This window comes from Pinus tabuliformis, chromosome 6 (assembly GCF_031772625.1).
Source record: "Pinus tabuliformis cultivar Carrire ecotype Pingquan chromosome 6, CPIR1, whole genome shotgun sequence".
Classification (NCBI taxonomy): domain Eukaryota; kingdom Viridiplantae; phylum Streptophyta; class Pinopsida; order Pinales; family Pinaceae; genus Pinus; species Pinus tabuliformis.
In genome coordinates, this window is record NC_142292.1 from 628,789,119 (window position 1) to 628,861,207 (window position 72,089).

A 72,089-nucleotide genomic window follows, 5' to 3' on the forward strand; every position below is an offset into this window, starting at 1 on the left:
AAAAAGAGAATTTGGGGTTTTTCTTGCTTTATCATATTTTTTATCAGTCTGCATTTCTCGAGGCTATTGAGCCCTCTAATGTTCCATGAGATGAGCTTCATGATGGAAGGTTATAGAGAGAGTTGTAATACTTTGTGAGCTTTGAGTACCTTCCTGACTCCACTAGCATTTCCCCAATGCATATGGTGCGTTGGAGATCCGTTTTTCTTCCTCTTTTTTGAAATCTTTGTTGATGTTTTTCCAGTCCCAGAGGCTTCCAGTTTGAATACCTAGTGATTTTTGTCTTTGAGCTTTGGATAGAATTACTTCCAGATTCTCCAGCTGCCTCTCTGGAATTTTGTCATAATTCTTTGTTTTGCATGCTTGCTCCAAGCCAGGAATATCCAAATCCCCAATATCTATGCTTTCTGGTTCTTCTTCCATGTGTTGTATGTCACCTATTCCTTCTGTTGTTTCTGATGCCTTTGTAGGGTCAGACTGCAAGTTTTCTACCTCCATTACTTGAGAGAACCAAGTGGGAATTGTACTTTTAGCCATAGGGGAAAGATCTGTGGTTAATGATTCTTTTTGGCTTTCCTTGGGATCAGACTGTGCAGATTGTATGTTCGTCAAAGGATCCTCCTTAGAGGAGGTGTGGATCTCAGGGTTGTGGATATCTTGTTGGGCTAACGCTTCAAAACTATTGCTCGTGGAGGGCTTTGATGTATTAGCTTGAGGCTTCTTAGGGTTTGAAGTGGGTCTATTGTGGTTTTTCCTGCGATTGGAAACTTTGTGAAGCCACTCAGATTCGACTCATCCGAGGCAGAGATATTCGAGGGTTTTTGAGTTAAAGGACAATCCCGAAACAGGTGACCTAGTGCATGGCACCTCCTGCACCAGAACAACACATGTTCATAATCAATTAGCTGGACCCATTCAACATCATCGTGAAGGATACTTACCGCAACCAAAAGTGCCTTATTGAGGTGCATATAAACGCAGATTCAGGCATAGGATGTGTATCTTCGGAGTTTTGTCTCCTCTGTTGTTTTGACAAATTCACCAAGACCATTTCCTATGGTTTGTAAGGTCTCCTCGTCCCAGTATTCCATGGGAAGAGAATAAAGATGGATCCAGACTGGCGCCCAGCTGAGATCTTCTTTGTCTAGATTGAAGCGCTCCACCCATCCTCTCAGAAAAAGACCAACTGCGTTAAAGAAATAGGGCCCTCCATCTAGGACCCTGTTTCTGTCCTCTAAGCAGTTAAATATGGCCGTGAAGAACCCTTTAGGTCCTAGCTGTAGTGTTATGTGTCCTTTCGGCTTCCATTTAGCCGCTATCCAGCCGTGCAACGCTTTTTCTGTTGGCCACATTCCTATGAATTTTCCTATCAATGCATGGTCTCTCATGTACTGGATCTGGGCATTGATCTGATGACTTGGGAGTTCTATCTTCGGGTGCTCAGCAGCTACCGGTCTACAGGTGCTTGAAGTAATCTGGGGATTCTCTCTGTCACTCGTTTTGGTATCTTGTGGTGCTGTTTCTTCTTTGTCTTCATTTGGTTCAGCTTGCTTGGTACCTTCCTCGCGCCGCCGTGGAGAGTTGTCAGCTCTTGGGGGAGGCGCAGCGTCCTCCCCCTGGGGGGTATTCATGCTTCTGTCGCTGTTCCTAGTCGGGTGCGGACTTTCGATATAGTGCTGGTATGACAGTAGTGCAACGTTCTGCTCAGATCTGTCGTTGCAGGTTTTGCAGAAACCCTACTTCGCTATCTCATGACCAGTGATAAGTTAGAACACGCCAAAAAAATAAATATAAATAAATAAATATTTTATTATTATTTCTTGATATGTCGTAAATAACAAATTATGATTTAATGCCACCCATAATCATAATGTACTTAGATTATATGTTTAGTTTAATTATATATGTAAAAGATAACATGTTTTTAAAGTATTACATCCTTCGTCAACTTTCTAAGTATTCCACCTGCAAATTTTAAAAACTGAATGATTAGCAATGGTGTGGGATCATTAACCATCATTATGCCCATCTTTTTATTCAAATCTAATTAAAAACATTAAAAATGGTCATTTCACTATAATTAGAACTTTATTCATGGTGAAACTTAATTATTCATGGTGGAACTCCATGATTGGGTTTTCGCATCTTTTATGATGGCAATAAAATTTAGTTTTAAAAGATGCCAATTCAATTATAACGTTTCCTCTCGTGATCCACTAAAATCCTATATAGGACACCTCATAAAAAAAATTCGATGATCCCTTGTAAAACTAGGTGAATCTTTTAAGATATTTCATTCTTTAAGGTATACGAGGATAATTGTTCCATTGTCATTAATAAAGTGTATAAGCCATTTCAAAAAATTCGATGATCCCTTGTAAAACTAGGTGAATCTTTTAAGATATTTAATTCTTTAAGGCATACGAGGATAATTGTTCCATTGTCATTAATAAAGTGTATAAGCCATTTCAAACTATTTATATTCAATATTTCGCCCTTAAAATATTCAACTTTTAAATTGATTCAAATATAATAAAATGAATATTAAGTATACAAGTTTTCTTTTCCAAGGAAAAATGTGCAATTTTTATTAATAAATTAAGAAAATTACATATTGTATCATCAATATGTATATGTATGAGATGCATTTACAGTAGTTTTATTTTACCAAAATACAAAATATATTTACATATTACAACTAAAATTTGCAGAGAGAAATTGTCTGCTAAGAAAACTATAAATTATGGTAGTGTCTTAAGAAAAAAATTGATATGACAAAAACAAAACAAAACATAGAAACAAAATAAAACATAGAATGATTAGAGTAATCATTTTGAATGGTTTCCATTCCTCTCAATGAATGGACGACGGAAAAACTAATAGAACTCTCCATCTCTGTACTCCTGAACAATCCATTGACCCCTGTTCAGCTGCGCGACCTCTTTGGAAAGACGATCAATGACCTCATTCCTTTCCTTGTATATATGAGAGCATACAATAAAATAAAATTGTGATTTTAGTGTAAAAACATCCTCCAGTGTGCTTCTAAGTGTGTGCAAGTGATAATGATATACATCATTTATCCAATTTATTACAACTTGTGAGTCCCCAAAGATCTGAATCCTTTGAAAATTTTGTTCCCACGCGAATAATAGGAGATGTTTTAATTTTTTAAGCATACAAGTTCTATCAAAGAAACCTGGAAACAATTTGACAAGAGTCATAGGAAATTTTTTAAATTGATTCAAATATAATAAGGAAAGTTACAAAGCAATGATTCCCTGCTACTGAGTCTACTAGGTTAACTATTGTAGGTTTTAACCCTGTACAGAAATTACCTGCATACGAATTCTTAAACAAAGAAAATAAACAATGCGAGAGCATAAGCCATAAAAACACATATGCACAGAGATTTTTTCCTTGGATCCCAAAACCGGGACTACCAACTTGATTTTTCATTATGTTCCTTTCAATGTTACAATACATATTTATACATGCCGAAGCATCCAATACCATGGACCGAAAACCATCGCGTCCAATACCATGGACCGAAAACCAACGCGTCCAAGTGGGGTTACGGGTGCCCTTCAAACCCCCTATTAACTACGTGGAAAGAATATAACACAACCCAACAATCTCCCACTTGTTGTTTTCTTTCCACAGGGGGCCACAGGAGAGCTTAGTCATTTTTCAGCCCTGAGATTCCCAGTGCTTCTCTACACCAAGAGAACTTCTCAGAGCTCACAGATTTTGTCAATGCATCTGCAATATTCTTCAAAGTGTTCACCTTTACCAACAACACCTTTCTGTCTTCTATCATATCCCTCACAAAGTGATACTGAACATCAATGTGCTTTGTCTTTGAATGATAAGCAGGGTTCTTTTCCAAGAAAATTTCACTTTGGCTGTCACAGTCTATTCTTATAGCTCCCTGTACTAACCCCATACTTGAACAAAATCTATGCAACCAAATTGCTTCCTTGCTTGCATGAGTGGCTGCCATGTATTCTGCCTCTGTAGTTGATAGTGCCACTAAAGATTGTTTCTTACTCATCCAACTGACTGCACCTCCAAATAGGTTAAACACATACCCACTTGTAGATCTTCCCTGATCCAGATCTCCAGCCCAGTCTGCATCAACAAAGCCATGAATATCCAACACTCTGTCCAATCCTGGTCTTCCTTGGTAGCACAAACCATAATCACTAGTGCCACGCAAATACCTGAAAACCCGCTTCACTGTTGTCCAATGCTCCTTCCCAGGTTTTGACATAAACCTGCTCAATACTCTCATTGCATGTGCAATGTCTGGTCTAGTACAGACCATTGCATACATCAGGCTACCCACTGCACTTGCATATGGAACACGGGACATGTACTCTTCCTCTTCTTGTGTCTTGGGACACTGTTCAGCAGATAACCTCACACCTACAGGAATAGGAACCTTCACCGGTTTACTATCCTGCATATTAAACCTCTGGAGTATTGTCTCGACATACTTCCTCTGGTTTAACTAGAGCTTCCTCTTTGACCGATCTCTTTTAATTTCCATTCCCAAAATATAGTTTGCAACACCAAGATCTTTCATGTCGAATTTGGAGGAAAATTGGGTCTTCAAATCCTGGATAATTTCTTTGTCATTTCCAACCAGCAACATATCATCCACATATAAGACCAGATAAATAATACGGTCACCAATTAATTTAAAATACACACAATGATTTTCTTTGCTTCTGGTGAAGCCAAGTCCCCGTATAAATGTATCAAATTTCTGATACCACATCCTTGGTGACTGTTTTAACCCATACAGAGACTTCTTTAACTTGCATACTAGTTCTTTCTTACCCTTCACAGCAAAGCCTTCAGGTTGCTTCATGTAGATTTCCTCTTCCAAATCCCTGTGAAGAAATGTTGTCTTCACATCCATCTGTTCTACCTCAAAATCAAAAGCAGCAGCAACAGATAAAAGTAATCTAATAGAAGTTACCTTGGCAACAGGAGGAAAAATATCACCAAAATCAATTCCCGACACCTGGGAATAACCTTTTGCTACCAACTGAGCTTTGTATTTCTCCACCTTTCCTTCTGCATTTGTCTTCTTCTTGAACACCCATTTGCTGCCAATGGGTTTCCTTCCAGCGGGCAACTCCACCAGATCCCAAGCCTCATTTTTGTGCAAAGATGCCATTTCATCAACCATGGCCTCTTTCCAGAGTTTTCCATCCTCTAAATCCACTGCTTCCTTCACAGTTCTGGGATAATTATCAGTAATAGACAAAGAAAAATTTGAACTGAAAGCAGATGGACTATACCTTTCTGGCTTCCTCCTTTCTCGAACTGATCTTCTCACAGCCGGATTTTGTGGCTCTTCATCTTCTGATTCCTCCTCTGCTGCAGAGTCTGATTCTTCCTCCTTTGGCTCAAACTCTATCTTCTCAGGTTCCTTTGGTTGGACTTCATGTTGAATAACATCTTTTACCTCTCTGAACAACACATCTCGGCTGCACACAACCTTCCGTGTGACTGGGTTCCAAAGCTTATAACCCTTTAAACCATCCTTATACCCAATAAAGATGCACTTTTCAGATTTACTATCCAACTTGGTTCGTTTCTCCTTTGGAACATGTACATATGCATCACATCCAAATACCCTTAGATGTGAAAGAGAGGGTTTCTTACCAGTCCATACTTCTTGTGGAGTCTTATCCTCCAACGCTGATGAAGGTGATCTATTGATCAGGTAACATGCAGTATCCACCACCTCTGCCCAGAATTCCTGTCCTAACCCGACACCACTGAGCATGCTTCTTGCCCTTTCCATCAACGTCTTGTTCATTCTTTCTGCGACTCCATTTTGCTGAGGTGTATATGGAGTAGTCTTCTGCCGTGCTATACCACACATCTTACAAAATTCTTCAAATTCCTTGCTGCAAAATTCTCCACCATTATCTGTTCTCAGCACCTTTATCTTCTTCTCTGTCTGATTTTCCACCAAAGCCTTAAATTCTTTAAACCTGTCAAAGACTTCAGATTTCTTCTTAAGAAAATATATCCATGTATTCCTTGAGAAGTCATCTATGAATGATACATAGTACACAGACTTACCCAGTGATGGAACCTTCACAGGTCCAAACACATCATTGTGCACAAGCTCTAATATCTGTTTCGTCCTCTTACCACCAGAGGGGAAACTCACCCGATTCTGCTTCCCATATACACAATTTTCACAGAAATCAAAATCCAAAGAGTTATTATTCATACCTTTACCATGAAGTATTCGAAGGCCCTTCTCTCCAATATGTCCAAGCCTTTGATGCCACAACATGGTCTTCTCTCCAGAGACCACTAGATTCTCTACTCCATTTTCAGGAACCATAGAACTATTGCACCCATCAACAACAGTGCTACCTTGCAGCTTGTACAGAGTTCCAATCCGAACTCCTCGCATTAATATCAGTGCTCCTTGAACCATCTCGTAGGTATCTTTCTCGAACACCATCTTTACACCTGCATCATCCAACTTGCTTACAGAAATCAGATTTCTGGCCAATGCAGGAATATGTAGAACACCCGGAAGTGTTCTAACCCTTCCACCTTGCAACTTCAACTTTACTTTTCCCCAACCAATGATTCTAGCCTTCCTATCATCTCCTAAGAAGACATCACCACCATCGTATTTCTCATACTCGCAGAACCACTCTCTATGGGGAGTGAAGTGAAAGGATGCACCTGAGTCAATCAACCATGCCTTATGATCTACATGTGTACTTGAAGAAGCCAGGTACACATCCCCACCTTCATCTGAGGTGGTTTTCGCCTCTGCAGAAGGAGCATCATCAAATCCCTTACCTTTATCAGGAGCTTTAGATTTACAATCCCTTCTGAAGTGCCCTTCCTCTCTGCATTTCCAGCACACCACCTTTGTAGGTTTTCCTGGAGATTTAGATCTCCCTCTAGATTTAGATCTCCCACTCGATGACTTATTCTTGTTTCTGTTCTGGGACTGTCCTCGTACAGACAAGGCATCACCATTCTAGTTGTCCATATTTTTCTGTCTCATCTCCTTCGTCAGTAAGGCTGAGACTATTTCATCAAACTACAAAGCAGTTGCATTGCTACCTATTGCAATAACCAGACTATCCCACGAATCTGGTAGAGAACACAACATACTGATGCACTTATCTTCATCTGAAATTTTAATATCAACAGATAATAACTGACTAACCACAGTATTAAACGCATCCAGATGCTCTGTCACCGAGTCTCCATCTTTCATCCTCAGGTTATACAGTTTTTTCCGCAGGAACAGTTTATTCACCAGAGACTTAGATTGGTACAAAGTCCCTAACTTGACCCACAAAGCCTTTGCCGTAGCTTCCCCTGATACATTCAGCAATATTGAATCCGAGACACACAATCGTATTGTGCTCTTTGCCTTCCGATCCAACTTCTTCCATTCTTCATCGGTCACTCCCGATGGTTTAGTACCCGGATCTACCGCGATCCACTGATCTTTATCCACCAACAGATCCTCCATCTTGAGTTTCCACAACTCAAAATTCTTACCATTGAACTTCTCAATATCTATCTTTCCACTGCTCGCCATCTTCTTTCACCACCAGAATTGATCTCGCAGATCTCCCACTGAACAGGGTCTACCACAGGCCCGAGCGAAACCCCTCAGCAACAAAGGCGTCCCCTTGAAGCCAAAACAGCTCTGATACCAAATGTAGGTTTTAACCCTGTACAGAAATTACCTGCATATGAATTCTTAAACAAAGAAAATAAACAATGCGAAAGCATAAGCCATAAAAACACATATGCACAAAGATTTTTTCCCTGGATCCCAAAACCGGGACTACCAGCTTGATTTTTCATTATGTTCCTTTCAATGTTACAATACACATTTATACATGCCGAAGCATCCAATACCATGGACCGAAAACCATCGCGTCCAATACCATGGACCGAAAACCATCGCGTCCAAAAAACATGTGCGAAAATCATGCACAAAACCATAGGTGGGTCCGCCCAACCTAACATATGGTCCAAAACCAAAATTTTCCGGGGCACTACCCCGGACCCCATAAAGTGGGGTTACGGGTGCCCTTCAAACCCCCTATTAACTACGTGGAAAGAATATAACACAACCCAACAACTATATATATATATATATATATATATATATATATATATATATATATATATATATATATATACATATGTATATATATATATATATATATATATATGTACATATGTATATATATATATACACATATGTATATATATATATATATCTATATATATACATATGTATATATATACATATATATATATACATATATATATATATACATATATATATATATATATATATATATATGGTTGTTAGAGAAACATATTGCTGGTCCTCGAGCGGCTCCTCGTTATGGTTGCCAAGACTTTTGTTGTTGCTAGAATGAATGCCTTAAACATACAACATTCACTAGAATCATACTTGCTGAAAAAACCTGTTGGATAGTTGGCACTCCCTGGATGGCTAGTGGTAGTGAATGTGTTGGTATTGATGATAATAGTCAAGCTAGGAGATGTGTTGGATAATTAGCATTGATGTCTGCTGGGCTAGCATTGATATGCGTGGCATGTCAAGCTCAGGGGGAGTCCCATGGTTGTTGCAGTATCTTGTAGAGAATCATCACAGTAGCAGGCTTCTTAAAGAAGCCATAAAAATATGATTGTGATGGTTGGGAGTTCCATATTTTGGAGGCATCTCTGCATCAGAAGATCATCATAAAGGCTCCTAGCGATCGCATGGTTGGAAAGTTCTTGGAAAAATCTTTCCAATAGTATGTGGAAGTCCAGAAATGGTTCCCGAGATCAAAAGTTATAGCAAGTCAAAGTAATGTCCTTCAAAAGGCAGAGTTGTAGTGCCTGCTCAGAACCTTGGAACCCTGGAAGGTTGGAATCCTGAAATTCTGAAATCTCAGTGGTTTATTTAAAAGAGTTACGGGATTTCAGTGAGCCGGGGTCACGGGAAGAAATCCCGGAAAGTCAGAATCCAAAAATCCTAGAGGATTATTTAAAAGAGACATGAGATTGCAATGAGTCGTGGTTGTAGGAATAAATCCCAGAACGTAGGAATCTCGGAGGGTTAGAAGCTTGGTTAAATGAATTTCATAAAAGTGTCAGGATTAAAGGCTTCAGGAATTAGTTTGGCAGCAGGTTACTTTGGGCATAGAACCATTTACAAAGGAGATTGCTTGTAAAACCAAGAATCAGGGACCCTTTCTCTCTCCTCTGACAGGACAGGTGGAAACATATTATTGGTTAGATATGGCGTTAGCATGACATAACCTTGGACATGTGGATTTATTTTTTTGGCATTATCGGGTACCCAAAAGGTTCATATATGGGTGGCACATGGACCTGTCATAGGTAGACACGTTGTATAGATGACACCAGCATGACGTCAGCCTGGTAGTGGGCATAACCTAGAGGTCGGAAACCCCGTAACTATTTGTTAATTGAAAAAGGAGCGTGAGGTTTGCGGGGAGCATGCAATAATAGCATAGAAATATCAGAAGCCCGTAAGGTAGAGACAATTCTTTTTATAAAATGTTACAGGCACCTAGAGAACAAGTAAAGGCACTAAAGAATGGTTCTAAGGAATCGTAGTGGTGCACACGATTTGGCCAACCTAATGTGTTAACATGGAGTGTGTGGGCCAGGCCGAAATCCCGAAAGACCGTAAGGTGAATGTAATTCATTTAAAAATGATTATGGGAATGTGAGCATCCAAGCTCCAACTTAGGTTACGTATGTATATGAGTGGGGGCTAATGGTTGTTTTGCAATGATTTTTGAGTATTTTTGTGACCAAAGGCCTTATGCAAATAACAAAGGGAATTTAGCCCCCACATGCCGACAGAGAGGTCTAGTGCGTAGAATCCTATTTGTAGGTCATATCACATGGTCCTGTGAAGGAGAATAGGTAAAGGTACCAAGAGAAGGGTTCTAAGGTCAAATGGGTCAAGCACGGAACCCCGCGAACCCATAAGTCCTAAGGATCGCTATTTATAAAAGTTACGGGTGTGCGGGGATCTGAGATTTCAACTTAGTGGTGGCATATATCAAGTGGGTCCCAGTGAACGTGGTTATGTGGCAGTTCTGCGCCTTTTGGTGATCATAGACCTTTGGGGCTTTTTACACTACAAAAGGCACTGCACACAAGTGTTGGGAATATGTTTAATGACTAGAACGAGTCAACAACTCTCCATGTAATAACCATGAATGAGTTATCATAGCCAGCACATAGTTTACAAAGGATGAATAAGTAGACAAATAATAGTAAATGTGCACAGAAAGGTTGGTGCCATTTGATTAATGGTGGCTGTAAATCATTCCCGAATTGAAGCAAGCCTCCTTTGACATTAATCGCACGCCACCTGGAAATAAAAGAAGAACAAAGCCTCAGGTATAGTGGAGTTGACTACGAAAGAACATAGTCATGCTAGAGTACATTTTTAGCACTACGACTAAATTAACAAGCATGGAAGAGCCTTGCTGTAGGGTTCAAATTGACTGAGAATTTATTCGTAGTATGGGAGAACACTCAGGTGGCCATTATTTGCATTGATTATAATGCAATTGCAATTGTTGAGTACAACTAGATACCCATTTTGTGGTTTAATGCAACTACAATGGTGAGGAAATTCAATGTAACAACAAACATGGAGAGCCATGATGAGCATACTCTTGGGCAGTGTGTAATGTACAATAGAAACAACATCATTCCTAGCGCTGCAGAGGAACAAAACAATGGAGAGTAGTTGAGAAAAGTGGGGGAATGTAGAATTGCAATGAGATGAAGAGTGTTGCGTTGTGAGTGTGTAAACGAGAGGGTGATTGGGCCAAGTGTTTAACTAAGATACAATGCAGCAAAGAGTAGTGACCAAAGTTGGTTGAGTAGCAGAGAAAATAGTTCAAAGGAGAACTGTAGATCTGAAGGAAAGAAGTTGGTACTACAATAGCTCAAATTTATATTTATGTGTATATGTATTAGCATCTTTTTTCAGTTTGAAAATTGTATGAAAAGTAGAAGAGTGGCTAGAGTAGGTAGTGGCTTACATTCATAATAGGTTGGTGCCTCTTGGAAATTTGTGGCTTACTATTAGAACGAGGTTAGTGCCTCTTGGAAAGTTGTGGTTTCTATCTAAAGGGTGTTGGGGCCTCCTATGAGTGGGTTCTCACAAACAACTTGATGGAATTAAGTGGGTATTTAAATTACATCATAATAACCAACAAATTAGTGGTTTTCTCCCTTTGGGTTTCCATGTAAAAAATACCTTTGTCAATATGTATGCGCTGCTCATTTGATTAATTGTGTGCACATGTGAATGCCTTATCTTGTTGTAAATGTTTATTGTAGTATGAATGCTCTCTCAAGTAATTGAAGCGTGTCAGAGGAATCAAGATAGAGTAGTTGAGTTGGCATGAGTTTAAAAGAATTTTTCAAGAAGAAGTACATGTCTAAGAGATATTACGACGAAAATTCCAAGGAGTTCTGTGAGTTGAAGATAATTGCGTAAATTCTTCCGCTATAAATGAAACACTGACATGGTTTAGTTGTTGGATATCTAAGGTTTATTCTCGCCTTTTGATAACATGATAACCCTCATTTGATGAAGTTAATTTCATGCTCTTATACATATATATTTGTGCTTGGTTGTACTTGATATTGATATTTGCAGGTACATAGTTTTCAAGAGGTTGTAAAGATGTATGCCTACCTCATACTTGATGATGAATTTATCATAATGTTGTATATGAATTCCCACCTCATACTGAATGATGAATTTAGGATGATATTGAATATGTATGCCTACCTCATACTTGATGATGACTTTATGATGGTGTTGAGCAAGATCGAAATAGGAAATTATAAGAACCCCAATGACATTGAAGCTTACATTGATGTTTTAAAGATGACTATGTTGCTATATGAAGATAAAAGGATTGAAATTTTGGAAGGTCAAAGTTCTCCGATGATATGATGATGCAAAAGAAACAACCTGTGTAGCTAGAAGAATAAAATTGATGATGATGTACTTATCTCCTAAGTTGAGAGGGAGCTTGGATGAAGAAAAATGTAGATCCTCCATAGTTGAGAAGGAGGACATGGTGTATAGTAAATACTATGAATAAAGAATAAGATAGGAGAATGGCTAAATCTCTACTGATTGTTAGTCTTGTTTGATGAAGTTGTGAAAATAGACTTGCTTGTTTTGAGAAGTGATGAGGCTGAGTTTGGTGTTGCTTGAGAGGTTGGAAAAGGAAGCTTCCTTCAAAATTTGTTTGGATATTATGATGAATTAAACAACATCAGAATGGATGAGGATCCTAGATTTTATGCTAGCATATTGATAGTAAGAACCAATATATTGGAAGTTTTATACTAGTTAGGGTCGTGGAACTACAATATGTTCTGATGGATGAACAAGTAGTTGATGTGTTGATCTCTCCCTGAGAAGTTTGAATATTTGATAAGCATGCTTGGTTTGATGGATATCTTTAAGAGGGAGAGATAATTACCTTAGTATGTGTGCTCATATGATGGTACTTGGGAGGACATCTTAGCCTAGTTGGTATTGAGATCTTAGTTATAGTTTGGCCTTGATGATGTCTAGGTCCCAGTGTGGGAGGGTATCTTGGTCTTAAAGAGCTTTGTTTTAGTGTTTGACCTTGATGATACCTAGATCCCTATGAGGGTTGGTATCTTGACATGGAGGCCTAGATGGTATCTATATCCTGTTGGATTAATATCAGGGTTGTAGCCTGATGGTACCTGTATTGGCAAGTTTCCTTGATGACATTGTAGTCCCTGTTGAGTTAGTTTCATGGCAGGTAGCCTTGATGACACTTGATTGATACCTTGCCAATTTTTTGGCTTGATGATATCTAACATTGCATATGTTGTTGTACCGATTGAACAATTATTAAAACCTCCCTAGTTAAGAGGGAGTGTTGAAAATGTAACTAGTATCGGTCTTCATAATTGTTGTCTAGCTCATGACATGATGTAATTATTACGTATTTACAAAAAGAAAGAAAAAGAAAAAATATTGTAAAAGAAAAGAAAATTATTATTTTATAAGCATTGGTTTCATGCTCAATTTATTATATTTCTAGGTCAAAGCACCCATTGTGTGCTTCTAGGGTTTGTGTCATGAGTCATTGTCCTTGTTATCTTGTATTAGACTCTTCTTGGGCTTATTGTATCAAAGAAGAAATTTATTTTTGTGTCAAAAATGTAATTTCTGCCTCCTCCACCAAGTCAGCCTCAAGAATTGTCAAGTCGGCCTCATGAAGGGATCTCAACCTCACAGAACCACTATATATCAACTATGACTTCGACCTATTGTGGCATCCAAGAAAAGAAGTTCGATCTGCAATCCAAGGAAGTGTGAAGGAAAGAAAAGGAGAAGAAAAAGGCTTGAAGAAGGAAGATAAACCTCGAAGAAGGAAAGAATATCATTTTCTCTTGTTTCTATTCCACATTTGTGAAGATTATGAAGTTGTAGAAGGGACAAAAATTGCAGGTCTGCAATAGAGGTCGAAATTTTGATGTAGGAGGCCGAAACATGTGATTGATGTAGGATTGAAGAGGGTTGACTTTTGTTGACTAGAAGAAGATTTTTGTCATCTTGTAAGGAATTTCTTGGGAGGTTTACTTGGTGGATTGAAGGATGTATTTGTCTTGGTCAAAGGGCCTTGGATGTCTCTTTTGATTTGATTCTTGAAGAAGAAGATAATTTTTGGGTTTTCTGCTAGGAGAGGGGTTTTGCCCCGAATGAGAGCCTACATCTTGTGTCCTCATTGTTTTAATATTCATGAACTTATGTTTTGGTTGTTGCTTGATGATAATAAGATATAAGAAGACATAAAAGAAGATAATAATAAGACAAATAAATCACAAGTAATTATCAAGATAATTTTTTTTTTCCTTTCTGATTTTCTAACACGTACTGACATTATTTGCTCTACTTTTGAGATAATATGTGTAATTTCTTAATGATGAATGTGAATTAAAAATGATTTAACTAAAAAGTCATTAGAAATAATTATCAAATTAGAAGGTCTTGAAAAACAAACAATAATATCCCTCCTCATGGGACATCCCCTTATTAGCCCAAGCTCTTGAACATTTCAAGGAGATGTTTCTACATTAATAAATCCACTCGTCTAAAGATTTGGACAAACTTCATTAGGGATATAGACCACAGGGTTCTTTCAGTAGAAACTTACTTCCTAGTGACTATTCACACTCACACTTTGAATCAATAGGTACGGTCCAAAATATGGTGGTAGAAGTTTTGGTCCAAGATAACTTTATTTTCTATGTCTTCTCCTCACTATAAAAACATTAAATTGGGATACGATTCTTTCTATGGGTCATGTTGGTCTCTCATTTTGTTTCTTATGCCAAGCCAACGAAGAAAATTGTGAACTTTTTTTTAAACTCCTATCACTAGCCCATGATAAATGGAACCAGTTCTTCAATCTCTTTAGACAAACTTTCCAACATGAGTCTTGCCACTTGGACTTTATCAGTGATCGACCTCTTTCCCCATTCTGCAATCCCATTCTCAATAGAGCTTGGAGTGCTACACCTGGATTTATGCTCTGGTTTTTCTAGAAAGAATGCAATCAAGGTATCTTCCACAACCCTCAATACTCCTACCTCTCTCTTTGGAAAACCTTTCTTATCTCAAATAAACCATCTTTATCTCCAATTGGTTAGAATAGGCTAGAAATTCCAAGATTATGATGCACCTATTCTCACTATTCTTAATGTGCCCTCTTCCCATGCCCAACTGTCATCTCCCCCTCCCACATTGAATCTCTCCTCCCCCTCACAATGGTCTTCCCATCCTCTCAATTTTATCAAATATACTTTGATGGTGCCTCTAAGGGAAACCTTGGTGTTGGAAACTTGACTATACTGAGAGGGGGAGGTGAATCAATATAGTGCATTCATGGACATCGATTTCTGTTAAATTTGTTTTCAATATTTATTTGACTTATTTAACGAGAAACATGAAATCATAAAAATAAAAAACTTAATATGTAAACAACATTCCATGACAACATAAACATCAACACATAATACCAACACATATGGACACCAGATATAAGTCGAAACCCATAAAGGGAGAAAACCATGAACTTGTTGTCATGATGCAAAGGAAAGGTCCTACTTCCACTATTACATAAGATTTTGGAGGTTCCAATCTCTCTACTCTTTTTCAAGCTACAACTTGCTGGGAAGATCATACTCCCTCTTTTACATTAATTTTATACATGATTCTACCTACAAGAGGCTCCAACCTCAATTTTTTTTGCAAGATACAACTTGCTTGGAAGCTTCTACATCCATTGAAACAAGCTCCAACCTATTTGTTTTCAGGATACTACCTGAAATGAGACCATAATACCCTGATACATAAAAGACACAATGTGCTAGTTTACCTAATCTTTATTTCTACATACCTCCATCTCTTTGTCTATGCCTTCTCTTTCTTTGATTAACTTCACATCTGCTCTTCTTCCTCTATCCTTTTATGCGAGATAACTCTCTAAAAATGTCTCACAACAACTCTTTTAACTCATAATCTCACCAACTGTCTTTTTCTTCCAAAAGCACATCTTTTATAAAGATAGTTTGTAGGCTATTAGTATTCCATGTAGGAATATGGAGTGAAAATTTTTCCTCTTTTCATTCCAAAGTCATCTCTTCATTTCCAAAATATTTCAACTTTTGAATATTAAAACACATAAGATGAATTTCGAAATATTCAAACAACATAAATCATAAGCTAACTTTAATGATTACAAATGCCAAAGTCCTCTTGCATCACAACATTTTAAGCACCTCTAATAAGTCTTTAATCAAACCAGTGTAATCAAGCTTTAATTAGATTTACACAATCAATGTTCAAATCATTATTACACATAAAACATCTTCAAGCATATTGGTGTCCATACCTCTGACAAGAAACATAATCAACAACCCTTTGCAACATACCATCAACACAATCATAATAAGCACACCATCAACTTCAATTGTGGGGTGCATACATCAATTGACCCTTTGCCATGAATGCCAAATTTTCCAACAGTCTCTCCCTTTGGCATTGATTTCAATGCATTTGTCCTCCCCCTTCTAAACTGAGAAGCATTTCTCCGTGATTTCTCCTCACCTCTGCTTATCTCCCCCTTTGACATCAATGAAAAGGGGGTGTGGTTCATATTGAAAATCAACAAGGAGATTTTCCTCCATTTTTTTAACACAACCTCATCATCAACTTTGAAATATACCACTATCAAATTATTGGTTCATATTTATTACCCATCAATATGGCTTCATTTCACCTTGTTTATATAGGCTTTTTCATGTTGAGGAACCCTTATTTTTGTATGTACCACAAATATTTTGCTTCAATATTTTGAGCTGAAAAGAATATAGTAATAATCTTTCTCATAATCCTCAAATACCTCATGGCAATGACACTCAAACTAATACAGGATAGATGATTAGCATTATATCATTTGTTTTCATTGCAAAATCCTTACTAACTAATTCACATTCAAGTTGGGAAATGGTTTGAATACATCCTGAAGATGGTACATAATTCCATGGCTAAGTGGAGTCTTGGTTCTCTTCAAAATGATCAGTTTCGCTTTCAACTTAACAATTCTCAATAAAGCTCAGAAATTACCATCATTGTTGGTTGTCTCAAGGCTTCTTTGAAAGTGATTGAAACACATGATCTATTGACAAGAAATTTCATACCCCTGCTACTAAAATTATTTGAAACAATCTTCTCTTCAGGTTTTCCCTTCACATTTTCTCTCCATTCTAATGGATATTTAATCATTAAAGTTGTCAACTCAAGGTGAGGGGAAAAAGAGCTAAACATACTTTTGAGTCTAAAATACCAAGTTCTCTCCATTTGACTCGACTAGTATTTTTGTTGTCTGCCTCTCTCTTTGGGAAACCTTTCTTCATAATCTCTAAAAAACCATCCTTATCTCCAATTTCTTACCCTTAGAATATGAATTCCAAGCTTGTGATGCACTTATTCCCACTACTCATTCCCTCTTCCCATACCCAACTCTTATCCCTCTCTCCCATATCAACTCTCTCCTCTCCTTCGTAATGGTCTTCCTCTCTTCCCAATCTTATCAAACTAAATTTCGATGGTGCCTCCATTGGAAACCCTAGTCCTGCAGGCTATAGAGGAATATTTTGCTCATACACATCATACATTATTCATCTGTATTTTGGTTACATTGGCCACAATAGGAATAATGTAGTAGAATTCAAAGCTCTCGATACAAAAAATTTCCTCCACTCTTAATATCTTTTGCTCATACACATCATACATTATTCATCTGTATTTTGGTTACATTGGCCACAATAGGAATAATGTAGTAGAATTCAAAGCTCTCGATACAAAAAATTTCCTCCACTCTTAATATCTTTTGCTCATACACATCATACATTATTCATCTGTATTTTGGTTACATTGGCCACAATAGGAATAATGTAGTAGAATTCAAAGCTCTCGATACAAAAAATTTCCTCCACTCTTAATTTCTCTCACCTAATCCTTAAAGGGGACTCTCATATTCTTTTTCCCTTGATTATTGATCTCATCTATAGATACTCCTCTCTAAAAATCGCTAAAAGATGGAGACTGGAAAGCACCCTGAATCTCATTAAAAAATTCCTTCATTGAATTTCTATTGCCATTCCGTCACATATCCACAGATCGGCTAATTTATTTGAAGATCAATTAGTTGATGAAGGTTGTGCTACACTCTCTATGTTCAACCACTCTTCTTGATCTTCCTTCCCCCCTTCCTCATTAAAATAGGAATTCCAGGATATAATTCCTCATGATATCAGTACCCCGATGGGGGTGGAAAGCATTGAAATAAATGGGGGTGGGGCTTATTCCCTCCCACATCCACCTCTTGCACATGTATCTCCTTTGAGGAGACTTTAAGAAGTCTTACATCCTAGGATGGGAGGTCAGTTCCCCTTGGAAAACTTATACCAATGCCTATTTACTCCACAACATACACTTTGTTTTAGGCTGGTAGTTTTACCCCAACACTCTCCTTCATCGCTTCCTCCAACTCTTGTCTTTACTCACCATGTGCTTGGATTCTCACTTGGTTTCCTAGGTGCGTTGTCTCCTATCCCTGTTGACTATTTTCCCCTTTATGTTGTTGAATTTTTTAGAAGGGGAAGGCATGGTCCCTCGTTCCACGATAGTGCAACTTAACTAACAATTTGTAATGGTTTTCCTCCTTCATGGCCACTTCATGTAGCTCTCGTCTCACATCATTTCGAGTTTGTTTGTTGTTTTGATGCCTCTAATGGCCATGAAGGAACAAAGAGCTCACTGTAGTCGTGACAATGGAGGTCATGGAGCTTTAGGATATTTTAGAGCATGCCTTCGGGCAAAATCCTTAGCCCGTAGCTTTGATGCCAGCATGTCACCAAACATACAAGAGGAAATTCATTTGGTGGAGGAAGAAATACACCATGAACGACAAGTCACTCTTGATTTTGATGTCATTTCAACCATTACTCCTTAGGTTTCAAATATAGGTAACTCCTATGGCCATCATAACCATTACTTGCATACTATTGATTTATATTAGCATTTCAAGTTGCTACTTGGAAAGATTTTGGTGAATATAAAACAATCCCAAACTAATCTTTTGCACATGTTAGATGAAATTTGAGACCTTATGGTTGTGGAAGGCCAACTGCCTCTATTAGAGATGGGTTCAACTAATCAACTGGTATACTACTCTATCCTCATAATACTCTATTCCATGCACTCTCTCTCAGCTTTGGTTTCTCTAGCCAACCCTTAGGGCTATAGTTATACTTTCATTTATTTCTATGCTTAGTTTAATTTTCTTATTAGCCGAGACTCTGCAGTTCAAGAAGGTTGCTATTTTGGTCTCTTATAGCTGGTATTCCCCTGAGAGGGGCAACAACTGGATTTGGTCATTGTTTTTCATGGACTCTCCTCTAAATTTGCAAGTGCATGAGTGTCTACTTTACTACCTCTGATCCAGTTTCCAAGGTGGCAAGCCAAATACAATAATTATTCCAAATTGATGTAAATATTTTATATTGCAATACAAAGACAACTTACAAAAAAAACTATATATTATCATGGTTTTAATAAAATAAAAAATAAGAATATTTGTATATATAGAGATGTGAAATTTATATAAATATAAATTATATTATTAAGCACTACTGTAGATGAATTTATGTTAGTAAATAAATTATAAATTGGAAGTTAAAAATAGATTTATGTTCAAAAGAATTATAGAATTAAGATGAATTAAAATGGATTTACATTAAAAAATATTATGGAATTAAGATAAATTTACATTGAAATGTATAGTAAAACTAAAACAAATATATGCCATTTCTCTTTTCAATTCAATAAAAAATAATTATACATCATACAAATTAACACACCATTACAAATATATATAACTTCTCTTGTCAATTCAATAAAAAATAATTATACACCATACCAATTAACACACTATTATGAAATATTATATATATATAGATATAATTTTATAATTATATATATAAATATTTATATTAAAATTTAGAATATTTTATTTATAATATAAATTAAAATAATTAATAAATATTACATATTAACTATATATTTAAAATTTTCCCTTAGATTTTCATAAAAACTTGATTCTATCAAAATATATATTCAAATATATATATGTATAACTAATATTCAACAAGAAAATATATGTATAACTAATAAGCAAGAAAATACAAAATTTCCGAATGGTCCAGAAAAAGGTGTCTGCAATCATATTCAATCCATTCAACCATAAATTGTCATATGGGAAAGAAATTAAAATCACGATTCGTGGTAATAAGAAGTTGGTTGTGGTTCATGGGGCTTATTTAAATAATTATATTCTTTGTTTTGAAAGCAGTTTTATAGCTATATATAAATATAATTCGGAAAAAATTAATTATGAATTAACCGGCTTAAATTCATTTTAAATTATGATGTACCAATTTTGGGAACCAATGTCCATACCAAATCCGAATCTCTATATCGCTTCTCATGGCTTAAGCAATAACTGAGATTGATAATATAAAGCAATGCACAGTTTCCTCGAAATTCGTAGTTCGGAGTTTGCCATAGTGGTAAAAAACCAACGTCTCCTTTGTAGTCTAGTTGGTTAGGATACTCCGCTCTCACCTGAGAGACCCGTGTTCAAGTCCCGGCAACGGAAGGTAATTGATTTTGGCGTATTGAAATTGAAATTCTGAAATCTATCAGAATTTTCATTAGATTTTTGCGTTTTGAAATCTATCTCACCTGAGAGATCTGGTTTCAAGTTCCGGCAACTGAAGGTAATTGATTTTGGCGTAGTGAGATTGAAATTTCAATCTCACATGAGAGACCTGGGTCCAAATCCCGGCAACGGAAAGTAATCGATTTTGGCGTAGTGAAATTGAAATTCTGAAATCTGTTAGAATTTTCATTAGATTTTTGCGTATGAAATCTATCAGAATATGAGACCCGGGTTCAAGTCCCGCCAACGGAAGTTAATTGGTTTTGGCGTATTGAAATCTATCAGAATTTCATTAGTATGCTCTCGGTTCCTACAGACAGCCCCGGCTTCAAGTTCCCGCGAAGGCAATGAACAAGATTCTCATTAATATGCTCTCGGTTCTTACACGACAGCTCCGGGTTGAAACCCGGCAATGAAAATCAATTCGTTTTATGTATTGGAAATTTTCCAATGCAGTTTGGATATTGAAATTTATCAGAATTAACAGATTTATAAGGATGAAATCCGAAACAAAGGATATAGATGACCTTCAACTGGTCCACGAACGCACCCCGACTCTTTCGTTTCTTCTACTCAAAGACAAAATGCTCTCAGCATTTTGGAATCTAACGAAATCAGATAAAACAAATTTCATTTTTTCCAACGACCTATGCTCCCAGTGTTTTTGAGCCTAACAAAATCACACAACAAATCGACCACGGGGGGCTCGAACCCACGACCTACGCTCCCAGCATTTTTGAACCCAAGAAAATCACACGACAAATCGACCACACACAGCGTGGGAGTCGAACCCGCGACCTACGCTCTAAGCATTTTTTAACCTAACAAAATCACACGACAAATCGACCCCACACAGCGTGGGAGTCGAACCCACGACCTACGCTCCGAGCATTTTGGAACCTAACAAACAGCGTGGGAGTCGAACCCACGACCTACGCTCCGAGCATTTTGGAACCTAACAAATTCAGACAACAAATCGACCAGCATTTTTGAACCTAAAAGAATCAGACAACAAATCGACCAGCATTTTTGAAGCCTAACAAATTCACACAACAAATCGACCAGCATTTTTGAAACCTAACAAATTCACACAACAAATCGACCAGCATTTTTGAAACCTAAAAGAATCACAACAAATCGACCAGCATTTTTCAACCTAAAAGAATCACACAACTAATCGACCATAGGTGGGGGTCGAACCCAGGACCTGCATCCCAGCATATCGACCAGCATTTTTGAAACCTAAAAGAATCACACAACAAATCGACCAGCATTTTTGAACCTAAAAGAATCACACAACTAATCGACCATAGGTGGGGGTTGAACCCAGGACCTGCGTCCCAGCATTTTTCTACTCGAAGACAAAATTGCTCGTCATCATTTTTGAATCTAACAAAATTTTCCTAACACACGACCTTTATGCCAGCATAGATGAGGTCACACAACCAAACGACCACAGTGGGAGTCGAACCCACGACCTTTTGATCCGAAGTCAAACGCGCTAATCCACTGCGCTATGCGGTCCAGGTTGTAATCAGACATTTTTCAATATTAATATTGGATTCCTGTGGAGACTCTGTGCTATACTGATGTGATGACAGACTACATCATAGCTCCCTTTCTTTAACTCTCAGGATTTTCCTCGTAAAAGGGCAATTAAGAAATTGCGTCTGCAGCCTGCAATTGTATTTTATTTCCTTTTGCCGTTCCAAGTGCATGTAATCAAACTCGAGAAAGCAGTATAGTTATTGCGACCCGGTTTCTCATGCCATACACACAGGCATACTAGATAATTGGACTGAATTTACCATTTCATTAAATATCAGTTTGAAAATCCGATTCTCGTAATTACAGGGGAGCGGGTTTTGCAATTTTATTATTTCATGCGTAAAAAAAATCATTGAATTGAGTAACCCTGCAAAACTGAGAGCAAATTTAAATTTTTCTCACCTTTTGTCCTTTTATTTTGGAAATTGTTCTCAGAACCTTCTCTGTGTAGATCATTTTCTAGTTTTAAATTTCAATTTGTTAAAATTTTAAATCGATCCTTCTTTGTAAATCATTTCCTATTTTGAATTTCACATTTTTAAAACCCTTTCAATCTCTACTGCAGTATGAATTACTTGAAAGTATGAACATTTCTTAAAAAATTACATAACTGACTCCTTGCTACAGTTTGCCTCTCTGAATTCTTTAAAATTTGCATCATTTTTATTTTAGATTTTACATCAACTTAAATCTTCAAATTCCGTACTACAACCTAATCTTCTACATGACCGTGAGTTGTGGACAATGACTACATTTTAAGTTTCTAAAATTCCATAAGTTTGCATAATGTAGGTATGTGTAGGCTAATTTTATTGTCCTTTTCAATCTTATATTTCATTTAAAAAATATCCCTGAAATATATTTTGTATACTATGGAACAATGCCTCTCATGGTTATCTCCAACTCACAATTCAAAATGATGATTCAATTGGTATTCAAAATTGATGGAAGCTTTGGCTTTTCCATGGCATGTAATGTCACAGTATCAATTGCTCTAATACTAGACAATTTTGTTGCATGATGTAAAAATGATTAGAAGTTTTTGTCACACTCTTTTAAATGAGGGAAAATGAGGTTTTCTTCACAATCCAGTCTTGGAAGTGATCCATGTGGATATTTGTGGCCATCCGCCTATTCCACTTAGACCCCCAACACTATTTTCTTTCAGTTTCCTAATTTTTAGTACAATTTACTATTTTTGGCAGTTTTTCAAGTCCTGAACTCCCAGAGCCGTATTTTTGTTGTCTGCCTCTCTCTTTGGGAAACCTTTCTTCATAATCTCCAATAAACCATCCTTATCTCCAATTTGTTAGCCTTAGAATATGAATTCCAAGATTGTGATGCACTTATTCCCACTACTCTTAATATTTCCTCTTCACATGCCCAACTCTCATCTCCCCCTCCCACATCAACTCTCTCCTCCCCTTCGTAATGGTCTTCCTCTCCTCCCAATTTTATCAAACTAAACTTCGATGGTGCCTCCAAGGGAAACCCTAGTCCTGCAGGTTACAGAGGAATCTTTTGCTCATACACATTAGACATTATTCATGTATATTTTGGTTACATTGGCCACAATAGCAATAATGTAGTAGAACTCAAAGCTCTTGATACAAAAAATTTCCTCCACTCTTAATTTCTCTCACCTAAGCCTTAAAGGGGACTCTCATATTCTTTTCTCCTTGATTACTGATCTCCTCTATAGATACTTCTCTCTAAAAATCGCTAAAAGATGGAGACTGGAAAGCACCCTGAATCTCATTAAAAAACTCCTTCATCGAATTTCTACTGCCATTCCCTCACATATCCACAGATCGACTAATTGATTTGCAGATCAATTAGTTGATGAAGGTTGTGCTACACTCTCTATGTTCAACCACTCTTCTTGGTCTTCCTTCCCCGCTTCCTCATTAAAATAGGAATTCCAGGATGTAATTGCTCATGATATCAGTGCCCAGATGGGGGTGGAAGACATTGAAATAAATTGGGGTGGGGCTTATGCCCTCCTACATCCACCTCTTGCACATGTATCTCCTTTGAGGAGAATTTAAGAAGTATTACATCCTAAGATGGGAGATCGGTTCCCCTTGGAAAACTTATACCAATGCCTTTTTACTCCACAACATGCAATTTGTTTTAGGCTGGTAGTTTTATCCCAACACTCTCCTTCATCACTTCCTCCAACTCTTGTCTTTACTCACCATGTGCTTGGAATCTCACTTGGTTCCCTAGGTGCGTTGTCTCCTATCCCTGCTGACTATTTTTCCCTTTATGTTGTTGAATTTTTTAGAAGGGGAAGGCATGGTCCCTTGTTCCACGCTAATGCAACCTAAATAGCAATTTGTAATGGTTTTCCTCTTTCATGGCCACTTCATGTAGCTCTCCTCTCACATCATTTCGAGTTTGTGTGATGTTTTGATGCCTCTACTGGCCATGAGGGAATAAAGATCTCACTATAGCAGTGACAATGGAGGTCATGGAGCTTTAGGATGTCTTAGAGCATGCCTTCGGGCAAAATCCTCAGCTCGTAGCTTTCATGCCAGCATGCCACCAAACATACAAGAGGAAATTCATTTGGTGGAGAAAGAAATCCACCATGAACGACAAGTCACTCTTGATTCTAATGTCATGGTAGCCATTACTCCTTAGGTTCCAGATATAGGTAATTCTTGTGGCCATCATTGTTGATAATGCAACAAGATGATTGAGCTTAGTGGAAAGAAGTCGCCTTCACTAAGTGGGCCCGCAGGCTATTTTTGGCGCAAAGTCTATTTTTTGACTATGTCTATTGTTAGACATATGGATCATGGTCTATGAGTTGCAAGATGCTATTTGTGGATGATTGGTCATGTTGGTAAAAATAGATGGACTTCTATTTTTAGACATATGGGCGGTTTCTATTTTTAGACTGCCAAGCTAAAAATAGAATAGTTGAATATTATTAGCTCATAATAATATTTGGACTATAAACATTATCTTATCCTCTTGGAGCACTTCAGTTTGAGCTACAGATGTGGCACATGCAGTTGTAAGAAGGAAATACGCTTTTCTTATGAGTCAGTTGAGCTATTGCATGGTGGACTTCAGTTAGAACTCAAGTGATTGAGTTTGGTGGAGTTGATGGAGTTGTGTTCAGTTTGACTTGGTTGAACTAGCTGTATTTAGTTTAACTGCAAATACACTAGTGATGAGTGATGTGAATTAATTGTTAATTAATTCACTAATTATTAACTCATAAAGCAACTAAAGAATACTTCAGTTAACTCAGTGCATGGACAGTTCAGTGGAGACAGGTGTTAGAGGTTGAGATTGCTATCAGTTGTGACTATAGTTGTGCATGAGATTTGCACAATCAATGGATTGAGTATTGCCAATGAGGATTGCGTGGTTCAGCAAAGGAAATACGAGTTTGGATCAACCATTCTCATCTATTCTCATGCAAGATTGCGCAGTGGAGGCAAGCAAGCAGTGGAGGAGATTTGAACCTGTGATTGATTCAGATCTGAGCTAGTTTTGTGTGTAACAGGTGGAGATAGTACTGAGTACTTGTGAGGAGTATTTTACTATGTATTGTTACATGTTCTCAATCATTATAATATACAGATAGTGTGGGGTTTTTAGCTGTATGCTTTCCTCGGGTTACATACTGTGTTAATGTGTGCATGCGATTGATGTTTCATTGTTTTTAATTCCGCAGAATTGATGATCAAAGTAGAGGAGGTTATGTATTATGCATGCATTCCGCAATAGTGTATAATTAGGATAATCTCTGTGAATAAGTGTCATATTATTCAAAATTTCTACATGGTATCAGAGCAGAGTTGATCATCAAATCTATTATTCAGAAAGTGGTTACATTTTATTTCTTCAGGAAGAGTCTGTAATCGGGCCAGGTAGCCTCTGGATTCATCCTTCCTTTGGAAGGTGAGATATCTGGTAAAAGCCCATACAGTCAATCTCTGTACGAGAAATACTTTGTTCTCACGAATTTTAGATCAGAAGCGGTTGAGTTTTGAGCTGGTGGAATTCGAATTTGCAGCAGTGTTTTCTTGGTGTCAAAGTTGAAATGTCTTTCAACAGATTGCGATTGGAGTATGCCCTTGAGGGCAACTCGAACTATATTTCATGGAAAGACAGGATGGAGGCGGTGTTAGATGACAATGGGTTGAAGGAGTTCATAGAGGCTGAGGTCCCAAAGCCTATTGATACTGCTCAAGTTGAGGCTTGGCAAAAGAAGACAACAAAGTGTTGAAGGATTCTGTTGGAGGGTGTGAAGGATCACATTGTGTCCAGCCTGCATGGAAAGGCTTCTCCATACTTGATGTGGAAAGCGTTGACAGATCTATTCCAAAGCAAGAGCGACCAGAGGAAGTTGGCGCTCAAGGATAAACTCAGAAACATTAAGTGTGAGAAGGGAGACAGTATGCCCAAGTATCTCACGAAGTTCACTCAATGCAGGGATGAGCTGGGAAGTGTGGGGGTGACTGTCGATGATGAGGACTTGGTGAGCTTGGCTCTCCTTGGTCTTCCGAAGAGTTGGCATTCCTATCAGGACTCTGTCAATGGTCGGGAGAAATTGCCAGGATGGGAGAGACTTTGGTTGGATCTTGTGTAGGAGGAGATCAGGCGAAATACCAGGGATGGATCTTCATCAAAGGCACATGATGAAGAAAATTGCGCTTTGGCTGCCAAAGCAAAGAAGGGGAAGAACAAGAAAGCTTCTCATTTCGGTGCGAAAGGCAAGAAGCAGGACATGTCCAAGGTGAAGTGCTTTCACTGTCACCAGCACGGACACTATGCCACAAATTGTCTGCAGAAGAAGAAAAATAAGCAAACTGCTGGATCTGCAGCAGGAGAGGCCTTAGCCTCACAGTTTGAGCTTGATTTTTCGTTGATCGCATGCTTGGTATCAAGTGTGATGGGATCGGTATGGTTCTTGGACAGTGGTGCATCTTTTCACATGACAGGAGATCGAGATTTGTTTTCTGATCTGGAGGAGAAAGATCTTGGAGTGCACATCGAGATGGGTGATGATGGTAGATACAGTGCGATCGGTATCGGTACCATTTCCTTTGAGAGGGAGTCTGGTAAACCCTTCGTATTGAAGGAAGTGATGCATGTTCCAGGATTGAAGAAGAATCTTATCTATGTGGCGATGTTAGAAGACAAGGGATATGATGTTGTTTTCAGCGAGGGAAAGGCTTTCCTACGCAGTAAGACAACTGGAGAAACCCGGAAGATAGGGGTTCGAGTCAAGAACCTTTATCAGTTGCATGTAGATGGCTGCGCAACAATGGCATGCAAGGCAGAAGGATTGGTGAGCCGGGATGATGGCGAGCTGTGGCATAGGAGATTGGGCCACCTTCACCATGGAGCCTTGAAGATACTATAGCAGATTACTACTGGGCTCCCTAAAGGCACTCTTGTGCAGTCAGATCAGTGAAAGGGGTGTAATTTGGAAAATTTGTGAAAGCCACCTTTCACGAGAAGGATAGTCGCGCCACGACGATCCTTGATAGAATTCACACAGATGTGTTTGGACCTTTCTCAATAGCTTCGACAGCAAAGCACAGGTACTATGTGATCTTTGTTGATGATTTCTCTCGAAAGTGCTGGATCTTCTTCATGCAGAAGAAGAGCGAGACATACTCAAAGTTCTGTGAGTTCAAAGCACTGGTCGAGAAGGAGTCGGGGAAGAAGGTGAAGGCTCTTAGGAGTGACAATGGTGGTGAATACATCTCTGGCGATTTCAAGGACTTCTGCAGCGCAGAAGGGATTTGAAGAGAGCTCATAGCTCCCCATAACCCACAGCAGAACGGGGTTGCTGAGCGAAAGAACATAATGATCATGGGTGCTGCATGGGCGATGTTGCATGATCAGGACCTACCCCTTCACTTGTGGGCGAAAGCATGCAATACTGCAGTATATGTGCAGAACCGTTGTCCTCGCAGGATACTTGGCATGAGTACACCCGAGGAGGCTTATTCTGGTAAGAGGCCTGATATTTCTCATTTGAGGATTTTTGGTACTAATGTTTACATGCATGTGACGAAGGATGCCAGGAAGAAGCTGGAGTCGACCGCAGAAGTTGGGATATTTGTGGGGTACACTGATACGCCCCACAACTATCGTGTGTATTTGCCAGACAGTCGCAAGATTGTTGTGCGACGGGATATAAAATTTCAGGAGGAGAAAGCCATGAAGTGTTCGCTTGCGAGGGAGCCACACTTGCATGCAGATGAGGAGCTATTAGTTCCTAAGGATGAGCTCCAGGACGTGGATCAGCCACAGGATGAAGTTCATGGAGTGGAAGAGACCACTCATGCAGTGCCAACCATTAGAGGGCGAAAGCGCATTACAGAAGCTGAGCGACTGGCTCAAGATGCAGAGAAGGTTGTAGGACCACCTACAACTCAATGCATACACAGAGACAGTCACCTGATCGGTACACTGGATACATGGCTCTTGTGAGCAAATGTGTTGTGACTAAGCCATCCTCTTTTGAGGAAGCTGTGGAGGATCCCGCATGGGTAGATGCCATGGTGGAAGAGTATGATTCGATTGTCAGAAACAGTGCATGGGAGATTGTCCCAAGACCGGAAGGGAAATCAGTGGTGGGTTCGAGATGGATCTACAAAGTGAAGTAGGCAGCTGACGGGAGTGTGGAGAAGTACAAGGCAAGATTTGTTGCCCGAGGCTTTTCACAGATAGAGGGGATCGATTATGAGGAGACCTTTGCACCTGTCACAAGGTATTCTTCCATACGGATGATTCTTGCTCTCTTAGCGCAGATGTGGTGGCACATTCATCAGATGGATGTGAAGACTATGTTCCTCAACGGAGTCATTGAGGAGGAGGTGTACATAGAGTAGCCCGAAGGTTTCGAGATCTTCAGCAGCGAGTCGCATGTGTGCAGGCTCAAGAGAGCGCGTATGGGTTGAAACAAGCACCACGTGCTTGGTACACACGGGTAGACAGTTATTTCACCGGACTTGGATTCTCCAAGAGTGAGGCGTATCCTAACCTATACCAGATTGTGGTGGAGGGTAAGTTGCTTATCATTGTACTTTATGTAGATGATTTGATTCTGACGGGTGATGAGCTGTTGATACTTTCATGCAAGGAGGATCTTGCTAAGGAGTTTGAGATGAAGGACTTGGGCCTCCATTATTTCCTGGGATTGGAAATTTGGTAACGCAGTGATGGACTATTTGTTTCTCAGGGTAAGTATGCTCGGGAGATATTGGAGAAGTTCAACATGCATGGTTGCAAACCTGTTGATACTCCTCTTCCTGGAGGTTGGAGGAAGGAGGATGCTACTTCATCAAAAGTAGTGGATGCCATTGTTTATCGACAGTTGGTGGGGTCGCTTATGTATCTGGTCAATACACGACCCGATATATGCTATGCTGTTAACCAGCTTTCACAAGCTATGGTTAAGCCAACCAAGCTCTTCTAGAAGGCAGGCAAGCATGTATTGCATTATCTCAGAGGCACATCAGGATATGGATTGTGGTACAGACAGGAGGATGAGGTGAAGCTATGTGGCTTCACATATGCAGATTGGGCAGGGAGCCCAACTGATAAAAAGAGCACATCTGGAGGGATCTTCAGTATCGGATCGACAACAGTTTCTTGGTACAGCAGGAAGCAGAGATCCGTGGCACTTAGTTCAGCAGAGGCCGAGTATATGGCAACAAGTTTGGCTGCATGCGAGGCTATATGGATGAGGAAGATCCTAGTCGGGTTGTTCGGTTCATGCTTGGAGCCTACAATGATTTATTGTGATAACCAGAGTTGCATTAAACTCTTGGCTAATCTAGTATTTCATGATAGATCTAAGCACATTGACATCAGGTACCATCATATTAGAGATTGTGTGCAGCGGAGAATCATGTTACTTTCATACATTTCAACGGAGGATTAGGATGATGATATCTTGACGAAGGCGCTCACCATGAGCAAATTCGAATACCACCAAGGCAGGATAGGGGTTGCTGATAATCCATATCTTGTTGAGAGGGAGTGTTGAGAATGCAACAAGATGATGGAGCTTAGTGGAAAGAAGTCGCCTTCACTAAGTGGGCCCACAGGCTATTTTTGGTGCAAAGTCTATTTTTAGACTATGTCTATTTTTAGACATATGGATCATGGTCTATGAGTTGCAGGATGCTATTTGTGGATGATTGGTCATGTTGGTAAAAATAGATGGCCTTCTATTTTTAGACATATGGGCGGTTTCTATTTTTAGACTGTCGGGCTAAAAATAGAACAATCGAATATTATTAGCTCATAATAATATTTGGACTATAAACATTATCTTATCCTCTTGGAGCACTTCAGTTTGAGCTACAGATGTGGCACATGCAGCTGTCAGAAGGAAATATGTTTTTCTTATGAGTCAGTTGAGCTATTCCATGGTGGACTTCAGTTAGAACTCAAGTGATTGAGTTTGGTGGAGTTGATTGAGGAGTTGATGGAGTTGTGTTCAGTTTGACTTGGTTGAACTAGTTGTATTTAGTTTAACTGCAAATACACTAGTGATGAGTGATGTGAATTAATTGTTAATTAATTCACTAATTATTAACTCATAAAGCAACTAAAGAATACATTAGTTAACTCAGTGCATGGACAGTTCAATGGAGACAGGTGTTAGAGGTTGAGATTGCTATCAGTTGTGACAATAGTTGTGCATGAGATTTGCACAATCAATGGATTGAGTATTGCCAATGAAGATTGCATGGTTCAGCCAATGAAATACGAGTTTGGATCAGCCATTCTTATCTATTCTCATGCAGGATTGCGCAGTGGAGGCAGGCAAGCAGTAGAGGAGATTTGAACCTGTGATTGATTCAGATCTGAGCTAGTTTTGTGTGTAACAGGTGGAGATAGTACTGAGTACTTGTGAGGAGTATTGTACTATGTATTGTCACATGTTCTCAATCATTATAATATACAAATAGTGTGGGGTTTTCAGTTGTATGCTTTCCTCGAGTTACATACTGTGTTAATGTGTGCATGCGATTGATGTTTCATTGTTTTTAATTCCGCAAAAATGATGATCAACGTAGAGGAGGTTATGTATTATGCATGTATTCTGCGATAGTGTATAATCGGAATAATCTCTGTGAATAAGTGTCATATTATTCAAAATTTCTACAATCATAATCATTACTTGCAAACTATTGATTTATATTGGCATGTCAGGTTGCTACTTGGAAAATTTTTGGTGAATAGAAAACAATCCCAGACTAATCTTTTGCACATGTTAGATGAAATTTGAGACCTTATGCTTGTGGAAGGCCAACTGCCTCTATTTGAGATGGGTTCACCATCTATCTCTTTGGTTCCTGCACAATGAAAGTTTGAGGAACAACTAATCAACCGATATACTTCTCTATCCTCATAATACTCTATTCCATGCAGTGCTCTCTCAACTTTGGTTTCTCTAGCCAACCCGGCTATAGTTATACTTTCCTTTATTTCTATGCTTAGTTTAATTTTCTTATTAGCCCAGACCCTGCAGTTCAACAAGGTTGCTATTTTGGTCTCTTATTGCTGGTATCTCCCTGAGTGGGGCAACAACTGGATTTGGTCATTGTTTTTCATGGACTCTCCTCTAAATTTGCAAGTGCATGAATGTCTACTTTACTACCTCTTATCCAGTTTCCAAGGTGGCAGGCCAAATGCAATAATTATTCCAAAGTGATGTAAATATTTTATATTGCAATACAAAGACAACTTACCAAAAAAATCTACATATTATCATGGTTTTAATAAAATAAAAAATAATAATATTTGTATATATAGAGATGTGAAATTTATATAAATATAAATTATATTATTAAGAACTAGTGTGGATCCATCTTAACATCAGATGCACCAAGTGCAGAGAGGAATCAAATCTCTCTATGTGCAAATATTTTCTCAAGTTTTGCACTCAAAAAGAAGTTTGCATCTCTAGAGATTTGATCCCTCTCAACCCTTGGTAGATCCGAAGTTAAGATAAATTTATGTTGGTAAATAAATTATAAATTAAAAATTAAAAATAGATTTATGTTCAAAAGAATTATAGAATTAAAATGAATTAAAATAAATTTACATTGTATTGTAGAACTAAAACAAATATATGTCACTTCTCTTGTCAATTCAATAAAAAATAATTATACATCATACAAGTTAACATATCATTACAAATATATGCGACTTCTCTAATATATTCAATAAAAAAATAATTATGCATCGTACAAATTAACATACCATATATATATATATATTCTTTATTTTATAATTTTATATATAAATATTTATTTTATAATTTAAAATATTTTATTTATGATCTAAATTGAAATAATTTTTAAATACCACATATTAACTATATATTTAAGATTTTCCTTTATTTTTTCATAAAAACTCACTTTTATCTAAATATATATTTATATATATATAGATATAACTATAATATATAGATATATATATGTGGAAGAAAATACAAAATTTCCGAATGGTCCAGAAAAAGGTGTCTGCAATCATATTCAATCAATTCAACCATAAATTGTCATATGGTAAAGAAATTAAAATCACGATTCATGGTAATAAGAAGTTAGTTGTAGTTCATGGGGTTTATAATTTTTTATTTTTCTTAAGTAATTCTATTGTTTGTCTTGAAAGCATTTTTATACCTATATATGCATAAATATAATTTGGAAAAAATATATTGTAGTTTCTTAATGTCTTAAGATATTTTAGAAGTGGTATGTTTTTATTTATTAAAAGGGTTATTCAATATATATATATTTTTATTTTTTTTTAAGGTAAAGATGAAAATTAGTTTGATGTACTAAATTATAGAAGTGGTATGTTTTTATTTACTAAAAGAGTTATTCAAAATATATATATATATATATATATATATATATATATATATATTTATTTTAAGTAAGAACGAAAATTAGTTTGATGTACTAAATTATAAATTTGCAAGTTTAAGAATTTTATTTTATTTTCTTTTTTTTTCTATGTAAAACTATTTTATTAATATGAAACAAAATATAATTACATCGAGGCACGGGCCTCAGCAGTGTTGAACATCATTTATAAAAAAATATAACAGTCTAATCTCGACTGCCCCATTGATGGGGAAACCAGTCTATGAAAGCAGAAAAACCCACACAGGGGTTACCAGTTTTGACCAAAAATACCAAACATTGCAAAAATAACCAAGAAAGTTTTAACAAAACAAATCATAACAAAAATTATCCAGTCAGCAAAAGAACACCCAGCTGGCAGAAGGGCACCACCTGCAGAAATTTTGAATAATAAACACTTATTCAACAGAGATTATCCCAATTATACACTATTGTGGAATACATGCACAATACATAACCTCCTCTACGTTGATCATCAATTTAGCAGCATCAAAAACAATGAAACATCAATCGCATGCACACATTAACACAGTATGTAACCCAGGGAAAGCTTACCGCTGAAACCCCACACTATCTGTATATTAATGATTGAGAACATGTAACAATACATAGTACAATACTCCTCTCAAGTATCCAACACTATCTCCACCTGTTACACACAAAACTAGCTCAGATCCGAACAAGTCACAGGTTCAAATCTTCTCCACTGCTTTCCTTGCCTCTATTGCACAATACCATGTGAAAATCACTCACACTGAAAATCACGTGAGCACAGGGTATTTCACTGGGCATATACTGCGCAATCCTCATGGGCATACTCAATCCATTGATTGTGCAAGATCTCATGCACAAGTATAGTCACAACTGATAGCAATCTCAACCTCTAACACATGTCTCCACTGAACACAACTCCATCAACTCCACATCCAACTCCATAGAACTCACATGCATGAGTTCTAATTGAAGTCCTCCATGCAATAGCTCAACTGACCATAAGAAAAGCGCATTTCCTTCTGACAGCTACATGTGCCACATCTGTAGCTCAAACTGAAGTGCTCTAAGAGGATAAGATAATGTTTATAGTCTAAATATTATTATGAGACAATAATATTTGACTTTTCTATTTTTAGCCTGACAGTCTAAAAATAGACTTTGATCACTCCGCTGTGAACCAGAAATAGAAGTCCATCTATTTTTTCCAACATGACCAATCATCCATAAACAACACACTGCAACTCATAGACCATGATCCATATGTCTAAAAATAGACATAGTCTAAAAATAGACTTTGCGCCATAATTTGCCTGCGGGCCCACTTAGTGAAGGCGAATTCTTTCCACTAAGCTCCATCATCTTGTTTCATTCTCAACACCACCTGGCTGCCAAGTGTCAATCTTAGAGGTTTTCTGGGGTAGGCTCTTCCTCAATAAGACATGCGTACTGGTACCACTCCTCCTCCTCTGCTGACGTGCCGCTCTGAATTCCACGAGCTGGTTGAGTGCCAGCGGAGCTGCCTGCTGTTGCATGCGGACCGGACATGTCTCCCGCTTTGCCTCCTGGTGCCTGCGTGTCTCCAACTCTGCCTTCAGCAACCTGCTGACTGCCAACCAACTCCTTTCCATGCGGGGTGACAACATCCTCGACCAACTGCTGCTTGCCTGGGTCACGAGCGCTCCTGTTCCTTTGAGCGGCCCTCTGCTGCTCACCATTGTTCTCTGGTGGAGCTTCCTGCGGGTCGTTTTCCTCAGAGAAGGTGATGGTGACTGTGGCAGTGATAACAGGCCTATGCAGGGTGCTGTGGAAACGAAATTGAGTCGTGTGGGGAGCGGGGTGAGGGGGAAGGGGAAAATTGGCCGTATGAACAGCTGTGTCCCTCCTGCCGGCACCATGGAGCCGAGCCCGACCTCTGCCATTGTGGGTATCAGGATACCGGCCAGAGAAGGAGCTATGAGGATTTGAAATGTCAGGAAAAGAGGAGGGGGAGGCAGATTCTGGGCTGGGCGTAGCAGGAGGACGGATGCCTTCGCCACGACTGCCCCCTCTTCTGCTACGCATTCGGTGGCAGATGCGAGCCATGGCGGGATTCGACGCAGAGCTACCAATGGGGAGATTGGCGGAATGGCTAAGCAGGGAGTAGGCAGAGGAAGTCTGAGCTGGAGTCAGATTGCAGAGCCTGGTGTGGGAGAAATGATACCCATTACCAAGGTCTACACAGCTGAGCAGCCAACAACGGCTTCCCGTGACTGTGCGAGAACAAGGCTCCGCTGCCTGAGGAGGGCAAATGCTGTGGAGTAGAGGAGGAAGAACAACATTATGGTCTGTGGAGGCCATTGCTATGAGCATGATGGAGAGATCTCGACTAGAGCACCCAATTAATGTCACCTGCAAGGCGCCATGAATTCCTTTCAGGCTGGCTTGGGAGGGGATGCAGGCGGCCATGTGGCTAGTCCTCCCGCCGCCCGTCCGTCTAATCACCATTAATGGCATGATTATCACCCGCATCTGAATAAGTTTAAGAAATTATAATTGAAAGGTATTTAAGTCTATTATATCGACCATACCAATTTTTAATATCACTAGATTTTTTTGGTGGTATATTCTCTAACTTATGTTGGTAAATTACCACATTAATGAAATAAACTCTAGGACTATTTTTTAATAATATATTCTCTCATCTAGGTTGAACGTGGACCACTTTAAAGAAATAAACTCTGTCACTATTATATTAGACAAATCCACTAGGAAAAATTACTGGTCATGGATTCATTAACCATAAAATATTTTTATTTATTATTTATTATTTAAAATTATAAATAATATTTTTAAAATATTATAAATCAAATTTCAAGAAATAGTATATGCCGTTGTATACATATTAATTTCAAAAATTTATTCATACCCTATTACATAGAGGAAAAAATCTTTTATTGTAATTTAACCAGGTTAAATTTATTTTAAATTCTGATCTACCAATTTCGAGAACCAGCGTCCATACCAAATCCGAATCTCTGTATATGCTTCTCATGGTTTGAGCAATAACTGAGATTGAGATTGATAATGTAATGCAATGCACAGTTTCCTCCGAGTTTGGAGTTCTTCTCGTTTGTCTGATTTTGGCCATATAGTTATTTAATTTAGTCTGCATAGCTTTTCCGTTGTAGTCTAGTTGGTTAGGATACTCGGCTCTCACCCGAGAGACCCGGGTTCAAGTCCCGGCAACGGAAGTTTAATGATTTTGGCGGATTGAAATTGAAATTCTGAAATCTATTAGAATTTTTATTAGATTTTTGCGTATTGAAATTGAAATTTCAGTCTCACCTGAGGGACCAGGGTTCAAGTCCCTGCAACGGAAGGTTATTGATTTTGGCGTATCGAAATTGAAATTCTGAAATCTATCAGAATTTTCATTAGGTTTTTACGTATTGAAATCTGTCAGAATGAAACCCGGGTTCAAGTCCCGCCAACGGAAGTTAATTGGTTTTGGCGTATTGAAATCTATCAGAATTTCATTAGAATGCTCTCGGTTCCTACAGACAGCCCCGGTTTAAGTTCCGGCAACGGCAATGAATCAGATTTTGATTAATATGCTCTCGGTTCTTAGACGACAGCCCCGGGTTGAAACCCGGCAATGAAAATCAACTCGTTTTACGTATTGAAAAATTTCCAATGCAGTTTGCATATTGAAATTTATCAGAATTAACAGATATATAAGGATGAAAACCGAAACAAAGGATATAGATGACCTTCAACTGGTACACGAACGCACCTCGACTCTTTCGTTTCTGAACCTAACGAAATCACATAAAACAAATTTCATTTTTTCTAACCCACGACCTATGCTCCCAGGATCTTTGAACCTAACAAAATCACACAACAAATCGACCACGTGGGAGTCGAACCCATGACCTACGCTCAAATCACATAAAACAAATTACATTTTTTCTAACCCACGACCTATGCTCCCAGGATTTTTGAACCTAACAAAATCACACAACAAATCGACCACGTGGGAGTCGAACCCACGACCTACGCTCCCAGCATTTTTGAACCTTACAAAATCACACAACAAATCGACCACACAGCGTGGGAGTCGAATCCGCGACCTACGCTCCAAGCATTTTTGAACCTGACAAAATCACACAACAAATCGACCACACAGCGTGGGAGTCGAACCCGCGACCTACGCTCCAAGCATTTTTGAACCTGACAAAATTACACAATAAATCGACCACACACAGCGTGGGAATCGAACCCACGACCTACGCTCCGAGCATTTTTGAACCTAACAAATTCACACAACAAATCGACCAGCACTTTTGAAACCTAACAAATTCACACAACAAATCGACCAGCATTTTTGAAACCTAAAAGAATCACACAACTGATCAACCATAGGTCGGGATCGAACCCAGGATTTTTCTACTCGAAGACAAAAATGCTCGTCATCATTTTTGAATCTAACAAAATTTTCCTAACACACGACGTTTATTCTCAGAAGACCTGAGAAAGTAGAACAACCAAACGACCGCAGTGGGAGTCGAACCCACGACCTTTTGATCCGAAGTCAAACGCGCTAATCCACTGCGCTATGCGGTCCAGGTTGTAATTTAACATTTTTCAATATTAATATTGGATTCCTGTGGAGACTCTGTGCTATACTGATGTGATGACAGACTACATCATAGCTCCCTTTCTTTAACTCTCAGGATTTTCCTCGTAAAAGGGCAATTAAGAAATTGCGTCTGCAGCCTGCAATTGTATTTTATTTCCTTTTGCCCTTCCAAGTGCATGTACTCAACTCGAGAAAGCAGTATAGTTATTTCGACCCGCTTTCTTAATTGGAATGAATTTATCATTTCATTAAATATCAGTTTCAAAATCCGATTCTCGTAATTACAGGGGAGCGGGTTTTGCAATTTTATTATTTTATGCGTAAAAATAATGATTGAATTGAGTAACCCTCCTCTCTCAATTTCTTTCTCGAAAACTGTAAAACTCAGAGCGAGTTTATATTTTCTCACCTTTTGTCCTTTTACTTTCGAAATTGTTCTCAGATCCTTCCCCATGTAAATCATTTTCTATTTTTAAATTGCAATTTGTTAAATTTTTAAATCCATCCTTCTCTTTGCAAATCATTTCGTATTTTGAATTTCAATTTTTTAAAACCCTTTCCATCGTTGTTGCATGTATGAATTACTTGAAAGTATGAACATTTCTTAAAAATTTACATCACTCACACCTTGCTACAATTTGCTGGTATGAATTTTTTAAAATTTGGATCATTTAGATTTTAGATTTTACATGAACTTAAATCTTCAAATTCGGAACTATAACCTAATCTTCTACATGGCCATGAGTTGTGGACAAGGACTACATTTCAAGTTTCTAAAATTGCGTAAGTTTGCATAATTTATTTCCAACCCATAATTCAAAATGATGATTCAATTGGTATTTAACATTGTTGGAAGTTTGGGTTTTTGCATGGTATGTAATGTCATGGTACTAATTGTTATAAATTTTGTTGTATGCTATAAAAATAATTAGGAATTTTTGTCATGCTCTTTTAAATGAGGGAAAATGAGGTTTTTCTCACAATTTAGTGTTGGAAGTGATTTGGGTGGATATTGGTCGCCACCCACCTATTCCACTTGGACTTCTAATACTATTTTTTTAATTAATTAATTAATTTATTATTATTATTATTATTTTATCAGTTTCTTAATTTCTAGTACGATTTACTATTTTTGACAGTTTTTCAAGTCCTCAACTCTCGGAGCCGTTTTGAGGCCCTAAACAACATTCTTTTGGAACATGGGCAAACCTAGGGCCTACGACACGAGTTTATTGTTTAAATTTTTTTGTCCTCAAATAGATCTTTCTAATGAAGTATCGTACGCATCAAACGAAGATTGTATGCCAAATTTACGACCCTGGCAAGTTGTATGTATTGACTAACCCTAACGGGCTCCATAAACTTTTGGCACCTCATCTCCTAGGGTTAGGTTTTTCGATATTACGGTTTTCCATAGTTTCTCAATAAAAAAAACCTCTGAGCCCCATTAGAACATAGTTTAGAAGGCACATAGTCGTTATATCTCTTCTCATAGATAAGCTACCATCACCCGAGCTAGATTATTTTCATTTTTCATGTAAACAATTTTTAGTATTTGTTATTGATTAATTGAAGTTCAATTTTCACTGTAGCTCTATGTTTATGTTTAAATCTGTATTTCATTTTGTTTTTGCATAAATTTGGATCAATGGTATCAGAGCGATCTATTCTTTCTTTGTTTTTCTGTGCATGTCCCCAACAAGGTCGGTGGGTAAGGAGTTAGGACTTGAACTGGTTCAACCCTTGCAAGATCAACCTTGCTAACCTCGACAGTCATGGCGGAAGAAGAGAAAGACAAGGGAGCAGGAAATCCTTTCAAAATGTTGCTTGAAGATGCCCTTGAGCGACACGAGAATGACATGATGGATAACTTTTCCTAGATCCTTTGACGGGTATCATCGGGCAAAGCATCTTCATCCAACAATTACTTTGAAGGTGTCGCCCCCTTTAAGGCATACGTTAACTTTGATATTCCTATATTTGAAGGCCATTTCTTTTATCTCTACTAAATAATGCAGTAAGATCATCTCCTAGATCAAGAAATCTATTTTCTTTCTGATTCACTCTCAAAGTAAGGGGAAGATTGTGACCACATACATGGCCCCTGGGAAGGGTACCTACATGCAACAGGAGCATGTGGATAAGGTCGTGCAAGAATACAAAGACTTCTCCTCCTCACCCAAAGGGGTACCTTTGCACTGTTAGGTCAAACATTCAATCGACTTGACTCCCAAAGCACCTCTACTCAATGGGCCAATATACCACCGCTCTCTTCTAGAAAACAAAGTAATTAAGCGACAAATCCAGGAGTTTCTACGAAAAGGGTACACCTGACCAAGTTCCTCACCTTGTGGGATCCCAATTGTACTTTTGTAGAAGAGCGATGGGACTTGGAGACTCTACATTGATTATTAGGCACTAAATAAAATTACTACCAAGAACAGGTATCCAATTCCATAGATTGATGAATCGCTTGACTACCTTCAGGGGGCCAAGTAGTTCAACAAGATTGATTTCAAGTTTGGCTATCACTAGGTTCCAATCGAACCCACAAATGTATAGAAGACTGCCTTCAAATCCAAGGAGGGCCTTTTTGAGTGGTTGGTCATGCCTTTCGGGTTGACAAACGCCCTTGCAACTTTTATGATGCTGATGGATGACATCTTGCAACTCTTCACCAACTCGTTCATGGTTGTATATCTGGACGACATCATGATCTTCAACAAGAGTCGGGAAGAGCACTTGCAACACATATGGTAGTCCTTCACACTCTGCATCAACACAAACTATGTGCCAACTTGGAGAAATGCATCTTTGGCAAGAACTAGGTCCAATATCTGGGTTACATCATTGATGAACAAGGCATACATGTGGATCCGACTAAGTTCCAAGTCATTCGATATTGGCCAACCCCAAACACTTTAACAAAGTTGCGCAACTTTTTGTGCCTTGCCAATTTCTAACAAAGGTTCGTGTTGAGATTCTCTCATATCACTTGGCTTTAGAGTCAAGTTACTAAGGGAAAAGAAAAAGAAAAGTTCTTCTGGTCTGAATCCTGACAAAAGGTGGTCATTGAGTTGAAGCACCACCTTTTCTATGCACCAATACTCACATTACTAGACCCGCAACAACCATTTGAAATTGAGACCGATGCCTCCAAGTACGCCATTGGTGCAATCCTCACTTAGTAAAGGCATCTAGTGGCCTATCACAGTGAGACACTCTACAATACAATTCAAAAATACCCCACCTATGATAAAGAGATGTATTCCATCGTGCATATTTGTCGTCAATGGAAACATTATATTTTGGGGAAGGAGACAATCATTTACAAGGATCATCGAACTCTTCAATTTATACAAACACAAGGGAAGTTGTAGAACAATCACCATAAAAAATGGTCCACATACCTGCAACAATTTCATCTAAACATTAAGTACAAGAAGGAAAACTCTAATAATGTTACATATTGCCTCAGTCTACCACCAATTGTGGCATTGAACACTATTCTCAACTCTTGTGTCCATCTCCATGGACTATATGTTTGGCCTTCCTTTTACCAAGCATGGTGATGACTATGTATTTGTGGTTGCTGATGGATTTTCTAAGATGGCTATATTGATGGCTTCCAAGAAGAGCATCACAACAAAGACACTGCCAAAATATTTTTCGAACGAGTGTGGGTGCATTTTGGGATCCCACATAACATTATATCAGATCAGGATAGCAAGTTCTTGAGTGCCTTCTCGTCGAGCATTTGGTCCTTGTTGGACATTAAAGCTCACAAAGTCCACTGCATTCCATCCTCAGATTGAGGGTTAGACATAGTTTTTCAGTAACATGATAGAGCATATACTATGCATGTACAACTCCAAGCATCCATGAACGTGGGATGAGAGCCTTCCCTATGTGCAACAAAACCATTAAAAAACTCTCTGTAGCTCGAATGGCCACAACCCCTTCCAAGTGGGCATGGGATTTCAACCATTGTGTCCCATTGATGTTGCAATGCCCCTTGTGACTACACAAACATAATCTGCACATCTTAAGTACAAAGCTGATAAAACCACCAGGTTTATTTAATTCATCAAGTACATCTTCCATCAAGTTCATAAATCCTGGATAAAGCTAATGGCAAGTACAAATAACTTCATGATCAACATTGGGTGCCACATAAGTTTCAAGAGGGCAACAAAGTTTGGTTGCATTTGCAGAAGGAACGCCTTATTGGAGCCCATCGAAATCTTCGACCACTGCGATATGGGACTTACACCATCACCAAGGATATGGGTGACAATGCTTTCAGCTCAACATTCCCTAATTCCTTGGCCTGCACCTAGTGTTCAATGTGGACCGCCTTTGACCATACTTTCCACCATTGCTGGACACATTAGACGTTGTTGAGCAGCTAAAACCAATAGAGCTCAACCCAGATTACATTGAACATGCCACTAATGATCAAATCATGGACACACAAATTAAGAACACTCACCAATAGAGGATCCAACTGTATTGGGTTTTCAAAGCCGACCAACTCTTACGCCAAGGCAAGTGGCTCACCAAGGACCAAATTCAATATAAGTCTCCCCATCTAGTGGAGGCACTCTACGCAATAGGGACCATTGCTTCCTAAGGGGGGAAGATTGATCCAGGTGGATATTGGTGGCCACCCTCCTATTCCACTTGGACCCCCAACACTATTTCTTTTTAATTTCTTAATTTCAAGCACAATTTATATTTTTGGCAAATTTTTTTTTTTCTCTAGAGCTGTTTTGAGGCTCTAAGTGACACGTTTTTGGAAAATAGACAAACTCATGCTTGGTTGCAATCGAAGGTTTTATCTTCATAGATATTTCTAACAAGGTATCATACACATCAAACAAAGATCGTATGCCAAATTTATGACCCCGTAAAGTTGATGTACCAACTAACCACAATGGGGCTCACAAACTTTTGGTGGTTCATCTCCTAGGGTTAGGTTTTGAGACGTTTAGTGTTTTTCATTGTTTCTCAATAATAAGAATGCTTTTGAGCCTCATTGTAACGCAATTCAGAAGGCATGTAGCTGTCACGTCTCTTCTCAAAGATAAGCTATCATCGCCCAAGCTACTTTATTTCTATTCTACATGTAAACAATTTTCAATATTTGTTATTAATTAATTGAAGTTCAATTTTCGATATAACTCTATGTTTCTATTTAAATATGTATTTCATTTCGTTTTTGCATAAATCCAAATCAATATGCACATAAATGCAATATTAGAGTACGCTATTTAAAAATGCTTTAATACAATTCATGCATCTTCAAACAATTCACAATACCACAAAAAAAGTTAAAACGTATTAATTGTGACATAATCACTCTGATCCAATTAATAAAAATGATTATAATGATATAAATTTTGTGTACAGTGACACAATGTCTATCTGAATTTATACCAACGCTAAATTACAACAACCACAACTATTATAATTTACACAAATTACATTCTCTCCATGATCAATCTCTCACGCAGATTTGCATATTAGATACAAGATTGTAAATCTAGTTGTTAGATGGTTAAATGAAAGAAAGATTATAAAGAATAATCGATATTTAACGTCAAAAAAATATTTACCATTAATAAGAAAATTATTAAAATAAAAATTTATCAATATATATATTTTTAAAGTTCAAATATAAAATATATAAAAAAAACCATCAATATTTGATGTAATGTCAATAAGTCGTTTGCATTTTGGGTAATATTGAACAAAGTAATATTAGAGAAGGTAGATCATTACTAAAAATTTATATTACTTTTTAAAAAAAATAATATAAAATTTTACTTTTATTTTTTTAATATATTATTAAAAAATATTTTAAATTTTTATATAATAAATTTTCAATAAAAAATATTTTAATTTTATTATTAATATTATTTTTTCTTTTGAAAAATATAAACAATAATAATAAAAATAATATAAAATTTTACTTTTATTTTTTTAATATATTACTAAAAATATTTTAAATTTCTATATAATAAATTTTCAATAACAAATATTTTAATATTATTATTAATATTATTTTTTATTTTAAAAATATAAATAATAATAATATTATTAATTTTTATTTAAATTTTTTATAAAATAATTTTTTTTTTTATATATAATATTACTTTTTCATTTAAAAAAATAAAAAATACTTATAATTTAAGACACTTTAAATATTAAAACCAACATGGGATGAAAACTCACATACAATGAAAGAAATATAGACATTTGAAAAATGTCCCTCCATGTTTTCTTTATATACTGTTGTATATTTAGGTTAGAAGGTGTCACTATTCGAAAGACCTATTTAGAGGTGTGTAATTTTACTACTTTATTTTAAATTGGATTTATTTTATATATAATATTATTATTATATATGTGTAAGATTTTGTTTAATTAATTAAAATTTTTGATTTAAAGTTTTTAATTATATTACTAGTTTATTAATAAATTAATGAAAGCATGGAGTTTGGTTATAATTTTTTTTTGTTTGTGAAAGAGGTACGATTGGGTAGAAAAAATAATAGTTCTATCTAATCATTTAAGCAAGTACTCGATCAATTTTTTTTAATGTTTGATTAATCTTTTTGGGCGTCAAAAAAGTAACTTGATCTAAAGTTAAAAACAAACCCTTGATAGAACTATAATATTTGATCTAGCTATAACACTTTAGCGAGCTATAACGCTCGATCCAACATTATGGCTTGGTCAAGCAATTTTTTTATTAAATATCGTTCTTGTGGTCTGCCTGCACAGATTGCATGTAAAGAGCTCGAGCGAGAGTAATGGAGCCTAATCAAGCAATTGAAGCATGGAGCGCAATCTTGCCAATGTCCTAGAAGCTCAAATAAAGGTAGATATTCTATCTTTTTGTCTTTCCTATTTAATATTTTTTGTAAAATTAAATAAATTAATTTAAAAAAAACAACCATGTACAAAAACCATGACAAACAATTAATTAAAAAGAAACAACCATATAAGAACCATGAAAACCACAAAAAAACCTTCAAAAGAACTTGGAAAACCACAAAACCAACCAAGAAAACCACAAAAAATTATAAAAAAAACCTTTAAAACAACTTAGAAAACCACAAAACCAACAAAAAATCTTTTCAAAACAACCTAGAAAACACTTTGAAACCACAAAAAAAAAACTATAATTTAGGTTTTAAATTTTGTTCTTACTTGCAATGTTTTGTTTATTAAATGCATATTTTCTGATTTTGAATGGTAAAAACATTAGTTTTTTTTCTAATTATCTTAGGTTTTAAAGTTTTTATTTAGGAATTTTGTGAAATAAATTTTCATTTTTCATTTTTATTTTTTGTTATTTAAAATGTATTTTAAATTTTTAGCAAATTTGACCGAAAATATACTCCAAAAAACTCCAAAACAAAAAACAACTAAATCATAACTAATAAATTAGTAAATTAGGAGTTTGAGATTGACATGATGAATATGGTTGCTCATGAATAAGTAAATTAGGAGCTTGAGATTGACATAATAAATATGATTGTTCATAGTGAACTTCTATTTATAAAATACGAAATTTTATTTTATTTTATTATTTTAAATTCAAATTAATTTATATTTTAAATGTTTTTTAATAATAAATACGCGTGATTCTAGTTTTAAAAATAAAATATTATTTTTTAAAGTTAAAAATCTATTTTTTTTTTATATATATAAAACATCACATAGCTATATATTATAGTTTTATATAGAATATAACATAACATAACATACTTTTATAACTATTTAACATAACGTAAAATTATTTAACACATATATGTATATATATTATAACATAGCTGTCACAACATAACTATAATTCATAAGATTAATATAACCATATAATTATATATATTTAACTAAATTATAATTTAGTTATAATGTTACAAGCCATATATATATATATATATTTTGTTTATAACATAACACAATTCTATAACTATTTAATTCATAATATAAAGTTATTTAACAAAACATAACATAAAACTCTATAATTATTTAATATGTATAACATAAAGTTATTTAACATAAGACATATATAACATATGAGGTAATATAACTATAACTATTTCATAACTATGTAACTATATAATTATTTAAATATATTTAACTAGATTATGAAGTTATAACATATCACAAAACTAAATATATTATACCTTTATTTATATATATTATTTATAGCATAACATTATTCTATAACTATTTAATATTGCATAACTTGTTAGTTAACATTTAACCTAACATAAAATTATTTAATATATATATAGAGAAAAAGTTATAACATCACATACCTATACATATATATATATATATATATATAGTTTTAGTTTATAACCTAACATGGTTTTATAACTATTTAACATAACCTAATTTGTTATTTAACCTATAAGTTATAACACACACACACATATATATATATATATGATAATTCTATAACTATTTATCATAATATAAAGTTATTTGACATAACATATGTATATATAACATAACATAATTCATAATATAACATAGTGTAACATGTATTGTGTATAACTATAACATGTTAAACACACATGGAATGTGGACAACCAAATAAGATAAAGCGTGAATGCTTTTTCTATTAACAATGATACACATTTATAATACACTTATATGACTATTGGATTCATATTCTAACATCTCTTGGACTCCCTTTGACTCTTTAGCTCCCACACCTTAAACCTTAGCGGATGAGGTGTCCAACATTCCCCCCTTAATCCGAAGGGGTATATACGAGTCCAAGAAGAGAGCTATAATACAAAATACAATGATGCATGATAGAAATAGGCTGAATGTGCTCTCTAGTGATGGCATAAGGTGGGAGAACTCAAGGTATCAACTGATGACGATTTAATGATTATCACCAACACTGGAACACTTAGTGCAGTTCTTGGAACTCTTCTAAATCTGGCAAGAAGCTGAGGTCTTCTGCTACATGAAGTGTCCCTAATTATTTGAACAGGGAGACCTTCAACCTGGAAAAGGGAGGTTTACAACCTGTGGTGGTTTAAGGATGACCACCAAATCTGGAACGCTTAGTGCGATTTTCGGAACTCTTCTAAATATGGCAAGAACCTAAAGTCTTCTACTAGAGGAAGTGCTCCTTAATGCCTTGGAGAGGGAGAAATTCAACCAAGAAAAAGGGAGGTCTACAACCTGCAATAGTTAAGTAAGGCCACCAACCATAGGCATGTTCAGGGGCTTCTGTGTCTCTGTCTACAACTCTGAATCTAGGTATGGCTATCTTTGGCTATAAGCTTGACAACAGGTTTAGGTTGTGGCTCAGGCTCGCTTGATGCATCTTTGAAACTTGTATATGACCATCACTTCCCCCATGTCGAATACAAGGTGAGAAGTTAAAGAGAACTCAACTACAATAATTTTCGATACTTTGAAAGAAGTTTTGACATATGACTGAAATATCTTCTTGGATGTTGAAGCTCATCGCCAAGAAGAAATCCATCCAAGATGAATCTATGTTCTTGCAAGCGGCTTGTTTTTGAAGCATATGTTTGAAGAATGATTGTGCTGACGACAATGCTTTCACGTGTGAAAATAAAAACAATGATCTTTCACATGGCTAACTTGGTCACAATGTTGGCATTTGACAAATTTTGGCTGCGAATGTGGAGGAGCAGAATCTGGAACAGGTGAAGGTGAACTGCCATGAAGAAACCCAACACTTTGAAATTGAATGGGATTGGAATAGTCGGGAATATGAAAGGAAACCTCCTTGTCATGTCGAATACATGTTCTGTGCTTGTTGCTGACAAGATGACCCAAATTTATGCAGGAATGAAACAAAACACAAATATACACATAAACACATATATGTAACAGAAATAAAACTTCATTTCATTAATGTCAAAGAGATGAAATATGCTTTACATACAGAAATGGAAATAAACTAGCTCGAACTATGGTAGCTTATCTCTGAGAAGAGATGTGGTGGCTACATGCCTCTGAACTGTGTTATAATGAGGCTCAAAGACATATTTATTATTGCGTAACAATGGAAAACCCTAAACATCCAAAAACCTAACCCTAGGAGATGAAGCACCAAAACTGTGGGCCCCATTTGGTAAATTGGTATATCAACTTCGCGAGGTCGTAACTGGCATACGATCTCTGTTTGACTATCATAATACCCAGTTTCGAAGATCTCGAAGAGGAAGTCGAAAAAAACTAGTAAACTAATTTGGGACTTTTTTGGTCTCTTCATTTTCCCTAAAAACGTCTTTTAGTCACTCAAAATGGCTCCAGAAGTTTAGGACCCAAAAAACTGCCAAAAATAGTAAGTTATGCTACAATTAAGGAAACTGAAAAGAAACAATGGTGGGGGTCCAAGTGGAATAAACGGGTGGCCACCAATATCCACCTAGATCAATCCTCCCCCCTTAGGAAGCAATGATCCCCATTACGTTGAGTGCCTCCATGTGATGGGGAAGCTTCTGCTAAACTTGGTCCTTGGTGAGCCACTTGCTTTGGTGCATGAGTTGGGAAAGTTTGGTAACCTAATACAATTGTATCTTCTGCTGATGAGTGTTCTTAATCTGCGTGTCCATGATCTGATTAGTTGTGGTCTGTTCCATGTAGTCCGGGTTTAATTTTGTTGGTAAGAGTTGTTTTGTAATGTCTGATGTGTCCGATAATGGTGGAAAGTATGGTCGAAGGCAATCCACATTGAACATTGGGTGTAGGGAAAAGAATGGTGGAATGCTGAGCTCGAAAGAATTATCCCCTACAACCTTAGTGATTATGTAAGGCCCATATCAAAACGAGAGAAGGCCCATATCCTTGTTACTATTATGTTTAAGGATACTTGTATGCCACGTCATGTGAGAATTTATTATCTTGTCATGTTAAAGGAGGACCCATATGAGTGGGAGTTCCTATAGGAGGACGTCTCGTGGAGAGACATGCCACTTTAGCTGAGGGGGTTTATCCTTGTAATGACAAAGAGTGTACCATGTACTCATCATCATCTTGCATAATTTAACGACGCGACCTCCCCAGTCTTGACACTGGGCCCAGAGACACAACCCACACTAGGTGAAATACATTATCAATGTGTTTTTGTTCTTTGATTTTATGGTTTTCATTATGTTTTCTCTTCTTTATAGTATGCACATGTGAATTTTCATACTCTTTCATATGCAATTTTGCTAACATCACATAAGTAAAATATCTTGGTTAATTCCGGTACCAGAGGGAATCCAGATCACTCAACATGTGTAAGCCTAATATTTATCTAATAAAACTCTTCAATATATTCTTTGACTAAAATTAATTTCTACTTAATCTTATGCATTTGTTTGAAAATATTTAATTGGTAGTCTTTAGGCATGAAATTACTTTTTTATTTAGCAACCATTCTATCAAAACTTTTAATATTTGTTTTTATCTTATTCTTTTACTTTGCTGGCACACCATTCCACCATAACAATGCATGGCCCTATAATCTATTCATAGTATATTTGACTTTCTTATCTTCAATCATATTTTAATAATCAAAGTACTTGTCCGTTGAAGTGATTTAGGTTGCATTCTTACATTGGCACATCCTTTTTCAGTTTAGCACTTATTCATGCAAGCATATTGAGCAACCTTTCCTTTGTTATTTCTTCTTCCTCTGTTTCTTATTCCTCATAATATTTACGCCGTAAGGCATTCCCTCTGAAATCAATTCCCCTCCCTGCCCACCTGTCATCCTTGTACGCCATAGGATCCTATGTTAGACGATTGCAAAAGTTTCAACCGCTTGATCAGGATACAAAATAGTTACAAATTAGTTTGGGAAACCGTTTGCGCATCTACTTTCATCTTTCGCCTTCCATCTGCTTTAAATTTTCATCGCCATTGTAGATACTTCAGCCTTCCATCTGCTTTGAATTCTCATCGCCATTGCAGATAGAGAAATCGTGTCTTTCAATTCCTTCATCTGCAAGAAAGTAATTTGTGGTTTTCCTTGATTTAGCTGCATGTTCTCTGAAACTGCGGGTTGATTTCAGACTCCATAGCACTATAAGGTTTCTGGGTGGCGAGTACCATAAGGTCTGCAGGCAGATTGAGGTAAGAAGCTTGCAATGCTAGCGAGTATTAATATCTTTGTTTTAAATTTTTCTTGGTGCATATAATTTTGAAATGAATCTGAAAGAGACTGTAATTATGATTAATTCAAGAGAGAATTATAAGATATAACTTGCACCATTTTGGTTATTTTTCTTAAAAATATTCATATGCCTTCTTTTCCCAAACTTGTCGAAGAATTTTTAGAGATTTCAAAGTAAATATTCGATAAAACTTCTGCGCTACAGAATTTCTTAATTGCTTTTAAGAACTACTACTTTCTTTTCTACATCTGAAGTCTTCAATTGATATTATCTAGATGGACTGCTACTTTCTTTTCTACATCTGAAGTCTTCGATTGATATTATCTAGATGGTTACATTCTCGATCAAAAACTCATTTCCTTTTCGTAAATGATCTGAAATTGTATTTCAAAAATTACTTTCTTCTTTGAATATATATGGACCGAGTTTTGCAGAGGTGAAATCTATGCAAAGAACAACACTCCAAATACTCCGACGAAGTGTTTACTGCAGATTATTTAGGGAAACGAAACAAATCTTACAACTTTTCCTCCTTTCATCTGCAAGAAAGTAATTTTGGGCTTTTACTTGGTTTAGCTGGATGTTCTTTGAAACTGCGGACGGATTTCGAACTCCACGAGCTCCAACAAAGTGTTTACTGCAATTATTTAGGGAAACGAAACAGATCTTAAAACTTTATGTAATTAAGAAAATACAACGATGAAGAATTTGTTTCTTGTTGTACGCTTGATTGGATTAGCGATAAAAACCGCTTAAGATTGGTTTTGTATAACATTTGTATGTATCAAGCTAATACAACTTGAAATAATTCATTCCTTGTGCCTATTTCAATGGATTGAATTAATGTGTATTCATCACATGAATACCGTTTGGTTTCCTTTTGAGACCATCTCTCTCCGGTCGTCAATCTTTGTGTTAGATGATTATAAAACTTTTCGTCATTGGATCATCACAAGTTATGGAACCTCCGACAAGAATTAGGCACTAACCACCTTCGATGATTACGCCGTGGTTTAGAACTACTATACCTGTCCCTTTACAAATGAATCGTCTTCCCTTTCCTGCCATTTAAATATGGCTATAACACTGCTTCCTTCATTATCTTTTCTAGTTTTGGTTGAGGCGGGGCAGTTACAACAATTAGTTATAGTAATTCCAGGTGCTGGAATCGACTCTGCGCTCGACTACATTACAGTGAACAACACAACAACTGTAACACTGAATTTCGATACTCAAGGCTTCAAGATTACCGAATTTCGGACTACATTACAGTGAACGACACAACAACTGTAACACCTAATTTCGGTACTCAAGGCTTCAAGATGACCAAATTTCGGTACTCAAGGCTTCGAGATTTCAGAGGGATTCATGGATATGCCACTGTCTGGTTCAGAAGCCATGGCTTTTGAGGATGATATTGATAAAGATCGAGATGAAGCAGAATAATTAATCATTTTCAGACGACTATATATTTTATATTCATATGTTGTTTTTTTGCTTGGTATGGTGTCATTTTGACCTTTGTATTATTTGTGAATTCAAATACTAATTGAATTGCTTCAACAGAGAGTAGTTCTTGATGGATTGCTCGAAAATAACAAGCAGTTAACATACCGTCTTATTGTGAATTCCAGTGCTGATGTTAATACAACATATGAGCAGGCAAAGACCAATTGTTGGAAAATCTACGTAAGGCCCAGGGCATCCGATCGAGCAGAGCCAAGACCAAGCAAGTAAGGTAAAACGCTTTCCGTCAGTGTCTTCCAAAACCGTTACTAAATTTTCTTTGCTGTGTCCTGAACCATAGACCTTCTCCTGAAGTGGTCACAACACCTTGGACCATGTATTCGGTTTTCTTACTTTTACAACAAAATTTATTACAATAAGAGAACGCTTGGTGTCTTTTTGGATTTTTATCTAATATATATCATTAAATTTAGATCTCCTTTGCTCTATTTTCATTATAACATTATGTGTCTGTAAGTTCACTTAAAAGTCTGGTTTTGAATTTACTACCATGAATATTTGTTGTTATATTATTTCAAAAAGGAAAGGCCGTGTTACCATCCCTAATGTTTTGTTCTAAGAAAATGGATTTTCAAAGTATAAATTGGAATATTTATTTTTTTAGACACGATTGAACAGAGAATTTATATTTCGATGCTTTTTCTTTTACACTCAAAAAATTAGTTTGGTTGTAATTTTATTTTGTGAGAAGGGTCACCATGGTAAAATACATGATACAAAGGGAAACAACAAGTGCTTCTGTTTACAATCATCGTAGAATACTTAGCTGAAATCTCTGTTGTGTTGTATCAAAAAATAAGTTATAAGAATGATCACTTTTTATAAAAAGATATTGCATTATTTACGGATAAAGAGCATATGTTATTGACAATTATGTTATCCATATGGTTCTTATGTATACTAATTCGAATCCGAATCTTACATATTTTACTTCGTCCATTTTGTTGGTAAATTTCTCTGTCCTTAACATGACTTAATAGATATTATGATTTAATAGATATTAAAGTTTAGACAAAATAGATTAAGATAGGGCATACCAAATTGAGATTTTGACAACCCATTCGGACTTTATCTGCATCCATACTTTCTCAAAATCTATCGAATGAGAAGGGATCTCTCTGTATATGAATCTCCAACTAGATCCAGAACTGCACCTGCGAGCGCTGGATCTTTATCTTCAATAACTAGATCGATTTCAACCGGTGGATATGGGACTGGAAGTGGATATGGGACTAGAATTGGGCCGGGTTCAACTGAATCTACATTTCGGTGAAGTGATAACCTGCTCAAAATTCTGGCAATAAAAGAGGTGAACAACGAAACAAAGACACGTGAACAACCGAACGAATTCTGGCCATAAAAGAGGTGAACAACGCAACAAAGACACGTGGACAGCCGAACGAATATAGAATGTGCGTGCAAACTCTTGCTTTTGTTTGGCTATACGTTTGGTTTATAAGGGGAGAAATGGAAATTTGGTTCTGAGTATAAAATTGAAAATAAAAATGATTTGGAAATATATATATATATATATTTTTTATGTTTTAAAATGGTTTTAGGTATTAATAAAAATGATTTATTTTTTTATTTTTTTTTTTTTAATTTTAAAATTGTTTTAGGTATTAATAGGTCTGAAAATTCTGGTAATAAAAGAGGTGAACAACTAAACAAAGATGTGAACAGCCCAACGAATATAGAATGTGCGCACACTCTTTTGTTTCGCTAAGTTTGGGTTTATAAGTGGAGAAATGAAAATTTGGCAAACAACCAATCAAAGACGTGAACCACTGAACGAATAAAGAATGTGCGTGCACATTCTTGTTTTCTTTTGTTTCGCTATAAGTTTGGGTTTATAAGTGGAGAAATGGAAATTGGGTTTATATGGAAATTTGGCAATAAAAGAGGTGAACAACCAATCAAAGACGTGAACAACTGAACAAATATAGAATATGCACACACTCTTGCTTTGTTCTATTATAGATTTGGGTTTTTAAGTAGAGAAATGGAAATTTGATTTTGAGTATAAAAATGGAAATAAAAATGATTTGGAAATATATTTTTTATGTTTTAAAATTGTTTTAGGTATTAGGAGAAATGAAAATTTGGTGCACACACACTCTTGCTTTGTTCTATTTCACTATAAGTTTGGGTTTATAAGTGGAGAAATGGAAATTGGGTTTATAAGTGGAGAAATGGAAATTTGGCAATAAAAGAGAAATGGAAATGGAAATTTGGCAAACAACCAATCAAAGACGTGAACAACCGAACGAATAAAGAATGTTTCTTTTGTTTCACTATAAGTTTGGGTTTATAAGTGGAGAAATGGAAATTGGGTTTATAAGTGGAGAAATGGAAATTAGGTTTATAAGTGGAGAAATGGAAATTTGGCAATAAAAGAGAAATGGAAATGGAAATTTTGGCAAACAACCAATCAAAGACGTGAACAACCGAACGAACAAAGAATGTGCGCGCACATTCTTGTTTTCTTTTGTTTCGCTACAAGTTTGGGTTTATAAGTGGAGAAATGGAAATTTGGCAATAAAAGAGGTGAACAACTAATCAAGGACTTGAACAACTGAACAAATATAGAAATGCACACACACTCTTTCTTTTGTTCTATTATAGATTTGGGTTTTTAAGTAGAGAAATGGAAATTTGTTTTTTCGCTGAAGCAAGCGCTGATCCTTCTAATTCATTAATTCAAAAGAAAAATTACATATTGTACAAAAAACCTGATCCTTTATAAGAATTTAGGAAAAAACCCTGCCTATTTTGGACCCACCTTTCGACCCACCACCTATCCTACCTATGCTGACTATATACCCATTGGGATTAGAGCCAGGACTCACCAAGAGGAAGAAGAGTGGTCCTACCAACCAATAGCCGGGAATACACAATAGACAGAGCCCTACCAGTTACCAGTATCCTTCTAATTCATTAATTCAAAAGAAAAATTACATATTGTACATAAAGCCTGATCCTTTATAAGAATTCAGGAAAAAAGGAATCCCTGCCAATGACCAAGACCCCCCAAGTTACTACAATGATCACCAAACTTTTGAGAAATAAACATGGAAAGGCTACAAGAACCCCCACCCACTAGGGAAATTTCGGATAAAACACACTTCCCAGAGCCAACATACGACCATAGACACCCCCGACTGCGCAAAATCCACACACCACGAAAGAGGGAAAAAACGTGCCAAACTGGATGAATGGATAGAGCCCACCTAGTCCCACAAAAACACCACATTTGATCCCAACTGTTGATCCTGGTTGCTAGATCCAACGGCCAGAAATCATATCGCACAACCTAACACGACTGAGAGATGTTGTGCGATCGAAGGCGGTTTCGAAGTCAACCAACCTTCCACGTGTTACAATCTCTATGGGATCGCTCCTGAAACTGCAAAACCATAAACCGCTCATGAATCACGCGATCTCCGGAAGATCGACCATGCTGTGGTTTTCAAGCCCGAAAGCAAAAAGAGGGAAAATTCCAGTTACTGGAAAAACTAACCACACATTCTATTTATTCTTGCTACACAAAATCAGAATCCGATACTGTGCTTGTTTGGGAAAAGACCCGGCAACTTGTTTGCCGATGAACTGAGAACCTCGTTCAACCGATTCCAAGATAAAATGAGATATACTTTAGCTTGCCTTTCTACCAAGTACAGACTGATAGGTTGTATAAGTTCTTGCTGGAAAAATCAATTCATGCTTGTCAACTTGGCCTGATATCTAAACACTTCTTTGTCCTCTGCGGCTTGTTCTTCGCAGAGAACCTTTAAATGGTTTTGAGGTATCTCCTGCCACTTTTTCACCATTTCGCCATCAGCATTGTTCACCCCTTGGTTGGCCAGAAGGTCCGCTAGTTTATTGGCAGATCGTCGAACATGGTTGAAGCTAACCGTTCGAAGCTCCTGGAGGTGAACATGGATTCTTTGGTAGACCTGGATTAGTTTCCAATGAGTAGAGACTTTCTCTGGTCGAGTACCGCAGTTGATTCTTTTCACAGAGTTAATGGTAATCTCTGAGTCTGCTTCTACAATGACATTTGAGCCATGGTTCTAGATCAAAAACTCTAGACATTGTTCCAAAGCCATTAATTCTGCCATATTATTTGTGGCTCTTCCCAAATGGAAGTGGAAGATAAAGATAATACTGCCCTTTTCATCTCTTAAAACTCCTCCAAAACCAGTTTTTCCCGGGTTTCCTTTTGAATCCCCATCAATGTTGTATTTCAGATAGCCTTTCGGTGGTGGTTGCTAGAAATCCTTCTCTGTATCCATAGTTATGTCCTTCCTGATCAATCCTTGGGGAATAATCCCTTTCATTCCTAGTTGTCTGAGAATTCTCAGCGCAGTCTCAGAGGGGGGATTTTTAGGGAGATTGCATACTGTGATACAAACTGTCTCCCTGAGTTGTTTTAGGATCAGATCAAATAGTCTATGAGGAATAACCTTTTCATTCTTAAAAATTCTTTTATTTCTTTCTTTCCAAACATTCCAGATAATGAAGCTTGGCGTGAAGGCCCAAGCCAAATTAAGGAACTCATTCTCCGAATAGTTTCCTCTCCACTTGTTTAGGGTATTTGTGATACTACTTCTGTCCCTATCTGTTTGTTGGAAAATGGTAGAGAAAGAATCCCACAACCAGGTGGTGTAAGAGCAGCTGTTAAGAATGTGCTCCATGGTCTCCTCCTGCTCTTCACAGAGCTGGCATCTGGAAGGCCCCATAACCCCCCTTTTCCTAATGTTGTCCCAAGTTAAAATTTTCTTATGATGAACCAACCACATGAAAAGCTTGATCTTCATCCAACCTTGGTGCTTCCAGAGGTGCTGCCAGGTATTTTCTGGAACACTGGAATCAAGCTCAAGGAGAATACCTTTAGCTTCCTTGAGATTAAAGGCGCCTTTATTGTTATTTCCCCATCCCAATTAATCTTGCCCCTCTGTTACTAAAATCATTCTTTGTTTAAGCAAGCTCCCAAGAGCCTCTGCTTTAATTTTAATGGAGCTATCATCTCTGCAGTCAAATTTTCTCCAGTTTCTCCACTTTCTGGAGTTTTGAGCAGGATGCCAGAAATCCTTAACTTTGTTTAACCCTTGGGAATATATTTCTTGCTTTAGGCTTAAAAAATCCTCTGTTAACAGTGTTGGTTCTTGTTTCCATTTTTCCTCCCAAAAGAGTGCAATATCTCCTGCTTTGATTTCCCAAAAACTGTTTTTTTGAACTAGGCTTCTTTTTCCTAGGCTCTGTTCCAGATGTGAGATCCTTTTAAATTTCCAGACATTCTTATGAGATCATTAGTGTGCTAAGAGCTGGCATATTTCTCTTTCCAAATCCTTTCCCACTGGGCTATTGGCTCCTGAACCCCTCACCACCAAAGCTTGGCTTCTAGCACTTTACTAAGAATCTCCTGATCATCCAAGCCTAGACCCCCATGACTCTTGGGTTTACAGATTTTATCCCAAGAGACCAGGGCCCACTTCTTCTTTGTTTCTTCCTTGTCCCAGAGGAAATCTCTTTGTATATTCCTGAATTGCTCTAAAACTCCTTCGGGAGCTAGGAGGGCTGATAACCGGGATAGATTGCAAAACCGCCTTTGTCAGAACCAACCTGCCTGCCAGGTTCAAGACTCTGAAGGTCCAATTTTTTACTTTGTCCTGCAACTTATTAAGCACCGGTTCCCAGATACTCTTGTGCATAGGTCTGGTAGTGAGAGGGATTCCCAAATACTTTGTGGGGAGTGAATCCCTTTGGAAGCCAAGAATTCTTGAAATATTTCTCTGAATAGAAATGTTAGTGTTTAAGAAGAAGATTTTTGACTTAGAGAGATTGACTTCCATACCTATAGCCATGGAAAATTCCTTCAGGATTTGATTGTAGGCTAAAGCTTCTTTGACTGTGGGGATTCCTTGCAGCATGGTGTCATCAACAAATTGTTGGTGAGTCAGAGCTTGACCATTCTCAGATAATTGAAGACCTTTGATTTTTCCCATTTCCTTGGCATGCTTAATGGATCTACCAAGTCCTTTCATCATGAGAATAAAAATAAAGGGAGAGAGCGGGTCTCCCTGCCTGAGGCCTCTAGAAGGAATGAAAATCTCTGAGGGAGAGCCATTCACCAAAATTGAAAAGCTGGATGAAGTCACCAGAGCCATGACCCATCTGACCCAGTTGTGATCGAAACCAAAAGCAGTGAGAACCTTCTTGATGTAAATCCAATTCACCTTGTCATATGCTTTGGCAATATCCAATTGCATGATCATCCCTGCCTGCTTTTTACTAGTAAGCGTGTGTATCACCTCATGGGCTTGAATAATGTTATTTAAATTTTGTCTACCCTCCACATAACCTGCCTGTTCCTCTGACACTAAGTAAGCAAGGAGAGGTCTTAGTCTGTTTGCAACAACCTTGGATATTATCTTGTAAACTACATTACATAAAGCTATGGGTCTATACTTATCTGCAGTTTGAGCTGAATCATGTTTGGGGATTAGGGAGATGAAGGAGGTGTTGAGGGATTTCAGGATGGTTTTGATACACCTGGAATCCTCCACCACATTCAGAATATCCTGTTTGATAATATGCCAACAAGCTTTAAAAAATCCACATTGAAACCATCCGGGCCAGGTGCTTTGCAGTTCTACATGTCTTTGAGAACCTCACTTACTTCCTCTTCAGTAACCGGTCTATTGAGGTTAAAATTGTCCTCTCTAGACACCAACTTAGGGATATGCCTTGTAATTTCCTTGATGGATTGTTCCCTGTCTGGAATGTTTTCCCGAGTGATGTTTCAGAAATGCTTAACAAGCACAACTTCAATATTCTTATGAGTGTTCTGAAGCTCCCCATTCTCATTCTTTATCGTAGAGATTCTGTTGTATGCTCTATTAGCTATGGTGGAACTGTGGAAAAATCTTGTATTCCGCTCTCCTTCCTTGAGCCATTGAACTCTAGACTTTTGCCTCCAAAATATTTCCTCTTGTTTGCATAAATTTTCCCATTCTTGATGATATTTGTAATCTTGATCACTTTTGACTTTGTCAAAGCCGTCTTGGATCAATGCCTGGTTGAGTTCCTGAATTTTGATTTCCAATGATTTTTTGTTCACAAAAATGTTTCCAAAATCCTTCTTGTTCCATTCTTTGAGCCTGAACTTGACATGCTTTAGTCTTTTATGAAGGAGGTACATTTGTGATCCTTGTAATTGCAAGTCTTCAGACCACCATTTTTCAATGTTACTGATGAAATCCGGGTGGGAGAGCCAGATATTCTCGAATCTGAAGGGCCTATTTCTGGGAGAGACCATACCCTTGATTTCCAATTGAATCGGCTAGTGATCGGACCCTCCGAAGGGAAGGACTCTTGCTATTATTTCTTTATCTATAATCATCAGCTACTCTGAAATCATGAACCTATCTAATTTAGAGGCTACCTATGCCTCACCTCCTCTTTTGTTGTTCCATGTAAAAAGGCCATTACTCAATTCTGAACCAACCAATTTCATATCATCTGTGAATGATTGGAATGCTAAAGAGTCTTTGGTTAGCGTTGTGGTTCCTCCTTTTTTTTCCGAAAGAGACTTGATCATATTGAAATCACCTCCCATGATCCAAGGAATCCCAACTTGTCTGTTCCTGAGATCTATTAGGGATTCTAGAAATTTGAGTTTGTCATCTATTTTTTGAGGACCATAAACATTTGTGACCAGGAAGGTTTCCGAAACCCCCACTGGTTGCATGACCACTAATAAGTAATTTCTGGATGCTTCAACATCTATTATGCTGATTTTCTGGGGATTCCAAAGATTTAGAATGCCCCCCGCTGTGCTTTCAGCTTTAACCTCTAGAAACTCAAATCTATTGAGCCATTTGCTATGAATTCGTTTTATTTTTTGAATGTGCGCACACATTCTTATTTTCTTTTGTTTCGCTGTAAGTTTGGGTTTATAAGTGGAGAAATGGAAATTTGGTAATAAAAGGGTGAACAACCAATCAAAGACATGAACAACTGAACGGTTATAGAATATGCACACACACTCTTGCTTTTGTTCTATTATAGATTTGGATTTTTAAGTAGAGAAATGGAAATTTGATTTTGAGTATAAAAATGGAAATAAAAATGAATTGGAAATATATTATTTATGTTTTAAAATTTCTTTAGGTATTAGGAGAAATGAAAATCTGGCAAACAACCAATCAAAGACGTGAACTGCCGAACCAAGCACATTCTTGTTTTCTTTTGTTTCGCTATAACTTTTTGTTTATAAGTGGAGAAAAGGAAATTGGGTTTATAAGTGGAGAAATGGAAATTTAGCAATAAAAGAGGTGAACAACCAATCAAAGACGTGAACAACTAAATAACTAAACGAATATAGAATATGCACACACACTCTTACTTTTGTTCTATTATAGATTTGGGTTTTTAAGTAGAGAAATGGAAATTTGATTTTGAGTATAAAAATGATTTGGAAATATATTTTTTATGTTTTAAAATTGTTTTAGGTATTAATAGGTGGCAACCCTAAAAAAAATTATCTCAAAAATTGATTGGAGATAATTTTTTTTATAATTTTGTAAATGTTACTAAGTAAAAATAAAAATGGTTACATAGGTGACTGAGTCTAATTTTATCTAGATAAATTGTGTTTTAAGGAGAAGTGACATCATAAACTCAAGCCCATCTACAATAGTCCATGTACTATTCTGAAGCGGGTTGGTGTGAATGCATGCCATTTAGATTTGCCCAACTTTGCCTCCACATTTTGGTTAATGTTAATCATCTCAAGCCTTATATGTCATTTAGATTTGCCTTGCCAACTTTGCCTCCACAATGTGGTTAATGTTAATCATTTCAAGCCTTATGAAACTCCTATTCTTGAAAGGGAAGTTCAAGTGACATCATAAACTCAAGCCCATCTACTATAGTCCATGTACTATTTTGAAGCAGGCTGGTGTGAATGCATGTCATCTAGGAAGCTCAAGTGACATCATAAACTCAAGCCCATCTACTATAGTCCATGTACTATTTTGAAGCAGGTTAGTCCATGTACTATTTTCAAGCGGGTTGGTGTGAATGCATGTCATTTAGATTTGTCTTGTTAGCTTTTCCTCGACAATGTGGTTAATGTTAATCATCTCAAGCCTTATGAACCTCCTATTTTGGAAGAGGAAGTTCACATTTCCCACTTGTTAGCTTTGCTTCCACAATGTGGTTAATGTTAATCATCTCAAGCCTTATGAACCTCCTATTCTGGAAGAGGAAGTTCACATTTCCCACTTCTGGATTTTTAGCAGTTGTTGGAGGAAGACACACGATTAGACCTATAGCAGTAGTTATGACGTATCTTGATGGGCACCAAAGCCTGATGGGCACCAAAGACAACTTCCTTAGGAAGACACAATGTTAGACTTGTAGCAACAGTTATGACGTATCTTGATGGGCACCAAAGCCAGCTTCCTTCTTAGGACAAATGGTTGTCCCAGGTTTCTTAATAGTTAGTTGTAGGATAATGAAGGCATGGTTAATCTTAAGCACTATGCATTTTTTATTTATATTATTTCTTAGTTAGCGCTCACTTTGCCAAAAAAACTAATCAACTGATCAGATCTCATCTTAAGTAAAATATTATAAAAGGAATTTGCTTAGAAACATAAGAATGTTTTGGGAATCAATATTCTTATGCTTATGTTTGCAAGTTTTCATCTTCAACATTTGAATGTTATGGCTTATCAATCATTTGAATGTTATGGCTTATCAATCAGCCAACCACTAATGTAGGGAGGCATATCCAGTGGTGTAGCAATTTACAAATGGGAAAGAGGTTGATATCACCTCTAGAGCTCCCAAAATATGCAGTGATTTGGGAGGCATATCCAGTGGTGTAGCAGTTTGCAAATGGGAAAGAGGTTGATATCATCTCTAGAGCTCCCAAAATATGTAGTGGTTTGGGTCGTTAGATCCAAGAGGACAAACTAATGACAAAGTATGCACCTGCGTAATGGATTTTGATATGTCACGATTCTTCCCCAATTTATGCCTTACGGCGTTTCCTTTGCAACACTGGTGCAATTGCTAGTTTTATTAAATTTTCACATATCATGTGTCAACACCCATCCTTTGTGATATGTAAACTTCTATGGATATTCAACTTGATAGTTAGTCACAACATATCTATGAAAATTAACCCAAATCAATACTATGAATGGTTAATTATTTTTAAATTCAAGATTTATTATTATTGTTTAGTTTTCTATGCATGCAACATATAATATGTGGAAAATAGATAACATATGAATACAATCACTCATAAACCCCAATAATCACTAAGATATTGTCGATGAAGCCTGAAAATCTCTCAAATTATGGTGGTCAATCATTATATATCAACTTCTGAGAGGCATAACTTTTGTATCTGAACTACGATTAACATCCTTCTTGGACGGTTGGAAAGGTATCCATGTGTAGAATAATGTCATGGGTGTGGCACTTTCATAGCAAATTTTTACCCCCAAAAAATGTCATTTAAGGCCTCAAGCTAGCCCCAAAAGGTTTCAAACCCCAATTTCACCAAATTGAATCCCACCTCAATTTTTTCCTATAAGCTAATTTCTTTAAATTTTCCACTTTTAAAGCATCAAGATGAATGATAAATAATATAGTGATCCAATATGGATCACACCTCTCCATTTTGGGAGGCTTTTGGTTCCAAAAATATTTTACTGGATGACGTGAGGAAATTTTTCCTCTACCTTATCCCTAGAGTACTGTTTAGCCTTGCCTGTAAGCTATCCTTTCAACCTTATTTTCCAAAGATCATGCTTCCCTTGTCTTGTGGTTATGGACCTGTTCTGCAAAATTGTATCCTTTGTCAACCCCTCATGAGCATCTAGAGTTAAGGACTCTATGAAAGGTAGGACCTATTGCGATTCTTGATCTAGCATGGATGGCTCATAAAATTTTATATTTTCCACATTAGCCATTAATTAAATGCACATGTATGCAAGTAGATTGGATCTATAAGTATTATCTACCACATTTTGTAGTACCTCAAAAATTCCATATCATAGTGCCTTGATTTTCTTACCAAGACCCTGTAGCCTCTCCTTATTCAATTGTAACCATGCTCTATCTCGCACTTTGAATAACTTCTATGTTTTGCGTTGATCATGCTTAGCCTTTCACTTTTCCTATGACTTCTCTAGTGTCTCATTAACTTGCAAAAGGGTTTGACTGATCTTCTCAAAAAAATTCTCCACCCTTAAAGCATCCCCTATGAGACCTTCCCTTACTCCTCCTTGCTATTCATATCTAATATCCAAAGGTGAAGGTGGAAAATATCCAAAACATGTTTTAAATGGGGACTTACCAGTAATAGTAAGGACTACATATATACATATACACATATATACATATACCAAATTTTCATCCGAATTCATCAAATGCTTCTAATTGTAACCCTTAAAACCTACACCAAATCCATACTGACTACTTCTCGTTTCCCATATGTATGTTAATGTAACCTTTTCAACCTTTTGTCCATTTTCTCCCACATTGTATTAAAAATTTCACTAAGAAATTTGGTGTCCTTATCTGAAACACTGCTCCTTGGTATTCGAAAATTCATCGAGACATGTTCAAAGAACAAATTGGTTACTTATTCTCCCCTGGTAATATTTTTACATTGCATGAAAACACACATATTATTGAACCTGTTAACTACCATGAACATGTATTCATGTCCCTTCCTAGTTTTGTTAGAAACCTTGAGCACTACTAAGAGTGGGGGGCGCGGGGTGAATCAATTGTGTGTCTTGTGATATATTTTTACCAATTTTAACTTCAACTGATTCATGCAAAAATTTATCTAGCATCACATTAAGAGATTACCACATAAGTATATAATCAAGTTAGCAATTAAACCAAGATAGAAACAATGCACAACACAACAAATAACCACATGAGACATAAGGATATCTGGTGGAAACCCACTGGGGAGAAAACCACCCTTATTGTTGATGTACTACTCTGCATATTCTATTATGTGTCATGCAAAAACTTGTCTTTTAAATAGATTGCTAGCTACTACCAACTAGGAGACTCGAACTCATATACAAATAGCTAGCCACCACCAGCCATGAGACTCGATCCCAAAAATGCAGTAAGTTGGCGACCACCAACTATTCCAACTACCACTAGGCATAAGCGACCACTTCTTGAACAATGCTATTAGAATCCATTAACACAAAATCACTACTCCAAGTTAGCAAGAACCCACTTGCTAGAGGCCAAACCTTCACAACTCTATACATACCTCTATTTCATTCATTTTCAAATTGGATCACCAAGGCAAAACTCTAAAATATCAAACCCTAGCAGCAAGACAATCTCATCATCATTAAAAACAACCAACATTATAAATCTCCATACCACACATCAATCCTCTCGCATGCTCAATATCACAAACATTTCATTCAACAACAAAATAAATACAATACACAACCCTTAACACTGATCTGCAAATCAAAACCAAACTATACAGTAACAAACTCATCAAACCTTACAACAACACAAAATGAAAATCTGATCTACACACTCAACCACAAAAAAATCTCATGCAACCATATAAAACACATGCATTGAAGCTACAACAAAATATCCTCCAATAAAAACTTTTGCAACACAAATGCATCAACAACATAAAATCTAATCTGAAACTGCAACAACTATAACAATATTTCTCCTCTCCATATTAGTAGAAAATCGGAGCCACAATCTGCAACACAAATATACTAGAAATGTAGATCTAATGTAGCTCCATCATCCTCTAAAATATGCTCCAAGATTAAATTCTGATCTGCTCTCAAAGACTTGCACACCTATAGCATACACTCTTTCTCAATCCAACCATTTCTTCTTCACACTCAAGGATTTTATTGTTGATTTTAGGTGCAGTTAATATCCATCAATAAGCTTCGTGTTTTTTGACTCAATCACCTTCTAGATGATGGTTAAACTTTTCTAACCCTTTTTATAAAAAATCTTGAACAAAATCACCGAAAAAACTAATAAAAACACTTAAGGTGTGCGCATAATACAAAAAATCACTGAATAGATTGTAGCACACTTTTTGGGATAAAACCTACACTGCAACACACTTTTTGAGCTGAAACCTGCATTGTAATGTAGTTAATGTTGGGAAATTTACCTTGTCTGGATGGTTAGTGGTTGTGATAGTGTCGGCATTGCGTCAACCAGATTAGCATAGTGATTGGGAGTCCATGAGGAATTCTATTGTAGCTCCAAGCTTATGGTACATAATCATCATAGTAGCAGGCTTATTGAAAATCCATAAAATGATGACTATGGTGATTGGAAGTCTAGGAGGAATCCCATGGTTGTTTGTTGTTGGGAAAAGTATCCAATACGGAATGACCCTATCCCACTCTAAGGGTGATAGTACCTCAACAACAATCAAAGCAAAGCTATTTGAGATTACTTCTTTATGAGATGTAAGAGAGGGGATAAAGAGATCCACTAACCAATGTCTTCCGCTAATGATTGATCCAATCTTCTCTCTTTGCTGCTTGCTCCCAGCTCCTTGCTCTTTCACTGGCCCAGCTACACCAAGATCCTGCAAAATAACAAGAGAGGGAAACTACAAGAAGCATACATTCATAATTGATTCAAGGATTAGAATAAATCAAATACACAAGTATAACAACACATCATTGAGACACATGCATATAGAAGAACCTCAAATGCTTTATTAATGGAAGAAGTAAAGTTTAGGAAGTGATACAACCATAAAAGGCCCAATCCAGCATCACCTCCCAGCAGAAAGAAATCTCCTCTTCACCTCCTTCAAAGAAAATCACCCAATAGTTCTATACTCAAACCAACAACACTTCCTTACATTCACAAGATTCCAGCCTCCTTAGACCTCATGAGAGAGATCTATATATAGGATTTTTGGAGAAAGGATGAGTCAGCTTGAGCTTGGCATGAAGCTGACTAGTGTCCTCTCTCACTTCAGTTATTCTTCAGTTCTTGAGTCCACTTGGAGGTTCTTGCTTCCACTTGGAGATCTAGACCCTCTTACTCATCACCAGTCGAATTCCCTGATCCAAGTGTCATTTTGGAAGCTTCCTGGGCATTGACACCTTGAGGAATGACTGTGCCACTTGTCCAAACTCGCCCAGCGCAGGTAGCCTTCTTTGCAGTTGACATTCAGCGCAGGTACACAGTGGAGCAGTTGACATTCAACGCAGATGCTCAGTGGAGCAGTTGACATGATCCAGAATTAGCTTGTTTTTGAGTGTTTTCAGGTGGAGAACTGATATTCAGTGCTGTGGTTTGCTGACCTTGTTCCTCTAGGGGTAGGAACAACATGTTTAGGGACTTTGGATCCCTTAGATTATGGATATTTCATGCTTCATGCTGTAAGGCACAAAAATGTCTATAACAGTTGCCCCCTAAAGTATGAGGTCGTTTATTGGGTGAAATGATTTATCAGGAGGATCCGAAGTTCATTCAATTGCTGAGAGGTGACCTGTAATAAAATACAATACAATACATTATTTTTCATTCTTCTTTCATGATCTAGCTGAGGCGGGCATTCCCATGCTCAGCTTTATAAATTCATTTTGGTACATAGAACAGACGATCGTCTGATGATAGACTGATAATTCTCTGCTGAAATTATCATCCTTTGAGTAGGATGATCATCTGCTGCAATGATGTACATGTCAAATGTCTTTACATTTCCTGAATATATATCACAGCCCGGATGGATGAAACTAGATCCGAGGTCTTCAAACTCGTTCGATCTTCACTCTAAGTACAAGTCGATCCATGTGAGAATTGCGCTGAAGTCGAACATGGAAAGACATCGCTTGATTACCGGTCAATGATGTAAACTGTTAACAAGCGCGAGAGGAATCACCGATAATGATAATGACCCTCAAGGTACAGCAGTACAATTCACGTGGTGTGAATAAAGGACTTAGCGTCGAACACCACGCAAAATCTTTTGGTCGAAGGTCATTGATGTATACCTGTCGCCGGAAGTGAGAAACTTGCCATTGAGGCATGCAAGCTTCAAAGTACTGAGGGGGGGTGTTCCTAGATCAACTTCTTGGATAATGAGCTGAAGTCGACAAGAAGCGATCCGTCAAAGGAGGGCCTTAATGAATCCCACATCAGTGACACGGAACGGAGCTAATGATTTTAATGGAGGTGAAAACAATCTGTGACATATGACTCAGGGTGGCGATCATGGGTGGATGAAGGATAATGTATGGCAGTGGATGGGACACGGTTGACTCTTTCTGAACAACATCTCTTGAACATATAACGACACTGATGCGATGGATCGGTAGCATTACCCCAAATGTGGATGGTTTGGCGAGACCATGGTGATGAGACCGGTGAATGAAACAACCCAACCCGATGTGATACGGAGGAAAAGTGTCATGTTCAAGAGCGACTTGCTACCATTAAAGCTTTGAGGTTCTCCCAATTTTTCCCCAGTCATTTCTGACCAGTACCTCTTTATTTTTGTCAAGCTTGAGGAGGATAACATATGCTTGTTCTATAACCTGCCCTTCGGGCAAGCCCATCGCTATGTTTTAACGAGCCTAGCGATAGGGAAACTCGTTCTCGTCTAAAGACAAGTTTGTCGCTATTTAATCATTTTAACGAGTCTAACGACAAAGAAAACTCGGTCCTTTTCATTTTTAGAGAGTCTGAAAAGGTACAGAAAGTTAACTCCAAAATTCCTTTTTCGTCATCTAATCCCTTAAGTCCGAAAAAGTATAAAACAATACAAAAGGGATGAGTTTTCGATAACCTTAACAAGCCGAATAAAACAAGCGCTCGACCTTTTTGTGCAATAATCCCTCAGGTCCAAAAAGATTAAAATCTAGAGGAGGGATAGCTCTTCCGGTCCTTTTAATGAGCTGGAAGGCCAAAACTCGGCAAACTTTTCATTTTTTACGAGTCAAGAGAAAAGAGCTCAAAGAAGACTCGTCTTTTGAGGAACGAGTGATAAACAGGGATAGCAGCAGATTCCAGGTACAGGTTGGAATTTTCCAATCACGGCAGTGTCACAAGGATGGCTAGGTGAAATCACTCTTTGCAGCTGTTCCTCAAAATAGGTAAACAATCATATGGAGGTGAACGATCGGCCAAATGACAGTGGAGGTGGCAGGTGCAAACACGACCAAGGCTTTTATCGCTGATAAATTTACGATCACAGTGGTTATTTACCGGGATAGGTTCATTTTTTATTTAAAAATGAGCTTAAACTCTGGAGGAAACATTGCTCACTGCTTATATTTATTTTTTAACGAGCATGAAGACCGCATTAAAACTGCTCGGATCTTTGCGTTTATTTTTTAACGAGCATGAACTTTATGCTAAAACTGCTCGATTATACCAGTCATAAGATAAGAAATGTCCCCTGTAAGATCCCATTTTTTATAGAGCTTGCACCTTACCAAAGCTATGCTCCCTCTCATCCTTTCTTTATGCAAGTTCGGAAACGGCTAATCCAAAAAACAGATAAATAACCGCTCTTTGCTTGCACTCCAAAAGGTTTGCATGCCCCCAGGTATAAAATACAATTTCAAGGCTGCCCCTCCTCTCCCCCACCTCTGCTTTTCTTTGGGTGTTCACAGCTACTTGTCGTCTTGCCAGTCTAATGTTAACGATACTTGTCTTCTCGTTATTTTTAACGGGTCTTATGCGGTACTTGTCTTCCCGTCAGCCCAACTTTTAACAGATCTTTTGCAAGATCGCAAGAGAACAGCTACTTGTGACAAGAGAGCAGCTACTTGCGACAAGAGAAGAACACTACTCAAAGACAAAACATATGTGTTATTGAGGGAGGCTTTCCTCTTTCTGGTTACCCAAAGATTGTCTTGTTAACTTCTTCAAACGAAAACATTTCCTTGGCACTGTCTACCGAAATAGACAAGGGTGAATGACCTTTGTCAAACACGTAACCTTGACAAAAGAATCTTATTCCAGAACAACCCCTCTTCCATCCACGGACGGGGTACGGACTAGTCATATTCTCTCGCGGAAATTCTACCTTATACCCAGGGTTTTTCTGCCCGAAGCAGACCATGATGCATGCCCCCTGGGTTCCAGTCCCATCTTTCCGAATCACTCGCACTCATCGGGAAGGAGGACAGGGGGTGGAGATATTTCTTGATTGAATAGACCATTCAGGGTTGGTATGTGACTATTTGCGATGCGTGATTCCGGAAATGAAAGTTGGTCTACGAGATTGACCACCCTTCCTTCGTGTGGAAAACACATTACTCTAAAGAGTGAGGAGACTATTGCTCCCATGCAATATATATAGTCTCGTCCAAGGAGTAGGTTATAATCCAAGGGTCCTTGAATGACCATCACGTTCATTTGAACGGTCTTCCCTTTCAATGTAACAGGTACATTGGGGAGGATCCCTAATGGTCGACTGGTTCCTTTATCAAAACCTGAGAGATTTCTTATCTCAGGAAAAAGCGTCGGGGAACCCAGTGCTTTCCAAGCAATAGAGGAAAGGATACTCACAGATGCCCCTTCATCAATGATAGTGCCAGCCATTACCATTCTATAAATTTGGACTATGATTCTGAATGGTATACTGGCTGGCAACCGGGGTCTGCCTAGTTGATTCCAATCAAAGGATACAACCAGGTTGCTTGGTGGTGGGACCAAATATACGGCCGGATATGACCCTGACGATGTTCCTTCCTGCGATAAAGGAATGGGCGCATTGCCCTGATGCTCATCAGAGTCGGTGTTGATGAAAAGAATCTGGATGGTGTCATCCTTATTCTCTTCGGTGAGGGTGTCATTTGAAGATGAATCTTCAGTGACGGTGTCATTTGAGGATGAAACCTCTGAAGGGAGAACCGGGTCAACTGCCGTTTCGACCTTTGGACTTTCGTCCGGTCTGGATTCAGTAGGTTCATTTTCAATGAATGACGCTTCAGCCGACCACTTGAGTGGGCCAACTGTATTTTCAACCAACGAAGGACTTGGCACGAGTTTTTTGTATCCAGGAGGAAGTCTTAACGGTGAAACCGGACGATCTTCCAAAACTCTCTTCGCTTCGTCTAAGAAGGGACAACGGTGGATGGCGTGATCGCCTTCACACAGTCTGCAGGGGAATCTTGCTCCCCCTCTTTGTCTTGAACCTTCACTTTCGCTGGTTGACGGTAAGCATTCAACATGGCTATCAGAGGTTGATGCTCCCGAACTGTGCAAACGAGGGGACCAGTCCCTTAGTATCCAGGGAATACAGGGACAATCTCTATGGAAGTGGTCTCCTCTACATATGACACATGGCGATTTAGGCCCGGTCTGTGCTGTGTGCGGATTTTTGTCAGATGTCTTTTGCTTGCCCCCAGTCGCCTTAGGCTCCTTCTTCTTCTTCTTCTCTCTCTTCTTCTCCATGGGAGCTTGGCTTTTGCCGGCTCTACCTTGCGAAGATGAAGGATCGGAGGAAGAGTTATAGGAAGTCGAAGGCTGGTGGGCAGCTCTAGACTGATCTAACTGTTGACTCGACTGTTCAGGAACCATGGTGTTCTAAACTACATTGGTTGAGAATAGCCAAATTGGCAGGCCAATTGTCAGTCCTGGAAGCGACAATGTGGCCATGTGGGGCACACCAACTTCTCCCCAAGAGGAGAAAGGACTAGGATTTCCATCATATGGAATTCCTTGGTTGGGGCGTTCCATGTTCTCAACCTACAGATCAACGCAGGAATAGGAGGTGATTATGTTCCGTTTAAAATAAATTTTATAACGACGCTTTAGACACAACTTGCTTTTTCACTTTTTAAGAGTTGAGAAAAAGCTAAAGATGACTCTAGTCTCCTTCGATGTTTTAACGAGCCCGAAGTGACAAATGCTCAGGTGGAATTTTTCAGTTATAGAGTTTGAAAAAGGCCAAAAGAAACTGCTCTGGAGATCTAGGCAGAGGGTGTGCCAAACTTTTCGCAAAACCACAGAATACGTTTTACGGTACGGGTGGTCGATCTTCGTGAATGCTGTGTTCACTGCATTGCGATCAGTAGGGCGGCCGACATGGCTTTCGATGGATAAAGGCTTTGTTCCTATAGGGGTCTACCAATATATACGCGACGGTACGTGGGAGCACAAGTCTGTATTGATACTTATCGCTTCACCGTGGAGGAATCACCCAACCACTCAACGCTAAGATATCACGTTTAACGACGCCGGAACACGTCTCTAGCTTAGAACTCTATGTGTTTGCGTTATGTTTCAAAGCGTTGTTATGTAAATTCAATTTATTTTAAGGTTGATCTTGTTTAGCAGTTTGCCTTTATGGATCACCACGAGATGTATGGTATAACTCCTAAATGCAGTCTAAGATGATAAGCAAGCTTTTCAATATTTCAACTTTGAAAATCTTAACTACTGAGGGAAAAGAAAGACATCATCTTTTCACACAGATCATAGAGCACACACTAATGCACTTTTTCCCTAAATCATCATGCAAGCTGTCAAAATGCACATGCATAATGCAGGTATTTCTTTTCTCTTTCTTAATGTTGATGTAATACAAAAAGAAAGCTGTTGTATAACTTTGAATTCAATTTCAAGTGAAAACAAACAAGCTTGTCCAAAATCAAAAGACACCTTAAGATTTACTTGTTTCGACACTAGAAATATATAAATTCAAACCATATGACGAAAGCAAAAGCTCAATCAGCTATGAACAACAAACAAACTAACTCTTAAGATCAAAACGACACTTATCACAGGTCTAGATCTAAGAGGTCACATCAAGACTAGTTCACTTTCGTTATGGGAAATTGCAAATGATATAAGAAATACACAAAGAACAGATAGGCGGAATAGTGGCAAGGAAAGTTGGTTTCAGATAGGCACATTGACTGATAACATGCTGCAAAAACAAGGATGAAAACAGGGCAATAAACAGCAGGGAACCCCAGTAGCACAAGGCAAAACTGGTTCAGCGCAGGTAGTACACTGTCAGTTTGACATTCAGCGCAGGTAGCCCCTTCGGGACCTACGATGAAATGCAGACTGCCTTCACAGTGCCTGCAATGAAGAGATAAACTTTCGTTTTTCTCAGTTTCCGGGTCACAGATTACTAAAAAATTCACAGTTTTTGGCCAAATCAGAAGCTGTCAATCAAGTACACACTAAGGGATGAAAAGGAGGATGAAAAGCTATCACTAAGAGCTGTTCAAAGTCCTTGTGGATCAGCTCTTCAAATCATAAACATGCCCAGAAACTGAGCTAGAGTAGCTGCCCTCTACTTTGCATTTGAAAGATCCAAATGCAGTTCGATTCGGTACTCCCTGTGTTTATGAAATGAATAGAAAAAACACAAACAACCAACAAGATACGATCCCCAGTGGAGTCGCCAATTTGTTGTTGGGAAAAGTATCCAATACGGAATGACCCTATCCCACTCTAAGGGTGATAGTACCTCAGCAACAATCAAAGCAAAGCTATTTGAGATTACTTCTTTATGAGATGTAAGAGAGGGGAGAAAGAGATCCACTAACCGATGTCTTCCGCTAATGATTGATCCAATCTTCTCTCTTTGCTGCTTGCTCCCAGCTCCTTGCTCTTTCACTGGCCCAGCTACACCAAGATCCTGCAAAATAACAAGAGAGGGAAACTACAAGAAGCATACATTCATAATTGATTCAAGGATTAGAATAAATCAAATACACAAGTATAACAACACATCATTGAGACACATGCATATAGAAGAACCTCAAATGCTTTATTAATGGAAGAAGTAAAGTTTAGGAAGTGATACAACCATAAAAGGCCC

General features: G+C 37.5%; 3 non-coding genes across 3 annotated transcripts; 1 reads left to right on the forward strand and 2 right to left on the reverse strand.

Moving 5' to 3' along the window:
• Positions 1 to 21,888: 21,888 nt before the first annotated feature.
• TRNAR-UCG (transfer RNA arginine (anticodon UCG)) lies at positions 21,889 to 21,962 on the reverse strand. The gene has a single exon. It is a non-coding gene; the product is annotated as a tRNA-Arg (tRNA).
• A 14,100-nt stretch (positions 21,963 to 36,062) lies between these two features.
• TRNAE-CUC (transfer RNA glutamic acid (anticodon CUC)) lies at positions 36,063 to 36,135 on the forward strand. The gene has a single exon. It is a non-coding gene; the product is annotated as a tRNA-Glu (tRNA).
• Positions 36,136 to 37,433: 1,298 nt separating this feature from the next.
• Positions 37,434 to 37,507, reverse strand: TRNAR-UCG (transfer RNA arginine (anticodon UCG)). The gene has a single exon. It is a non-coding gene; the product is annotated as a tRNA-Arg (tRNA).
• Between the last annotated feature and the right edge of the window lie 34,582 nt (positions 37,508 to 72,089).